The sequence below is a fragment of the Colius striatus genome, chromosome 16 (genome assembly GCF_028858725.1).
Source record: "Colius striatus isolate bColStr4 chromosome 16, bColStr4.1.hap1, whole genome shotgun sequence".
Lineage (NCBI taxonomy): Eukaryota > Metazoa > Chordata > Aves > Coliiformes > Coliidae > Colius > Colius striatus.
The window spans coordinates 11,227,297-11,296,817 of record NC_084774.1 but is presented as its reverse complement, the minus strand read 5'-3'; the positions used below and the strand labels follow the sequence as shown (position 1 = coordinate 11,296,817).

The 69,521-nt window shown below is 42.5% G+C and overlaps 2 protein-coding genes across 9 annotated transcripts in view; one reads left to right on the top strand and one right to left on the bottom strand.

The window, feature by feature from the left end:
- Nucleotides 1–11,510: 11,510 nt before the first annotated feature.
- On the bottom strand, nt 11,511–51,070 carry TAF4 (TATA-box binding protein associated factor 4). The gene is made up of 16 exons (XM_062009254.1): nt 50,751–51,070; nt 47,706–48,791; nt 28,984–29,150; nt 28,344–28,463; nt 26,550–26,669; nt 25,707–25,829; nt 24,623–24,712; nt 23,279–23,530; nt 21,645–21,789; nt 21,192–21,306; nt 20,403–20,572; nt 19,681–19,811; nt 18,916–19,041; nt 17,462–17,518; nt 17,261–17,380; nt 11,511–12,971 (listed from the first exon to the last, which is right to left on the bottom strand). Exons 1-16 carry the CDS (start codon nt 51,064–51,066, stop codon nt 12,804–12,806), a joined length of 3,306 nt encoding a protein of 1,101 aa, XP_061865238.1. The 5' UTR covers nt 51,067–51,070; the 3' UTR covers nt 11,511–12,803.
- A 15,090-nt stretch (nt 51,071–66,160) lies between these two features.
- Nucleotides 66,161–69,521, top strand: part of LSM14B (LSM family member 14B) — a 12,581-nt gene continuing 9,220 nt past the window's right edge. For 3 of the 8 annotated variants that reach the window (XM_062008907.1, XM_062008908.1, XM_062008905.1), the window contains exon 1: nt 66,161–66,459. In XM_062008907.1, the coding sequence (XP_061864891.1) occupies nt 66,339–66,459 (121 nt within the window). In that variant the 5' untranslated portion in view covers nt 66,161–66,338. The remainder of the gene's footprint in view (nt 66,460–69,521) is intronic. The other 5 variants (XM_062008912.1, XM_062008909.1, XM_062008904.1 and 2 more) reach the window with 2 other exon arrangements.

The following is a 69,521-nucleotide window of genomic DNA, read 5'->3' as shown; positions in this document are numbered from 1 at the left end:
GCCGCTGAATTCTGAGATGAACTCACCTCCTTTAGGCTGGTGCCTCTCTTCACATTCACTTCCCATGAATATTCAAGCAGAGCAGAGAAATCGCTGGCAGGAGTATTAGCAAAGGCAGTGCCAATATCAGAGCATACATTAGCCTGTACTGGAACATATTCACAAGAAAGTACATTTCAGAGCTGTAATTGCACTCGGCGGTGCCCCTTCAGTGCCCGGGCTCACAGCCAGGCAGCCCCCGTGGCCAAGTGGCCCTGTGCACACCCAGCACCCCATAAAGATGTTGGCTGCATCACCCACAGGGCTGTTGGTCCCTCTTGGGGGTAGTTAAAGCCACAGGGTGCTAAAACCAAGGAGGGGGAAAGTAGGCTGCAAAACAGAACCAGGGAGAGACTCGTGTCAGGGTGGGGAGGCTGAGAAAAGAGCAGGAGGTGTGGTGGGACAGGGCTCTGGTAGCCTCATTGAGAAAATGATCATGTCCATGAAACCTGGTGGGTCTTTAGCAAACTGATCCCATTGTCCTCAGATGGGAAGGACAATATGTCCCCCCCCATAGCAGCAAAAGCTCATTAATGCCCTCAATGCCTTTTGCCCAGTAGAGTCCAGTTTCTTTATCCAGCTATGTGGTACATGGAAATCCAAACTAAAAGCCATAACAAATACCAAGTAGGACAGCGCTATACCAAGGGCATGGGGGAGCAGCTGGGATGGGCTTAGCAGGACTCAAAAACCCAACAAAGCTGGGGTTACCAGCAAAGGTGGCAGGAGCAGTGGCCTGGGCAGAGGCACCCATTGCTTTGGTGGAGTGACAAAGCTCCAGGTGGCAAGAGATGCAATGCAAAGTCCTCCAGCACTCACAGAACAGGGTCCACAGAGCAAAATGTAAGCACTATGCTCATGTTTGGCACTTAGTGGTTGCCTATGGAGCCCACTCCCACCTCCTCCTCAGCTGAAACTGTATTTGCTGCTGCAGCAGGAGGAGAGTTTGTCCACTGCTCCCTTTCCTGGCAGTGGCCATACATCTCAGGGAGCCTATAGCTGGTGAAATACACGACATGCCGAGGGAAGTGGCACTGAACATATGGCTCTGCAGTGTGATATATTCAGAGAGGTTTGATTTAAACGTAGAGGACAGGTATGTGGAGGTCCTACAATCTGCTTAGGGGAAACTGTACCCTTCAAAGGATTTTTGAGGTTATTTGTGACAAAATCAGATGTGACACCAAGCCAAGCTCCAGGACACCACAGTGCTGAGAGAGTGGGGACAACATCAAACAAAGCTCAAGGAGATGCATCAGTGTTTGGGGGTTTCTGGACCACTGGGCTCACATGAGACTGTCCCCCCCTCTCAGAGGTCACTCCACCCCAACATACCTGCTAGCACTCACGTGAAAAGGCTCTGTCAGTGCTGAGCAGCTCCCAACAGCTTTTTCTGAGCTCCCAAATTTCACACAAAGAAAACCATCACAAGAGCTTATGTACAACATCCCCACGTGTGCTGGCTCCTGCCTTGGAGGAGGAAGGAGACCATGCTGAGCCTCCAGCCTGCAGCAGGGCCATGCTGGTCTTGCACAGGATACTCCATGCAAGGTTTAAAAAGACATAATTAGGTGTAATAGTTTAAAACAAACACAGCAGCATGCTGCTGGTCACTGGCCTTAATTAGGCTGTGAAGTGAGGAAAACATTAACAGGTAACAACGGTGCCTGCCTGGAGGTGATGAATAAAAATGCATTGATCTCTAAGTACCAAGTTGGCAACTCTTTGGAGGAAAGCATAGGATTAAAAGCAGTCTGGCAGTAAATATCACACAGCCCCTCATTCATCTGATGTGGTACAGACTGGTCAAGCACATCTCAGCCTTCAGTGCAGAACCAGCTGCATGCAGCTCTATAGAAGGTTGTGATAGAACTGTCCTTCCACCCTGAGAGCTTCAGTCTGTGCAGCCCTCGGTGTCCCACTGCTGAGGTAGAGCGAGATTTCCTTGGAAAATCCCCTTTGAACTCACAGATGCCCAAACAGGGAGGTCTTAGCTCACCTACTTGTATCACATGTATATTGCATCTAGTGTCAGGAGCAACCTACAACAGCTTCACACATCTCCTCGCTGCTGGAGATGCAGCCACAGCTTCCTCAGTGCTTCTATTCCAGCGGCCTCACAGCCTGCAGGGTCAATGCAGCGAGCCCACACGCTTTGAGGGCAGCCAGGACTAGGTGGAGGCAGGTACTTTGTACTTGCTCAGTGCTAACCTGGCTGTAAACTGATTCTCCCCAGATCCAGGAGTTCATGTCAGAGTCCTTCACTACAATTATGTTTTCTAGGGCACATCTGGGAGAAGGAAGGGGAAGCTGCAAGAGCAGGAGAAAAGAAAGGTTCAGCCACAGACATGGACCATGGCCCAGTGCTCCCACGAGTGTTTACTGTCAATCCCTCACACCCCTCCTTTTCACCTAGAAGGGCTCTCTGTGTCCAAACCATTGTGATGTTTTTCCACAACATCTGCATGTTTTGGGGAAGTCTTTTAAGGAAATTCTGCAGAAGTAGTTACTACATTTCTTCCCAATTCGTGCTCAGTGTTATCATGCACCAGATGGAGCTAAATAAAAATACCACATGAGTGCTGGAGCACACTGATGTGATAGATATGTAATAATTATGATATGCTGTAAAGCTATGAAGGCTTCAAACCTCAAGTATCTATTATATTTCCTCTATTTCTGCAACGTTCCTCAGAGCCTGGTGACAACCAGCAGTGTTACCATCCCAATACAGCTTTCCAAGGCATCCACAGACTGTAATATCTGCAGCATTTATCTCACTGGGACTCAGTCCGACTGATAGTAACAGAATTAAAGCAAAGCCTTCTCCCTGTCCAGGAGACAGATTCCTCCTGGTCAATGGATGTGGGAGCAGCAGAGCATCTAAGCTGGAAGGACAGAGAGAGACAGTGGCTGAGGGGTCTGGGGATAATGTTTTTGGCTGGGGAAGCATCACCACACAGCTGTTTGGAACTTCACAGAGAAAGCAGTGTGGGGACAGTGCTCCCTGCTTGCAGGCAGCAGGAAGACAAGCTCTGTGCTGCTGCCTTGCATGGGATAGCAGAGGCTGCTCACAGCTTTCTCAAGGTTGTAGGTCCTGTGGCACTGACACTGGGAGGCTTGGAGGAGGAGAGAAGGTCAGAGCCAGCAGAGGGGAACGAGCTACCTGTCTCCAACATGCCTCTGGAAACACATCCCTGAAACATCACACCTCTCCTGCATTTTCCCCTTCAGTACCCTTTATATTTAGAGACCAGCACCTCTGAGCTTGCTCCCAGTGGCCAGAGCAGCAACAGGCCAGCGAGGCAGGAACTGTGGCCAGAAGGCTCTCATGATGGTCAGAAGATGAACTGTAACCTCTGAGGCAAGTAGTCAGAGGTGCTGTCCTGTTAAGGCTCCTCTAGGGCAGATGAATGAAAGCCTCTGGGTGGTCAGAAAGTGTAAGAGGAGGAAAAGAAGAGGAAGAGAAGGAAAAAGAAAGGGAAAAGGAGAAAAAGTGTCACCCTGTCCTCCTGACACCCACCCTTTAGGTACTTATGAGAGTTGAGAGACCAACCCTCACTCATCTCACTACAAGCTCCTGTCAAGGAGCTTAAGAGCACAATATCAATGTTACACAGCCCAGTGCTTCCCTTTCCCCCTGCACCAGGCTCCTCCATGGGAGAGAAAACTACAGCATCAAGGTTTCATCATTAGCTTGCAACCGACCCTGGTTCTAACTTAGGTGCTTGACCTCCTCCACTCCTCACACACAACAATCTCCAGCTATTTCATTGTTCCCTGAGCCAGTTTATTTTATCTGCCTCCCCAGCTCAGCCCCACTGTCACCACATTAATGTCAGCGAGACCAGACCTCCCGGTTTCCACTCACCCACTGCTCTCAGCTGCTAATTAACCATTTTTAACAAAGTAAAGCAATAAGATATAATTCCATTAAAATGACAAAAGGAAGGTAGAAATGACACATGTTCTCCTGAGTGATTTTTCCTTTGGTCTAGGCAAGGCATGAGCGTTCTCCTCCGCAGCATCAGCACAAGGGATGCAGGAAAGCCTTCATGTGAGTGGGGCTGGTTGCGACTTTCCCCAGGTAGAAGCTCTTCAAGCTCTCTGCTCTGCACCCCCAAACCCCTCCTGGGTCATAGCAGGGATCCCCCAGCCCTGCTGGAAATCACCTTTTCCCACAGTCTGGGACAGGAGTGCTGATGCTGCTTGTTCTGGAAGTGGTGGATGGAGGGTTTTTTCCTACCTGTTTAATTAAATATGTTAAGAAACTGCAAGGAGGAGTTTATTGGATTCCCCTCCCCCCCCTTCAGTGCACTGCAGCTCATTAAAAAATAAAAGGGGGGGCTGTTTGCTGCAAACACAGCTTTCAAATAAGTCTTAATTTAAATAATTAAACAGGCAGCATTTATTTCTCGTGTCATTTTTATTTTGCTACCAGCTTTCTTGTCAGTTTAGCTCAGATTTAAGATGCTTTGCAGTGGTGGGTGGCTGCATGGCTAGGTGATGTCATGGGCTCTGGACCCTGAAAGATAATCTGGGACTTCAGCACATCTGTCCAAGATCGATCCCATCCCACTTCTCAGATGTTTCTGCCCTAGGAGGACACAATGTGCCCCTCACTGCTGGTCCATGGGGGCTGTGTTGAAATAAGCAACCATCCCCTTCCCCTGCAGCTGCAGCCAAACCTCCAGAGTTTGTACTTTCAGTTTTTGAAGAGCTTTGGGATACATTAGAGAGGATAAAACATTTATAAGAGAAACATTATACACTTTTATAAGTATAACCTTCGTGTTTCAAGACAAAAGGCACCTTTTAACTGCCTGGGGTGAGCAGGCAGCTCCTCCACTGGGTGCATTAGAGCCTAATTGTTTGTTATGAATGTTATGTGTCAGGTTTTTTACTGAAACTTCCAAACTTTCCCAAAACACACAAAAAAGATCTGATTTTCATCCCAGTTGTGGCTCAGCCTCAGTTGGGGCTGCCCAGGGGACACAGCTCTGATAACACACCTTCCAACAGCATCATCTTCGTCCTCATACTCATCTCCACAATGGTGTGGCCCCAAGGCACCAGGGCTGGGTACAGTCCTGGGACTCTGGGAGCATTCCCCCAGCAGGTCATTGAGGGGAGATTTCAGGTCCCACAGAGACCTCCAAGGAGGGACCTGGAGCCAAGAGGTTGCCTCTGGACCCTCACCTGCAGGCACAAGCCCTGCTCTCCTCTGCCTGGCTGAGAGAGCTGACATTGCTCTCTCCACCAACACACTGAGCTAACAGGGTTTTTTCATTGGACTATTTCCACTTCAGAATTATTCCCTCCTCACTGACACACAAACAGCCTCTTCCTTCAAAGAGGCAATTCATTTAAACCTCAACCTCAGCCACAGGTGACCCTGCTGCAGCAGCTGCCCTCAGTGCTGGGGCAGGTCCTGCCCTCCTCCTCTCTTCTGCCCATGCATGTGCCCACGTAGTTTGACCCAGTTTTGCTCAGTGTGGGGTGACTCAGAGAGAGGGGACAGTGCAAGGCTCCCGGTTCACAAGGTTTGGCATTGACCCAAGTCAAGAGGTTCTCCCAGCATCCATGGGAAGCAAAGCAAGTAGCAAAGGCAGATCAGCTGAAGGCAAGACACCAGCATTTGGCTTTCCCTGATGGAAAACACTGGTTGAGGTTTTATAACACACTGAACTCTTATGGAAAAAGAAGCACCTTCAACAACACCTTCATTAAATGAATCTCTCCAACCTCAAAGGGCAGGGGCCATGGTCCTGGCTCAGGGGGAGTGTCAGCCTCAGCAGACTGGAGGTGAGCAGCTGCCTACAGACCCAGGAAAGGGCTAGGAGCTTGCTTGGAGGTGGTGAGATAGGGAGCCAGGGAGAGGCTTGAAGGAGGCAGCCTAGCCCCAGCCTCCCAAGAAGACTGAGGTGCCTCCTGCTCCCCAACCAAACCCCTTTGCCAGCCTCAACAAAACAGTGGGGTTTTTCCTATTACCAAGCACAGTCAACTAAACAGTTTGCATTCGAGTTGCAAACAGTGTCACAGCCCCTAAGTGTCTTAAAGTAATACTTGATGATATTCTCTCCTTCAGTAAACATATTGATTAGATTACAAATAAGATTACCACTAAACGTGGCCCTTTGCTAGCTGAGGCAGCCCCTCTGCTTCCTCCTGTCAAGTGGGTTTGAGTTCATTTGTTACACCAGCTCTTGGTTATTGTGATTTAATGTGACTCTGCTCTTCCTCCCCTCACTAGGGATGCCAAACAATTAGTGGCTGAGTTTCAGGGTGATTATAACCCACCTTGGGGGTATTCAGGAGGCAAAGAATTGAAGAGCAAAGGTGTTGCCTGTGAGGTGGTTTGACCTGGAATCGACAACATGTGGTACTGAAGCCAGGGCCAATCCAGCAGCTGAGCCAAGGGGTGACATTAGTGTGTGGTTTAGGGGCATCTTGGAGGTGTGAGGTGACCTGGGCACCCAGGGAGACAGGAGAAAGGGCAGGTTTGACCCTCTGCCTGTTGCCAGTGGCATAGATGGATGGGATGGAAGTGAGGTCACCCCACAGCCTGTCCCTGCACCCACCTCTCCCCATCATTGCATCCTCTAGTTATGGATGAGGATGAAAAAAAATCTCACCACTGCTCAGCTCAGTGCAGATTAACAGGGATTCAGGACCAAGAGCCACACAGCAGGGAAAACCCTCACCAGGCCACTCTTCCAGAAGTTGTCCTGTGAAGGCCCAAAGCAGCAGTGAATTGCATCAAGAGGACAGACCTTCCTCCAAAGCTACACACACACACACACACACACACTGCCTGCCAGCCCTCCCAAAACACATTCCTGAGATGTTTGGGATTTTCCTGCCTTCAGCAGCCACAGCCCCTGGTCAGTTTACCTGACCTTAACACACATCTGGTACCCAGCCTGGCAAGTTTGCAACCGGTAGGAATCACAGCACTTGAAAGAAGGGGGAAATTAAGAGGCAGTAGTTAAAACATTGATTCTGTATGTACCATGCTTTTTGACACTGATTTTCTTACATCTTGCCATCACCACAAGTTCCCTTTGAACGCTGGTGTCCTGTTCTGTAAACGTTTCTAACCAGCAGCTCCCTTTCTTCTGCACCTCCACTAATTCCCCTGGCTTGTACCTGCCTTTGCACTTGGAAGCTCACAGACATCTGCTGTGCTCAGCAACTGTGCCCTCCAAAAAGACTTAAATACGTACAGAAGTAGTCTGGGGCACCCCTTCTGATCAAAGCCTGCTGCAGTACACAGGGCTGTCCTTGTTTCTTTTATATCAATGGGAGGTTTGGGGTTTTTTTCCCCACCACACCGACTAAGCTCCATCCCCCTCCCTCCTCTCCCCACTTTCTATCATTTAGCACTCAGCAAATGAATAATTGATGCTTTGCATTAAGCAGAAGAGCATTTTCCCCACCACGGTCTGTGACTTGAGCAGGACCGTGTTGCACCGAGGAGGGATGGAAGGAGGGATGGAAGGAGGGATGGAAGGAGGGATGGAAGGAGGGATGGATGGAGGGATGGATGGAGGGATGGACGGGGATGGAGGCTCCGCCGCGCCGTAGCCGGGCTCAGAGCACCATCTGCCGCCCAGCCGTGCGCAGCTCCCGGCCCTTCCCTGCCGTACGGTAATGAAATCACAGCTATTACAGAGAGTTTCCCAGCCGAGGGTTTCCCGGTGCTCCCTCGGCAGGAATTCAGCTGAGGCTGGAAGGGAATACGGTGTTACTCCCCTCTGACAGGCGAGGGCAATGGGACAGCGAGGACCAGCTGCCTCCCTGACCCTCCTTTTGTATTTTATCCTCCCAGAAATCATTATTTCCTCCTCCCTCAACCACAGGGCACTGAAACCTCAGCACTGACCTCCTCACTCCCACCTGCCTCTGCACTGACCCTGCTTTTGTGCCATTAAACTCATGCTGAGCGTTGAAGTACTTCACCAACACTTGGATTCTCCACTATCCTCCCACCAGCTTCTCACACTTCCCCTTCTCCCAAATCCAGACCCAAAATACAACAGAAATGTTCACTGGATCCAGGTGAAAAATAAAAACACCAGTGGCTTTCCTTGCAGTGGGTGTTAGCATCCCTGTGCTCAGAGTGAGCACCCCCTGCACATCCCTCATGCACAGGATGAAACATCCAAGAGGCTCCTTGCTGTACGATTACAAAACAATCCCTTCTTACACCTCTAAGCAGCTTTGGGTGACAACTTACACTCCCTGCCTCTGCCAAAGCAGCTTTAGGCAGGACCAGAGATACAGGAGACCTGCTGGGTCACAGAGCTGGCCCTGCTGCAGGGAGAAGGGAGCTTCCCTGCAGTGGAGGCTACATGGAAAGCAGAATTTACTATATATATACATAAGTGAGTGCATGCAAGTATTTCTATATAGATACATATACACAGACACATATCAGTGCATGTTTAGGTCTGTCAATAGACAAAGCAGGCTGGAGCAGGGGCAGGCACAAGCCTGGCTGCAGGCAGCAGCTCCAGGCAGTCCCTGCCCATAAAGAGCCCAGGCTTAGGCAGCAACTACCTTCCTCCAGCTCAGCAAAGTAACTTCATAAACTGTCAGCAGAGCTCACCCCAGCCTAGAAAATCTCCAAGAGAGCAGTTCCCTGTGATGCAGGCACTAGGGACATGAGCCCCCTCCTTGCTGCCCATCCAGCCAGCTCTGCTCACCCATCTCACTCCCCCTTACTGCTTCTGTTGCCAAGGAGATGGGAGATGCTCACACAGACCTGCTTTATGTCATGCAGCTGCCTGGTGTATCTATTGTTTTTCCAATGCATTTCTTTTTTCAACCTACAGGCAGCCTCAGGGACACTTCTGTGGGGTGAAGCTGCTCTGAGGTTCCAGCTCACCCATCCCCACACACTGTCTGATCTGCTGAGGGGGTACACAGCTGGGGACAGGAGAAGGGCTCTCCTTCCCTCCTCCCCAGTCTCTAAGGATTGGGGTTGACCCTCAGTACCTAGACCTTTCCTTCTCTGCACTTGTCACCCTGTTTTAATACATCAAGCTGACCTGCACTTCCCTAAAGCCCTGATGTGCAAACACTAGAAGCCTTTAAAGGGATTCCTTCCAACCTGAACTCACAAGCACCAGGGTTTGCACACTTACCTGGACACACAGGCCCACATGAACGCTCCTGCTGAAACCATCACTACAGTTGTGTGCCAGACCAAGCTGCCACGTGCCTGACTCACTCCCAAAAGCTGTAATAACTGTAAATGCAAGAAAATGGTTAAAATTATCATTGCATTAGACTTCTCACCCCATTACTTGTAATTTGGGCAGGTCTCAGAAACATGGGGAAGCTCCAGTAAAATACTAATTGCAGTGAATTTGATGGCATTTATCAGAGTGTGCACCTCTGGCTATGTATTTCAATAGGTTCCCTGAAAACACACCTGTTTATATACCTGTGACATCTGAAAAACAGATTTAATTCAGAATGCCTTGTTATATCCTATTTGTTTTGCTCAAGTTTTGTGCTAGAAAAAAGAGTGATATCAACAGCTCAGGAACATTACAGCTATGCACCATCTAATGAAAGGTGTTAAATATACAGGCATCAAGACTTTTGTAGCACAGGGTAGAGAGCCCACCTCAGGTCACACAAATGCTGGTAAAATTACAGGCAAGAGAAAAGCAACCTGGCCCTGATATGGAGCTGAAAGTGAGATTAAAAAGGTGAAAGACATCATCAGAAGGTCACACATGGAGACAGCCTCCAGTTGTGGCAACTTCCAATGCAAGCACATCCAGTTTTGAGGGTGCTACAAAGAAGCTGCATCAAAGGAGGACAAAGGATGGCAAATTCCTCTCAATATTAACCCTTGCTCTTTGGTGGAGCTGTGTAAGCTCAGGGGCTAGAGAAGAACCTCAGTTTCTCTCTTTAAAGGTCACTGTAGTAGAAGTGCTGTGGTACATCTGCAGTGCCCTGTAAATGCCACCCATCCTCAGCTGTGGCTTTGCAGCTTCAAATATAGTTACCATTATCTTCATTTCAATCATTAAAAAACCCCAAGGAGCCATAAAGTCCACAACTGATCTGCCATGAGGAGTATGTCAACTGGGCAGTGTTCACTCCAGTACTAAAGTGCCATCATCCCAGTCAATAATTACAAGAATTTGAACTACTGGAGACAGGTTGACCCTACCAACTACTCAGACTAAAAGGACACAAACTTTTAAAAGCTGAGAAAAGTGAAAGTCTGACTGTGCCCTTAAAAGAAGTGTTATTTAAAACAAAGCCAAGAGCTATGGTCTTACAGACTTCTACCTCTTCGCTTGACCAGTGTATTTCTAAGCTACTACCTCTACTGAAGAGGGAGTGCCAAGTACAGCACACCATGTAATAGATCTATTTTTTCCAACACATCTTACCCCCAACCTACCATTGGAAGCAACACCTGAAGGTCAGTTCCTTCCCCACTTACCTGCCCCAGCCCCGCAGGCACCACTCGGACGCTGCCTGGCCAAGGGCGACGGAACACACAATGAAACGAAGGCTATGACAGGATTTGGGCCAAAAGTCACTCATTTCTTTCCACTTCATAACATTACACAATTTGAAAGACAGTTTGGAGTTTACAAACAATTCAGATCTTCACACACGCTGTCAGGTGAGTACATCCCTTCAGGAGCTAATGCTTTTCTTCAGAGACAGTGCTGCCATGGAGCACAGGCTGAGCGGCCCCTGAATGGCAGAGTGCTCAGAGCAGCAGCCTGCAGATAGATCTGTCTGTATGCAAGAAACCACAACCAAATTACTGGGCTTTTCCATCTGTACTGTGAACTATTTTTTAAGTGCCTCATGAGAGGAGGGATTGAAACAAAGCAATAAAATCAAGGCTAAACATTCAGTGCAGAGCATGAGAAGCACCTTCTCAGATTCCCCCATTCATAATGCAAAGTGTGTCCCTGATACTGTTTTATAGTTGCGCTCCAAGACCTGTGTTTTACATCACACTTTCCTCTGAAAACTACTGCAGTGTTTGAGGGAGCAGGTTGACCTCAAGGAGAGGGTGTTTTATTAAACCTTCACTAGATAAAACCAAAATACTCCTACAGTCTCTTCAGAAACTTTCTCTGCTTAAAAACCAAACTGAGCAAACTCCACTGACCTCAGTCCCAGAGCTGAGACAACAATGACATTCAAGGTTTATAGCTTCATACCTCTGAAACACTGACAAAACAAAACCCCCCAAAGTGCATCTTTAGGAAACAGCCTCCCCTTCAAGTAGACTAACCTTTAACCATACCAAGAAAAATAAATCCAAGAGGAGAAAGAGGTTTAGAGAGAAAAATACATTAGCAAATACAGATAAATTTGTTTTTAATAAAGGAGTTAATTTTCTTTCAATCCTATATAAAACAATAGCAATTAAAAACTTCATTTTTGAAAGTAAAATATTTACATATGAACAAGTAACTGTGCAAAATTTACATGAAAAAAAATGGAAAGACAGGATTTCCTAAAAGACAAAATAAAAGGGGTGTAACAGTTGTCAGGTGTTGATAAAAATACTGATCAGCATTCAGTTTACACGCAAGAGAGTTAAATTCTACCATGAGAGTTCACACAAAGAAAGCCAAAGTATTTACAGTCATAAAAGTACTATCAATAGACAATTTAATACAATAACCTCTGAAAATATAAAGAACCAATTAGTATATTTGTAATAAAAAAATAGGTACAAAGAAGGGACTTTGCTCTGGACATCTTTAAAGTAGGCCCACAGCTTGCATACAGTCTTTTAGCAAAATAATTATAGTTTACATAGCCATTTTTATGTTATGTGCCAAAAATTATGTACAATTACTGACAAAATACACCAACCATTTTTCAACACTTGATTCACACTGAGAAACAGTCTTTTGATGATTCCTCTCAACTCTGATTTTATTTAATCTAAGCTTTCACTTTAGCTAAAAAACACAGTGCAAGTAAAATATATTTATGCTGAAAAGGTTTCTCTTTTTTTCCTGTTTTTTTTTCCTTTTTTAACTTTACAGCTTTACAAACTAGAGCAAATAAAATGCATTTTTACAGATGCTGCTAAAACATTCAGAAGTAACCCTCCTTTATGGGATTTCAGGGCCTCTAATAAGCGATAATGTGATTAAAATTGAGGTTATGTTTAAAATTAACTGTATATCCCTCTAGATTTGGAACATTTTGGGGAAAGATAAATAGTCTTTAAAAAACAAAACACAAAAGAAAATCAGTTTGCTTTGCTAACTGACTGTTTTAAACAAAAGAAGCTCAATGAAATGAGGTCATCTGCTGTAGACATATGCCTAGAGAATTGATTTAGTGGAAGAAAAGTGAACTAAAATGCACAATTAATGTCGAAACTGCTACAGGGCTGACAAAGGGTAGCTAGTTATTTGCTAAACGATTCCATCAGTCTTTATATATGGCTTGTTTGGCAAGAAGGCCACTCAATCAAGAGATGAGTTAAACTTTAATTGTCCTTTATAGTATCCACAGGCCTTGTAAGTATCCTCACTGTTACAGAAACAGGTTTCTCTTATACTGAAGAGTTTATTTATAAACAGGAATACAAAACTGTTCCATGGAAAGAGGTGGTTGGGGTTTTTGTTGTCGTCCTTGCGGTTGTTTTTAAACAATCTCCCATTCGCTTGTTACAAAAAGGCGTCGTCTGCAAAGGTATAAAAAATGTCCTCAGGCGTCTCTCCGTCAAAAATACCGGGATCTTCTCCTCTTTACTTAAGGAATGCTTTGTATAGCAATAGTGAATGGCTTGTCTCTCGCTCATTTTCTAAACAAAATATGAGGTCCCTGAGGTTCACCCGCGTTATCCTTTGTCGCGTAAACTGTCTGGTCGTTCCAACTCCAGAGCTGCCCGGGACTGCTGCAGTTGAACCAGATCCCTGCAAAAGAGGAGAAAAGGAGAAGTCAGACCGTGGCAGTGGTCCCAGGGGCTCGCAGAGAAAACATGCAAGGTAAGAAGTGACTCTGTACGTGAATTTCTCAAACATTATGCTGCATGTTGCCAGATCACAGGTTTCCTCTTCAATTACACAGAATCCCTGAATCTCAAGGGCTGGAGGGGACTTTGAAAGCTCATCCAGTCCAACCCCCCCTTGCCAGAGCAGGGCCACCTAGAGTAGGTCACACAGGAACTCATCCAAGTGGGTTTGGAATGTCCCCAGAGAAGGAGACTCCACAACTCACCTGGGCAGCCTGTTCCAGTGCTCCATCACCTGAACAGGGAAGAAGTTTGGAACCTCTTCTGTTCCAGCTTGTACCCATTGTCCCTTCTCCTGTCATTGGCCCTCACAGAGAACAACCTGGCTCCAGCCTCCTGATACCTATCCTTTACGTATTTGTAAACATTGATAAGATAACTCCTCAGTTTCCTCTTCTCAAGCTGAAGAGCCCCAGCTCCCTCAGCCTTTCATCAGAAGGGAGATGCTCCACTCCATCATCTTTATGGCCCTGCACTGAACTCTCTTCAGCAGCTCCCTGACCTTCTTGAACTGAGGGGCCCAGAACTGGACACAATGAGGTCTCACAAGAGCAGAGTAGAGGTTGAAGAGAACAATAGTTGAACAATCAGAAGCTTTCAGTGACATTTAATATAGACAAAAAAACCCACCCCAAAGCTCTGTCTCTTTAGGAAGGCACTGATCATAGGCAATCCTAATAAGCAAAACAAAAGGAGAAACACTGCTCTTCACAACATGGGCACACAAATCTCAAGGGTAGCCCTGGAAGTCTTGACAAACTGGCGAGCAGTCCCATCTCCCCTAACCATGAGGTCTTGAATGATGTCCTAGATCCCCCCCTGACCTTCACAGCAGGGTGCCATGAACTCTCCCTTTTAGGAGACAACAGTGGTAATCAAGCTCAGGAATATATTAATAAGCAGCTGTCCTAGAGACTGACAATCTCTAATGATTTCTGGACTCTCCATCATTCAGCAACACTTATCCCTCTGGTAAACACTGGTAGTTTTCCACCAAAGTGGCAAGATAAACAAGCAGCATATTATTGTATTTATCCCTTCAACACCAACAGATTTGATATCTTTAGAGATATCCACATCCTTCATCTGTTTAGACATATATGGCCTGGGAAGTGATAAAGCAAGTCTGCTGGGGCTAAATCCACTTGGAGAAAGCACAGTTCTGTTCAGATACACACGACTAACACAACTTTTATGACTGTTTTGCTTTCCTTTCTACAAGCAAGGAAATTCTGGAGTGCTTTCAAGTCATCAGCCACCTGAATCCACAGGAATACCACCTGTAGCCTCTCCTAGTGAGGGCTGGAACTGGGTCACAACCTGTGCACACGCACCAGAAGCAGTTTTTGGGTAGTAAGAGGGGTGCAGCCCGGGTTGGGGCCGGCAGAAGGGCAGGGTGCAGCGAGGACAGCGGCCAGAAGCCCCGGAGGCAGGCGGCAGGACGGCGCAGTCGCCAGTAGATGGCAGGCGGAGCCCAGAAAAGCCGGAGCTCGCAGCAACCTGAACCTCGGGAACGTCTCTGGCAGCTCCCCATGCCCTTACCGCTCTTTCGTGTATTTATGTAAACAATGAAGGTGCTCCGAGTGATTGCTCTGGCGGGGGGAGTTGGACTACATGATCTTTCGAGGTCCCTTCCAGCTCTTGAGATTCTGTGGTTCGGAGCAGGTTTTATTTCTGCAGCTTATCTGAAGATCCTTTTTTTCCCCCATCCCATCTCATTTACAGAACAGTTTTCTTTCCTTTTTAAACAGAACTTCACTACTTTGTGACAGCAGAAGCTCCAAACACACTCCACTGGAGAATAAAGATTTATCTACCTGAGAGTCTGGAGAGTTTTAAATGACTGTTCTAAGTAATACCCCAGACTTGAGAAAAGCCCAAACTTAAAGTGCAAAAGCCGTGTGAATAAGCTTCTGATGCTCACACTAATACAGTCCTCCACCTGTCAAAGTAGTAGACTTAGGATCTTCTGTCAAGCTTCTGTTTCCCAATCAAATTACCTGCTGAACCAGGAAGCACCAAATCACTGAAATCCCCTAGTCACTATGGTTTAAAGGCTGGATTTTCAAAGGGATATTTTGAGGCACTTGCACAATTTAGGTGGCTATTTTCCAACAACTTCAATGCAAATTAGAAGATGCAGAAGAACACTGGATGCTAACTGAATTTTCTCCAATACTTACATATATACATATGACTACTAACAAGACAACAGAAAGAACAGTTGGAAAAGGGGGGTTACTTTGTGGTTTTTTCCATATGTTCTTTAGAAGAAGCTCAAGGCCAGTTTTATTATGTAGACTCTATTACTTCCAAAGCAAAACTGCAATTTCAGGAGTCTTTAGAGATACAGAGCTATGCTACTCCTGTAGGCATGGAATGAGTTAAGAAGCTTTTTGGTAACTTCCCATAGAATCACGTGGACATAAAACTTTAAAACTGGCAGCAACCCGTTTTGTTGAATTTTGAAACAAAACAGTACAATTACTACTTAGAAGTGATTCTACATGTAATTAAGAGTCAGTATTCCTAGACATCAAAAGCTTACATTTACTAATCTGTGCCTAAGTAATGACAAACCCTATTTTCCACACTTCTTCTAATATGCCTTAACTACAAACTGCATACAAATGGTGACAAGTGCAGCTCATTTTAAACATGTCAAGTGACACAGCAGCAAAAGCACAGCTGTGAGTCTACCAGATCAAAAGCAGCTGGTTCTTAATTAAACAGACAAAAAGATTAGATTTCCAGGGAACCTGTAGTTAATTGGTTAACCAGTAAGTGATTAATCTAGGATAACTAAATTAGTCAGATTTAGATGAAATACAAACAAGTGTTCACACTAGATGTAAAATACATTCCACAACTTAAGTGACATGAGCAGACTATTAATGTTACACAGTTGAGCGTGCAGAAGCAAGCAATGCCAACATCAACCCTGCATGAGATACTTCAGCCTGCTCCTCAGAGATGATTCATTTAGACACACATCTATCTTTGTACAAGTGCCACATTCTGCAATTTTTACAATTTTAAACCACACTTTAAAACCTTTAATACAGTAATTTGTTAATTTATATAAGTCTTATTATCAGTCACAGGCATTTTAGTAAAATTTCACAACTCAAAACTGCTTTAAAAGATGCTCAAGAGGCTTGATTTTCTTAAGTAACATTTACCAGTATTCAGACTATTCTCTAGTATTTTTTATTAAGCACATATAAATTATTGCCTCTAGCAATTCACTATGAAACAAGGTGAATTATTTTGGAACAAGAGACTTTTCTACAATACAAATGCTTGAACACTAAAACTTTGGAACAGGCAGGGGGTAATAAGCAGAATTATTCCACTATAACTTTTCTGTCACTTGCTATGAGACACATAACTCTGCAGGGAAAAATCCTCATATTATGAAGAGAGCTTTTGGCCCTGTAAATGACAAGTTTCAAGATTTGTTCTTTTTAAGTGCTAGAAATCCCACATTGAACGTCCTCCTTGCAGAAAGCAATTTTATTCCATTTCATGTTTACTGACTTGTTTAGAAATACAGCAGGTAGCCCACCAATCTACTGGAATTTAAATTAACATTCAACTAATCAGATCCTGAGCATACTGATAACTTAGTCTGCAGAGAAATTTGGAGAAGGCCAGACCCAACAGGAGAATATACAAAGGATATGAAGAACATCCTAAGCAGATCGAATTGGTCAAACATTTTCTGCAGAGATACTGAGACTAAGACAAATTAACGGCTGAAGCAAGAAGTTAGGCAAGTTCCTATAACCTGAACCTCTTGCTGTCAAATTTAGCAGTGACTCAATTCTGCTATTGCACCCACCTCAGCAGCAGTACTCTGCACTCCTAATTTAGATTGGCTACAACCACAACAATCTCCTCTCAAAACCATGCAGGTCCAAAAAAGCAGAAAGCTGAGGATACAGTGATCACTTTTCTAATGTTCCTCCAGCTGCATGAATCAGGGAATGACAACTCAAATGTTATTCCCTATGCCACTACACAGATGCTGAACACTGACCCTGGCCTTGCAGCAAGCAAACCTGAACACAAAACACCATCCTCCTGCTCAGAAAGCTTCTATGAACTAAGAAAAAAGTTCTGAGGAGAAAGGTTTTTACAGAGGCTGATGCAGCAAAGCCACAGTTTACAAGTACATCATAACCATACCTCTGTCCCTGATCCAGATCCCGGCGAATCTACTTTCCTTTTCTTCCTGGGACCGATTGCAGCTAATGCAGTCAAGTTCGCATCCCTCTGTCTCATCTGTGCTAGCTCTTGTTGTTGCATCTGTATTTGCCAGAACAAGTTTGATTAATTATTTTTCTTTCCATTTCTGAGATAAAAGCTCATGTTAAAGTGAACACTTACCTCCTTGGCCTTCTGTTTCAACCTAAGCTGTTCTGGATCTTCTTGTCGAGATCGAGACTATGTTGATAGAAGGATACACATGGAAGGGTTGGAGAAGGAGAAGGAACAAAACAGAAGTCAGTTACAAAAGTAGTTAACGATTAGAATTGTTACGCAGCATATCAAAGCTTTTCTGAGACTTTGTCACGAAGTGGAGAATACCTGCCACTCCCAGAGATGGCAACAGGGGAAAATCATTTTCCATGTCTCAGTTTCAGGTATCTATATTTGAAACAGCATCCCCTTTTTCAGCTTTGTTAAAAATAGGAAAGGAATAGCTAAGCATTCGTGCCTTAAACAAAACCATCACAAGACAAATCACACAGATCTGTGAACTGAAATACACCCACTTTGCATATGAGAAAAGGAATCAGGTCTGTAGCTTTTGGAAAAATCTCTCCCCTTGCTGTGTAACTATGCACTTACTAAGAACATCTCTTTCTGCTACATCTCCAAATACAAGTCAGACTCCTGTTTGAATAAACTGCAGCTGACCAACAGACCATCTACACTAGCAATTGCCCATTGCACTTGGGTTCCTACAATTACTTATGTGTCATACTTTTAGAAGTAACAGAAAGTATAATCTCAGCAAATTTTAATGTTTAATAATATTAACACATTTGCCCATTATTTTTTGACACATGTATCAATTCCCTTAGTTTCTTGTTTTTTCCAAGAAGTCAAACAGAAAATAGGAAGAACTTGGAGACAGGCTTCCATCCGTACTCTCACATAAGGCAAGACTAATTATATTCAAACATATCCTCACTGTTGTTAATGACACACATTTGTTAGACAAATAATACATTATTTTAAATCAGCATTCACACACCCTTAAAACATTAATCTTTCCCAATGATTAACCTATTGTCTTCCCCACTGCACTTCACGTGGAGCAAACATGGGGAATTAAAAGAATATGCAAAACACAAGCATCAAGACTTAAGTCTCATCCCAGTCTTTTCTGAAGTAAATGGATTTACTCTCTAATCTCACTTCATAGGTCTCATTTACTAGAACTTGTATGTTTGTGCTTACATGAACTGCTTTCTACTTATTGTATTTCTCCAACTTGTAAAAATCTGAGTTCTATTTCTAGTCTCCAAAATATCTGTAACCCTTCTGTTCCTTTTCAGAGCACCTCCAAGCTATGAAATTCACCTTTTCCACAATGATGAACGCAAAATCTAAGTTTTAAGCCCTACTTTAATTTGAGAACATACAACAAGACTGGGAAAGAAGCTGAACCATGAAAAGCAGAACAGAACTCTAGCTAAGGAACATATTCATCAAGCTCTGTCTTTGAAGACTAGTCTTCCCCTTCATTCCCAGTGCTTTAGAATGAAAAGAAACTCTGGAGTTTGACGTCAAAAGCAACACTTCGCAAACATGTGTGAAATCCAAGCACTTGCCTTTGCCGCACGCATTAAGATTTCCCTTTCTTGTTCGTCTTTACGTTGCTTTTCTATTTGATCAAGTTGTTCAAAGAACTTGAGCTGTGCCCGAACGTCACTTGCTTGTTCATATCTTTCATCATCCTGAAAACACAGCAAATATGTTTCTCATTACACTTCTTAAAAACAAAGCTGTTAGCTTGTAGTGTAAAAGAACAGATGCATCTAAAGCTCAAATGTTCACTTTGTCCTTTCCAAACAAATAGCAAGTGTATATTTACACCAGTCAAACCAGCTGGAATTCTTAACAGCGTTTTGTTCTACTCCATGAATCATCAGATTTTGACTTCTAAACTAATATCATCACAGCTTTAACCTCACAAACATTTCACAGAGCTGTGTGGGGTTTTTTTTTAAACGCTGTTTAGGCATTTGCATCCATTAAGAATACACATCTGCCACACAGTCTCTTGGGAATTCAAAGCAGTGCTTTTACCTGCCTATCTGATGGTACAATCCCTCAAGACTCTAAACATTTGACATAAATAAAGGGGAGGACACAGTTGCTTTGCATTTGTTTTAAAACCAGTTTGTATATGCAAGCTGAGGAGTTCCAGTCACCCACGTGTATTAATATCTCAGTGTAAGATGAATCAGCCAAGGAGAATAAACAACCTGAGTTCACAGAATAAAGAACACCTGAACTCAAGCATTCCAGCCAACACAAGGCCAGGGGAATTTGTGAACCTTTGCCACTTCATGGGTGCAATTAAATACAGTTACCTTGTAAGAAATATTCTTTTGTTGAGCAGTCTCTGATAATTTTTCCACGAGGTTTTGTAGTCTTTGTTGTGTGGCATGTGATACATAGCTAACTACATCAGGATGGATTTCTGTTATTCCATGTTTTTTACCTATGACCAGGAGAGAGGTCAGTTATAAAAGATGACTTTACAATACAGATCCATGTGTGGCTGATTTCAATGATGGACATTTAAATGCTGTATGCAAAATGAAGCCTTTCAGGTATTTCTCAAACAAGCATTAAACAGGAAATAGCAAACAAAAACTTACATTAGCTTAACAAAATTAACAGTCTATTAATAAATACTGTACTGTAGGGCAGACTATAAAAAATAACTGATGCTTTTTGCTCTACCAGAAACTCTAAACAAGTAAATATGATAAAAGTGCTTCTGGAATGTTTTTTTTAAAAACAAATGTTGTTATTTATGTTACACTTTATCAATTCAAGAATTTTAACCAGGTCCAGTAATTTTGATGTTAAAATGCCATCAGTTTAGAAGGCAACTCTATAGGTTTGGTATCCCTTAACACTACCCTACTTTCATAAGCTGAATGATTGCCCACAAGCATTAGAATATATAAAAGGTAATGACTCCAGGAACTTTAAACTATTCAGCTCAATTTCTATGGAACGTGCCTTCAACTAAACCTAAGACTAGTGAAATCTGTTTGCTGAAGTTCAAGAAGAATCAACATACCTATTTCTAATATCCTTCTTTGTAAAGGTGCTGGGAAAAGGAAGGTTTCATCTTTACAGGACCTTGTTAATGTGCCCACTAGCTCAGAGTTTGTTGCCAATATCCGAGCACTTTCTTCTGACAGGTTGACTCCAGCCATTGATGCAACATCATTAATATCATCATCATCCCTTACAGAAGAAAAATTCATTATAAAGCATAACATTTAGTGCTTATCTGGACACACTGCTACAATACCACAGCTACATATACTGAATTCCACAGGAAGCCTGAATACTTTATCTCATTTTGTCATTATATTTGCTTTTATTATATGATAAATGAAAAACAACATAATTGGATACCAAAGAGCACTAAAAGTATTTTTGCAGCTTTGTACTTCCTATTTTCTCAAGGGCCTTTCTTATAAAATGTTTCAACACCTTGAGAGACACATCACTACCACAAAACAATAATAAACTCCACTCATCACTGTACATCCAAATAACCTAAGCAGAGCTGGGAGGAGTGAAAGAATGAATTCTATTTGCTTGCCCAGGCAGGAATTGTTTGTGAGGTTTGATATTTATCCTTAGTGCCAGCTAAATGCTAAAACCAGTCTAGCACAAGTATGTCCACAGCTGTTAAAGTCTTCTTTAAAGTAGCAAACCCGCCCACAGAAAATCCACCTCTAGTTCTTGTGAGTTTACCCAGCCTGATTCGGCACCACTTGAGGTAACACAGAAAGGTTCCCATTCAGTTCAGCAGGCTGCAGGCAGCACACCCAGAAATAAACATACAGTTCCTCACCTGAAAGAGCCTCCCCCAGGTTCTTTCAGTTTATTCTTCTGAGCAGCAGCTACTTGTGTCGAAACAGTGGCAATAGCTTTGTTTCCAGGTAATACTGCTGGTTTTACCACAGGTACTGCAAGAAGACAAGATTCATATTCCATCAAACTTGTGTCAAGAGTTGAGAGCTACAAGCCAGTCATGAACAGTAATGGCAATAGATCTGTTGCAAAGACTTTACCTCAACAATTTCTGTCAGAATTTCACCCATTTAAACACAGTACACAAAATTACTCTGTGACTGCTGCCCTGGCATATGTGTATCCCCAGCCACTACAGCACTACAGTGAAGATTTCAGCAATAGTACAACAGCCATTAGACAGTTACAAAGGCACTTAAGAATTGACATTCATAAACCAGACTTCAGTTAATGCTGTCAAATGTAGCATAAGCCAAGTACCGTGACCTCTTACCTGTCTGAAGTTGGTTCAGTTGAATTTGAGGAGTAGTGAGCATAATACGATTATGTGGTTGCCGCAATGCTACCATCGGTGTCTGTGTCAACGTTACCTGTGGAGGCCTTATCAATGCCCCTGCTTTTTGAGACTGTTGGATAACCTGCAAATAAGAAAAAAAGGAACTGTAAGCAATCTGAGAAAAAAAAAAGGTAAAAAGATCAAGCGGGAAGAACAAACCCTAATAACCAACTTGTGAGTTGTTGGCACCTTAACCCATCTGTTCACTGATCTAGAATCAGAACAATTGAAGATATTCAGAAGCTTCTTTAGATAAATTATACCTTACAGGAAAGCTAACATTCTCTGTGATACAAAAAAAAAAAGAAACGTGTAATCTATTCTTCTTTATAAAAACCTTTCTACATGTGGTTTCTACACTAGTGACACAGAGGCAAACTGGATCTGTCTGAACAAATGCTACAAGTACAAACAGAGACATGATAAAAATAATCCAGCTGGTTCTATATATGCTGTTTTCATCTAGAATCAGCATAACCTACAGCACATAGTTTTGTGATCTTAGATTGTTAGGCTAGACTGAGTCTCAGGCAGCTGTAGCAACACCATTCCTGAAGATGAACTCATGAAGGTAGGGTTGCACGGCAATGCCACAATCAGGGCCATTCATGTAAAATTGTCTTGTGGCCCCAACTAGTTCTCAGAGAATAACTTTCAAACTACTGTAAAGAAGTCTACCAACTCCCCCTATTTCTCAAGTTCCATTTCTATAACTCTGCAAATCTTACTTTTGCTACTGTTTTGTATTCAGTTGAAGGCCAAACTGTTTTCTTGTAAACCCAGCACTAATTAGTCAATATTCAGTTTTTACCCTTCCTGGGTTCCTAATCTCTTTCCACAATACCTAGGTTATAAAGGCACAAAGACCAATATAATCACTAGCTTTTCTCCAGTGATATTTATTTGATATGAAAATTTCTGGACAGAGAGCTTAGATGAATGCCAAGTGTTCTATAGGGCACATTGGAAGCATTAACTAGCAAAAAAACCCACTAATAATATATACTAATTAATACCCTAGAAAAAGCTTACACTCAGACATTGGTTTGCTATGCTGAGAGAAAAAGGTGCTGCACGTTATACTGCTCTTACTTGGTTTATGTTCAGGCCTGAGAAAGTTACTCTTTCTCCTCTTTTGGGGTATTCTGTTGCTAAACTAATTAAATGGGAAATGAAAAGATCCTCCAGAATACTGCTTTGTCATGGATACACAGTGATTGAAACAATCTGCCAACATTTCATGCTAAAAGAGGAAATAATCATAGAATCATAGAATGGTAGGGGTTGAAAGGGACCTTTAGAGATCATCCAGTCCAATCCCCCTGCAGAAGCAGGTTCACCTAGATCAGGTCGCATGGGAACATGTCCAGGTGGGTCTTGAAGACCTCCAAGGATATAATACTTTAATCAAGAATGGATTTTAAATGACACTTTTTCCCTTAGCAGTTAATTTCTCTAAAGAGGTCAAAGATCTCCAATTGAGCCAAACCATCAATTTAAGAAGAAAAGTCACTGTACTATCAAAAAAAAACCCCTGTGCGATAACAGATGATGCACTTGAGCTTACATACCAGTGGTGTAGACTGCCCTTGTTTACTGACACCAACTTGTGTGGGCTGAGTTAGGCTGATGACAGGTTGTTGGAGAGTACTCGTTACAGTTGCAGTTGCCTTCCCCGCCGTGCGCTGGACTGAGGAGCTCAGAAGCACCGCTGCAGATGGAATCGTTGCTATCGTCGCTTGCGTCGTCGGCTGCTGCTGTTGACTTTGTTGAATGAAAGCTGCAGAGTCTGGTGTTAGCTGTCTCAAGGCAGGTAAACTCCTCTGAAAGAGCAAAGGAAATAATTACCTTGAGTGTTTTAATCCTAGATAGCACAAGGAAACATTAATTGTAAAAAGCAATGCGTTTCGTTTCAGTCCACTGCATCGGTCTGTGTGCACCTGAGGGAACACGAGAGGGGCTCACACAGAATACCATGCTGCCTCCCATGTGAACTTAGAGAGTGACAGTATCTTTGGTTGTGGTAGCTTGGATATCATGGGCATCTAGGTTATGGAAGCCTATCTGTAAACCCTGGTATGTATTTAACAATTCCAACCCGTGCTGCTTTCCTCAAACCTGTTTCTACATATATACCAAGCTGTAACATGTGATGGCTTAAAAGACATACTGGGACACTAGTGAAGATTTCAGAATAGCTCAGAGACCAGTGTTCTACTGGATTCCTACATTAGTAGTTTTCTTATGATAACAACTTTTGTCCTCTTGAAAACTTCAAGACAGAAGAAGCATTTAAGAACCCAGAAATGCCAACACAAACCTACAACTATATCCCTTAATCACACATTAGTCAAGCAGAGTCATACTCTTACTATACAGTGATGTACTAATGTTTCAGAATACACACTGAGATGTGTCCAATGACTATAAAATTGATGGCAAATGGGATTTATTATTAGGAGGTGACAAATTTCCAGTTTATCCATACAAACAGGTACACACCACAGGCAAAAGAGTATGAGTTTGCCCAGAAGGTACAGTCCTTTGTACCATTCAATCCCTCTTTCCAAGACTAAAAAGAAGATAATGAATCAATGTCTAAGTTTAGAGCTATGGAAAGAAACTGCTTATAGGCCAAAGAAAGAAAACTTTTCAGATGTCTCACAAGAGTAATGATGTAACACTAAGGTACAAATTACATTACTGACTGTGCCAATGAATCACATTACTCTTGGAACTAAGAGGCACAAACATTTTTTCTAAGGGAGCAGAAGTCTAACCAGGTACCACTTAAAACTTGCATTTACACATTTATGTTTCTGGAATTCCATCTACACTGGTAAAAGATGTGCTTGTGTTCATTGCTGCTGATACCTAAGCACAGAAACATATAGTGACTAGTGAACACAAGTTACCTTCAGGAAAGGCACAAGGTAAGGTTGAGGTGAAGAATTAAGTTCTCTGTACAGCCTGCTAGTGAAGTCTTCTGCTTCAATTTTTCCATCCTTCAAAACAGAAAATTCAAATAAGAAAAACTTGGAGAAATTAACTTTTACAGATATTCAGAACAAAAAAAGAGACTTAATTTATTGCAAATAAATGGTTTTATCATCCCTCACTAATTTTAGTTGCCAACAGCTTTATGGCAGCAACTAATTTTACTACAAATTTCACCTAGTAAGACCTACAGTCCCATCTCTCCTTTTCTTCTTCCTGTCTTTCAGTCAATTTTAAGAAACATCTTCAGTTGTTCTCACCATTACAGGAATGTCCTATCTGTAGGTCAAAGAGTCAGGTGAAACCTACAGGAATACTTCATGTAACCAGCCACCTACCAATTGCTCAGAACAGCCAGGCAGCCCCATCTGTGGTGTTCTCTTTTCCAAAGCTGCTACAGTTGCGCCCATGGTATGCTCAGAAGGAAAGTGTCTCTCACAAAACTAAGTGCATATCCCTTATGGGAAGATAAACTTCAAACGATCATCTTGAGACAACTTTTGGTTGTCTTGTGATAACATCTGGAATACACAGCTCTGCCTTAACTGAAAGGTTGCTAACAGCCAGGATAAGCAATACTAGTACTCTATAAATATTAAGTATGTCGAGTTTTTACATTAGTCTCAGATAATACTAGTTGGTTTTGGTAAAAATCTTGTGATTTCTTACACTCAGATCCTGTACTAGCTCTAGTGTCTTCCCTCAAGTACAGCATTCATTTTTTAGTCACTGTTTTAAATTCTACATCTCTAAATTGATAGAGTCACTGTTTACATTACTCACACTTCAATTTAAGTCATGTTCTCATGCATGAATATGAGCAGTAATATCTCATTACAAGCTTAACAGAAAATTCATGTGTATCTTTTCATTCAAAAGCAGCAAAGTTTCTGTGTAATTTATCTCAAATTTTATAATCTCCCTCCTCTCAAAAAACCCTTACTTTTAAGTCTCAATTTGCTCAGATATCATTTCTGACAATTTTTCATGAGCTTTCCTTACCAGTAGGTTCTGTACCAATTCTTTCACGTTAGCTGCAGTCTCTGAAGACTGTTTTCCAGATGATGCCAGTTTTATTAATGTAGACAGAAAGTTTTTGCATTTCTTCACATTTTCCATAGTTTCCTGTTCCAAGAGGAAGATAGGTACAAGGGAAACAGTCAGAGAAAGAAAGATAAAACTCTTTTTAAAACATGATCTGACCTTGCTCTGAGATAGCAAGGCCTTCTCTAGTCCACCAGTGCAGAATATCATTTATAGACTTATGTTGCTCATCACTTCAGACATAATCAGACTGAAATTACTTTGCTTCACATATACATATGTACTATACAATTTTGTTACAATGATATAATAAATTACAATTCCTAATGAAGTTAAGAAACACCAAGTATTTTAAGAATGGCACATTGTGTGTGGGAAAGTAGACTTTTTAGCAGGATAATGAAGAGCAAAGCTTCTCCTTCCCAGTGCACAATCGAGTGCACCGATTCTCCTTGTTGTGCAGTTCTTGAGTAAGTCTTCTTATCCCTTCTCATACTGACTCTGCTCTGTGGTGCTGTACATTCCACTTTTCTACGAGGTACAGATAATATGTGAGGGGTTTTTTTTAAAGAGTGCTTTGAAAACTGGTAAAGAAATCAAAATCAATACATTGACAGTCGTCAAAGTTTAAGTGCCCTGTCTTCAGACTTAGTAAAATTATACAGTTCCACTAAAAGTTTACCTTGTCAAGACCAGTAGCACACAGAATTCCTGCACCTTTGCTACTCTCCACTCTGATCTGTGTTTATGTATATATATATAAATAAAAAGAAGAGTTTCTAAATGCACTCAGTATCTTACTGTGGCAGCAGTGGAGGTTGCTGTTGTTCCTTGCACTGTTCTCTGAGGAGTTCCAGTTTGTACAGCTGTTGCTGTCCCCAGAGTAGTTGTTTGTGCAGTACCACCCAGAACAATTTGAGGCTGCAGAGAACACAAACATGACATTATTTTACTTGGAACATACCAAAACCTGTCTTCCTGAACCATCAAACTGAAACAAAGCCCCAGGACAGTAGAACGTCTTCCACAGCTACTACAGAGAGAAGCTATTCCTCTGCCATCTGCTGCAGTGGAAAGGAAGAGCCACCAGGTGGCACGAAACACTGCACATTCCCAACTAAAATCCCCAAAGTTGATAAGAACCACACGGGTTTCGGTCACTGCACAGAACGCCAAAATAATACCACACACATATCCTCATACACCGTGGTTTGAAAACACGGTTCAAACGAGTGCTAAATTTCAGTGAATGCAACAGCTTGTTTTGTCTCTTCCCTTAAATGCCACTTGCAACTGGAGGAATTTCTAAGGAGGTACAAGGGGTACAAATCTCACTGGGACAAACACTTTCCTAGTTTTGTAGACAAGTTGGTAATTCCAAGTAAGAATACCACCTTTACAGAATCAACATCGTATACATGAAAAGTTTTTGTTTGCAGTTCATTCATGGACTTCCAACATAGTCTGATTGCTAACAACAACCCCATCACAGACAGTAACCTTTACCAAGCTAAAGCTGGGTCTCAGAATTTTAACAAAACATTTATAAACTTGCTCTTTACAGAAAGATGCACAAGTGGCTTCAGTATTGCCAAAGCTAACTTTCGTTCTTATTTTGGAAGATAGAAAAGGAGAAAAGGATTGAACTTGTCTCTTTTGGAATCAGGATAAATGAAGTGCATGGTATGCTCATTATAGCAACAAAATATGCAGATGGAATGATATTTTTGACCAGTATAATAGCAGCGCAAATTAAGAAGACTCAGTTAGGTAAATTAACTCATAGATCTGGAAAGATCATTGGCATAGGCAAAGGCTCTCTGAGGGGAAAAAGGTTAACTGGATGCACAGCAAAACCTGCATGTTTTAAATTAAAACTCTCTAATCCTGTCTACTCAAAGGATGAAGAAAGCACAATGAAACAGATTAGGCGACAGCAATTATATTGTATCACTGTTGCCTGGAAGCCATGTGGGGAATTTCACACTTTCACCCTGTGTTTTAAACTCACACCACCCCCCCAAAAAATGTACAAGAAAATCTATCATTAATACAGTCCAGGCTATTAGCAGAGCCCACATATCAGACACCACTATTTATCCTTGAGTTAGCAGAATCTCCCCAAGTACATAGACCAAAGCAGAGACTCGTGTGAGAGGGAGAAGGCTTGTGGAAGAGAAGGCAACCAGTGCAGCCCTTTTCATAACTGTAGATTCTGCCACAGAATTCAGAGGACTATAAATCCATCACAGGAAAAACACCACAGCTCCAAATCCAAAAGGAACTGGTGTCACATTCTTGAGGTAGAAAGCATAAAGGTATTTTAGTTTAGTCATTATTATACTGTGATTATACAATGTACAACCAGGATGCCTTTAAATATACATGCACATAGGTGTAATATGAGTTAATAATAATATACATATAAAAATATGCATTCAGAATTCACAGTAAACTGAGATCTGCTAATGTATTCAGAAGATATTTCTCCCATGCACTCAGCAATGATATTTCCTGTATTTCTAGCAGTCTGAAGCAGGTTTTCAGCTAATCTTAACAACTGCTGCATCTCATGTACACGTTCTACAAACTCACTTGCACAACGGGAGGACGCTGTAGCGTTGTTGTGGGTTGCACTGTTGTTTGAGCCTGAGACACTTGTTTAATAATCGTAGTTGGTGTCACCTGTCGTGCAATTATAGGTGTTCCTGGAGCCTGAGGAAGAGAAAAAACCACATTAGTTCCTATATTTAAATACAATCTACCTTATCTGGTATTTGTTTTTCTCTGGATAGTTGCCATTATTACAGGTATAAAAGAATGCATATGGACCACTACTAAATTGTGAGAAGGAATTTGGTCTTCATGCAGCTGCAGTGACCTCAGTATGCTTAGACTCATATCTACTTTTTTATTTTAGTTTTATGAGGAATAGTGATTCTTTGGGGAAAAACAGTTCTACATATTAGCCATATATGGTTTTGAATGGTTTTCATATCAAACAGTTTTAAACTCAACACTATCCCATTAGGTAAAAATATTTTTGTAAGTTACAGCCAAACTGTAACATAATTGAGAACAAAACACAATGTCTATGCCATGTGGATAAATCTGTATAGAACCAATTTGATCAATGGTTCCCTCAAATCACTAACAACATGCCTCACTTTCTGGTCTTTTCCTCACAGCAAAAACAAATCTTACAGTTTTTACCACTTCTCATTACTGAACTAACCTGCACTGTTGATATCTGCACTGGAGGAGCACTGGTAGGTGTAGCAGGACGAGGAGTCATAGTATTTTGGGGCTGAGACTGGGCATGTGCCTGTGCTTGCATCTGCGCCAAGGCCTGTTGAGGGATCATCAGCAACTGCCCATTCTCACTACGCACAAGGACCATGCCTGTTAAGAAAGAAATTGGTTAAGAAACATACAACCTTTTCTAACACAAAAGAATGTTTTTTTCCAACTTTTTTATCCAATTTGGACACACAGGGAATTGATGTACTGTTGAAAGGCTGCACAGCTAGCAAAAGTGGTTTAAAATAAAAGCAAAACACTCAGTTGCATTATCACATTTTGTATAGAATAGCTTAATTACAGAAATACTTCAGCAAAGTGTCTGGTGTTGTGTGCATCAGAACACAATGAGTTGTATTCACCCCAAACAAAAAATTCCATGGGACTGAAGGTTAAAATTAGCAATTGTGTAAAAATCCTACCTGCTCTCTACCAAGAAATTTGGTTTATGCAATACTACAGATAGAAGAAAATCCTGCCATAAGGCAAGAGTCCTCTTAGGTTTTTCTTTAAGAGAGAAAAAAATAATCAAACATAGGCTTCAGCATCAACAGAATTGTCTAAGTTCTAAATTAATTTCCTGTAACAAATTTAGTAATGAATGTGCCTATAAAATCCTAATTTTTCTCATGTGCATCTGCAACAGACTGAATTGTTCATGTTACACCCCAAAAGAAAAATAAGATGGAGAGGGAAATGAGGCAGTCATTCCCTCCCCAGTCACTCAGATCAATAGACTTAACCCCACTGGGTAACTGTAGGGAACCAAATTTTAAAGAGACAGATTCTCAGATGATAGTCACTTTTTCTTGAAGGCACAAACAGGATCTGGACAACATGAACTATTTTCCAAGAGATCATTTATTCAGCACACCTCAGTCAGTCCATGAAAGCCTCAGGAACTCATCATCTCTGAAACAGTCACCTAAGGAAACAAACTGGGCACTCTAAATTAGTTCACCTTTCTGAGCAACAAACTAAAGGAGGAAACTTCACCATGAAAACCAAGAGGCACTACTGAAATCAGACCATTTTTCCTAAGTGTTGTTCGGTGAATAAACAGCCTATACACATTCCCCAGCAATACCTGGAGATCTGGTCTATGCCATTCCAGAGCATGATTACTTCAAAAGAATCAAGTTCTTATTTGCTTTTAATTCAGTTGAAGTGCCAAAATGTTTACAGACAATGCCTTAACCACGTCTCTTGGACTCCTTGAAAATCAGCATTACACTGCAAAAATTCATTGACTGATTTCTACAAAAGTGAATTGAAAGGAAAAATAGATTATGTTAGTTGATTTGCCCCTAATTGTTTTCATTATGTTCTCTACATTAACTTGCTTTTAATGAAGCAGAGTCACACAGAGATGTTAAACTAGTTTACATCAAAAAGGATACTTTCTATTGTGACTTATTTAGAAATGTTAAGGTGTGACTGCAACGTGCTATGGCCAAGAGTTATACCTAGAAACAAGTATTCCCAATCCGCTTTTATGTAGGAAAAGAGGAGGGGGTTTGCAGACTGTAGAAATAAATACTCTTAGCTTGGCTGTCCAGTCTAAAAAATTATTTCCCAAGCCATCCCAAACAGTTAAGTCTTTTCTCCTGTAACTCACACAGAGAGATGCATCTTCATTAAAACAGCAGTGACATCCACCAGTACCACCACAGCTTACAAGAAATGTAAAAATAGCCATAGTGAATACAGAGTCTGTATAGAGTACATCCTGTCAGAACCATTGCTACTTTCTCACCATCAGCCTCATGCTACAGAGAGGGAGCTACTGACAAAATCTGGAGAAATTCACTATTTTAAAGACTAGAGAGTGGCCTGCTACTACACATCAAGCTAATTCCTGGACAAACCTGGTACCCTCTTCCAACCTACAAACATAAAATCTTAGGAAATGAACTCACATTGCCCATTTTTGCCATCCTTCCCAATAATCAGCTGAAGAAGTTAAACACTGAATCAGTGGAAATCTTCAATACTATTCTAACTGAAAACATCAGTACAGTGGAAGTCAGATTAGAGGAGCTTATAGCAATTCAAAAAGGTCCAGTGTAACTAAATATATCTCTGCTTTCAGGAGCCCTTAAATGTGACAGAATTACATTCAGATCTCAAACTTTTTTCTTAAAAGTCAGCATTCTGAGGGTTCCCCAGGCTATCCTAGGGCTAACCATATCACCCCAATTCTTTAGATTTCTGTATTTTTCCCTTTCAGAAGCAACATAGGGGATATTAACTCCAGCCTGGGGTTTGGAGGATGGTTTGTTTTTAAGCTTCTCTCTAAGTGCAGAAGTGACTAAAGCTATTTGAAAGTGCCAACCCAAAGCAGTTCATCTGCAGGTGAGAACCTTTATAGCATCAAGCACTGGCACACAGCTCCATACTACCTGTTCCAGTCTCCAGGAACATACACATCAAGCTCAAGAATGCCCCTGCACCACACATTAGTGTCCTGTCACAGCACAGCCAACCCTTGGGACACCAGTACTGCCAACTCCTTGTTGTTCTCCCCAAAACACACAGGAGAAAAGAGAGAAAAGAAGGGTGGTAACCACAAAATGAAGGTTGACTACCCCTGAAGAGCAGGCACAATGTCTGAACAATGAAATATTCCCCGAGCTACATGCAAAATTAGAACATGCCTACACATTAACATAGCACAACTGCTGAAACAGACAGTTGAAAAGCATATTAATGTGAGCTTTAGAAAACATATCAAGAAAGTTCCATTTTTGGCAGCAGACAGACAAAACAATAATTTGTAATTCAAACTCTGACTCTAAGCACTATCCTGCTAGATTTCTAACTATGAGAAGCCTGAACCTTCCCTCAAGTATTAAAGTCACAATAAAAAAGTCATTCATACAATATCTGTTCCCATTTAAATAGTTCTTTAATACTGCACTCACATTTGATATGCAGTTATTTTCAACTTATACAGTTTCTAACATATCTTTAAGTTAGGGTCTACCACTGATAGCTAAATTGCTGTGCAGAGTTAATGGGCTATACACAAACATTAAGTCAATTACAAACATCAGACTGGTCTTGTATAAGCTTTGATCATGGTATGATGACAGAAGATATTTTACCTGCTTGAAATTACATCTTGTTACTATATGGGTGATTTCAGAAAAGGTGTAAAATTCAGGTCATGATGAACTTTGTTACTGAAATTTCTGTCCATAAATTCACCAGTGTGCAGGCAAGTCATTTTTGACAGAACACTTAACACCTCTCCTGCCTTGCTGAGAATTCTTTTAAAAGGGAAAAGAAACTGCTCTGAATTTCTCTCCCCTCAGCCCAACTACAGACTCCTTTCCAACCTAATTAGCTAAATAAGAAACTCACTAACCCAAAACTATACCCAAGTTGGCATTAAGTGGATTTTCAGCAAAGTTCAGAAAGCTCACTGGAACTAGCTTGATTAAGAATTAAAAAGAAAGTCCTGTTTATTTCCTGCTTCCAAACCAAGTCAGTGTAGGGCAGCAACAGCTCCCTCTCTCCATTCAAAAATTAACCAACGCTCAGCTGATTCATTTGTTGCAACAGAAAAAAAGAGAAGCTGACAGCCACATACGTAGAAAAAAACCAAAGCATTTCTTTCTCTTATGTTTCAAAACTTGTATTTTAAATATTTAAACAGAGATGAGTATCACAATCTCAAACTCCAGTGCATAAGGGTGCAAATGCTGTGTGAATCAGATCAGAAATGACTACCAGGTGCTAGAAGACAGCTAGAATTGTACCAAGGTATCTCACTTCTCTTACTAAATCCAGGAACATATTTCATGTAAGGATGGAAAAATGTATTTGTTTTAAGTTTACAATACATGTTTTTGTTTTACAAATGGATGAATTGTTCTTTGAGACCAAACAGCTACTAAAGATCATTGGAAACGTTCGATTACAAAAAGGTGACAATAAAACTTGGCCAATTTGAGTCTCCTTCTCTGGAGCCATTCAAAACTCAACTGGATGAGTTCTTGTGTGACCTATTCTAGCTGGTCCTGCTCTGGCAGAGGGATTGGACTGCATGAGCTTTCGAGGTCCCTTCCAACCCTTTAAATTATGTGATTTTAAATATCTCTGTCTTCTTTTTCCTAGAAAGTCTGATCACATGTACTCTAAAATCATATTCACTATTAAAAATGCAAACATTCAAGCATTCTTTCCAAGCCTCTCATCAAAAATCTAATTAAAATTAAAATTAATTACCATTTTTTTGTTAGAAGTCAGAAGCTTAAGAGAATCCTGCAAGAGGCTCATATTTTAGTTTGAATTAAACAATTCATCATGGCTCCAAATGAAGGATTACCAAAATCAGGTTGGATTGTTCCTTATGCCAAAAAGTCTTGGTGTCCTGACTAGCACAACGGTCATCTTGTGTATTTGTTATGGAGACCTTCCCGGGACTCTCCTGTTTTCAAGAGACTTTGGATGGAAAAGTTCATTATTATGATGTAGTTGCATAATTCTACACTGTGTCATCTTTGCCTCTTGTTATTTGTATTTCCATTTGCTAACAGCATTTCCATTTACAAAGTGTTGTGTTTTGGAGGTTTTTTGTTTGTTTGTTTGTGTTGAGGCTTTTTAAAAATTAATAAAACTTGTAAAATCCCACACTGGAATGAAAAGTGAAGAGCTCAGCTCTCCCCACGTGACCTGTCAGAAAAACATAAACCAGGCTTTTTTCTAATGACTCCTTCCTTCTTTGAAACACAGCTTGGCTTAACAATGACCAAAAAGAAAGGTTATCAGAACAGTAAAAGAAGAATAGAAAAATATTTTGTAGCCTTTACAGACCACTGATTATCTGTGTATACACAGATGACCTGAGATATACATCTTTCTTCCTAGAGTACCTCTACATTCAAAAAACCCTAAGCAAAATTATGTCCTGTTTTGTTACCAGTTTTCAGCAATAAGTCTAGATTAAAAGCATTTATAGGAGCTGGTTTTCTCAACCATAGAGTTAAAGGGACCTTTAGAGATCATCCAGTCCAAATACCCTGCCAAAGCAGGTCCCACCTAGATCAGGTCACACAGGAACACATCCAAGTGGGTTTTGAAGACCTCCTGAGCTGAGCCTCCACTCTCCCTGGGCAGCCTGGGCCAGGGCTCCCACACCTCAGCACTGAAACAGTTTTTCCTTATGTTTAAATGGAACTTTTTGTGTTTCAGCTTCTTCCTGTCACCCCTTGTCCTGTCACTGGATACAACAGGAAAAAAATGATGTCCCAACCTCCTGACATCCACCATTTAGATCTCTGTAAATATTAATGAGACTCCTCCAGACTAAACAGTCCCAGGTCCCACAGTCTTTCCTCAGAAGGAAGATGTTCCAGTCCCCTGATCATTTTGGTGGCCCTGCACTGGACTCTCCAGCAGTTCCCTGTCCCTTTTGAGCTGGAGAGCCCAAATTGGACACGGGACTCCAGATGAGGCCTCACCAGGGCAGAGCAGAGGGGGAGAAGAATCTCCCTTGACCTGCTGGACACACTCTTCTTGATGCATCCCAGGATGCCACAAGGGCACATTGCTGGCTCATGTTTACTTTATTATCAACCAGGATTCCCAGGTGTCCCTCTGCAGAGCTGCTCTCCAGCAGGTCAATCCCCAGTCTGTGCTACTCTTTCTGCAAACAGAGCAAGCATCTTCAGATCACCATTCTTAGGAAACATCATTCAGCAGATTGTCACCTCTGATGAGCATATCTAGCAGATAGTCATGCTAACAACAACGTAGCTAGGTGTTACCCCCTCAGAATATGCACTCCCTTACTCAGGGACTCAATTCATCCAGTCAGTGACACATTAAAAGACTTCATTTACAGATAGCAAGTAAATGAGGACCACCAAAAGATATTCTGTGCTTGTCATTGGGTATACCAGCGTGCAAGAATAGAACCCTTGCATATCTGCAAAATGTAAAACCTAGAAAGTATCCTATCAGATCACAACTGACAACATCTCTCATTCTGATGCAGATACTGAACAGAAGAACAGAAGGTTCAAGCTTACAGATTTCGTTCACTACCCACAATACAGCTCATAGTCTAATACAGATCAATTCAGAATCATTACTAAGGAACCTACTTTTTAAAAGTTGAGGGTTTTTTCAGTAGCTGAGACATGACAGAAGAATTAATGGATGTATGATCTTGAAACTGCCCAAGAATATCCTTTTCTAGTCTCCTGAGGAAATGCTCTTCTTAAAGTAAAAAAGTAACTAAATTTTATTTCCAAAGGAAAAACAGTTCAGGTCAAGGAGAACTGTTAGGCAGCAAGGAATCACCTTCAATACACACACACTGACGTTCAGAAAGAACGTCCAAGCGTGAAATAATAACTAGAAGATTGATTTCTTACACCAGAAGCATCAAAGTCCTTACAAACACCTTTAGAAAAGAGGGTTATTGATCATAAAGTCCACCAACATCTGACAAATCTTCAAATCCTAACAAGATTTGCCAGGAAAGTTCACGAAGAGGTTATCTTAACGTCAAAGCAGTTTGTATCTTAAGCTCTCAAGCACATACTCATTTGTGGCAAGATATTGCAAACATTTGACATGGTAAAAAATTTGACAGTAATAACAAGCGAGCTGTGCCACATTAGCAAAAGAAAGCTTTATAATAGCATCCCTTCTGTATTGTCAGAAAAGTTCTGTTGCAACAAAAAGGAAAGCAAGTGTGTGTAAGTAAGGTTATGCAAGTTGATATCACACACACCACAAAAGCCATATAAAGCAAAAGGGATGAGTCAATGCTCTGTAGGTTATTTGAATCAGGCTATACATGGACCCTGAAAGGACAAAACCTTTGTAAAAGGACAAAGTTTCTAAGACTTTCCCAACACAAAAAAGCTGGAAGAATACTGAAGAGACAGTGAGAGAAGGATAGATGTCTATCAAACTACAGGAAGAACTTTCAGCAGAAATTATATATATATATGATAGGGTCTCCTACTGCAGAGAAGGAAACAATAGCCTCGTACCAACCTGAACGCTGTCCAACAACCCACCATTCCTTCCCTTACAATAACTGACCCACCTAGAAAAGGAATCAAAGGGTAAGAAGAGGGAAGAACCTAACAAAGCCTACCAGTATATCTACTATTTTCACTCCAGAACTATGACATTAAGGAAATCTTCCCTAACACAAGACAATTGTTAGCATATTTATAATTATTTTCATATGTCTAATAAACCAGCAGACGTGTAGCAGCTCACACAGGACAATCCATACACCAGCTCACAAGAAACAGTGATTACAAATCAAGATGAATAGCACAGAACTTTAAATGGCAAGACAGTTGTGGATTAGATGTTATTGAAGACACTTTATTTTGTACCCAATGACATGTGCACCACCATATTAGATGCACTAAATTTAGGTGCTTCGAACCTCAGGTGATCTGTGCTGCACAATAAATCCAGAAAGAACTTTTACTTGAACTTGCTTGCCAATGTCTTTGAAACCATCAGCAATCCAGGCTCCTGAGTTTCATGAACAAATGTGGTTGGTTTGTGACTTCTGTAAATGTGTTTTAGCTCCACAAGAGCTTACAAAGATGTCTACACAGTGCAGGGATCAGCTCCAGCAAACTGGTAATGAACCCACCACTACCTGTGACTTCACTTGCTCCAGCAGTGCTTGCACTGCACTGGCACAGACAAGGTCAGCCTCTACAAACATGAGTGAGTAGTGGATACATTCTGTGCCAAGTTGCAGGTCTGCACACTATAAAACTGGCAGGCAGTGACAGAGCTGCCTAGCACACTGGCCACCCTGAGAGATCAGATTCCTTCACCTCTTGTTTCAGAGCAACAGGCACTCTAAAGCAGTGAATGTTGAGGTTTTGTACACAACTGTACTGAGAGCACTCAGTGCCCACTAAGTCCAACACATCCTAAAGGTGTCTGTTAAAGGTTCAGCATCTGCTGTGCTTAAGGTGGGCTACAACTTGGCACAAAAACCCATGACTGTCAGGTGTTGCTTCAGAGCACCTTTACTAAAAAACACTTGGGAGTCTCCCCTGACAGGCACTAAACACTACATCACAGTGAAGACTGGCATGGCACTGAATTTTAGACAAGAACTTACCACAGAGCTACAAAAACACATTACTCCTTTCACTTTTCCACTCACATCACTCTGGAATAAAGTCAAAATTTACACAGATACAGTGACTGAAAATTTTGATACAGCAGCAGTTTACTACAGCACTGCATTTGCCTGTCATCACCCCCACCACATGCCTAATCTGCACACACAGATCACAGATCGTAACTAACAGTTACGGTCTGTGAAATACTAATTCTCAAACAGCTGATTTATGATTACTGCAAACATAGAAGAAAGCTACATGCTCAAAAAATCATCAAGAGTCCTGACTGAAGTGCACAGAAAATGTTATTTTGCATAGACCAAGTGTGCAAGTTCATATTACAAAAAAATTACTTTTGTTTTTCTTACTAAGGAGTCAAAAGAGACTCAGCTTCACATTAAAGCTTTTTGCTTACTCTTACTATGCAAGAATTCAAACTACAGAACTCAACTGTACTGTCTAAAGAGCAAAGAAGTGAATCATTTGTAAAGTACTAACTCCCAACTCCTCTAAGAACATAGCTAAAGGAATAAGGTCACAATGGAGTGCCAAAAAGCCACTGTATTTATCAGTGATCCCATGTGGAAAAAGTCTTACCTGGCTCAGCTGAAAAGGTGCAAGAAGCATTCTGGGAAATATGTCACTTTATATAGCAGCAATTGACAAATACTTCAACAACAGTGTGTTTTGAAACTATTCTGACTTTTCTGGAAAGCTATATTCCTTGAAAGTGTGTTAACATTCCTTTCTAGTCAAGCATACAAAGCCAAAACACCAGAGTGCTCTGTCAAACTGCAACGCAATCATCACACAAATCTGTCTTTTAGTCTGACAAAGACAGAATTAAGAAAAACACTATCAAGAGCTAAACCAATTACTTTAATTATTGATCTCAAAGTGATTGAGATTTCGCTGTGCCATTAATTTCAATATACTTAGTTATACCAAAATCGGATTTGTTTGAGAAAGAAAGACATAAAACATCATTAATTCTTCTGATCTGTTACTCTAAATAAGAGATTTAAAACTCAACTAGCCTTCATTTCTGGCAACAGTTTTTCTGTCCCAAGGCATATCAATATTAGTGCTGTTCAAGCACCCAATGAAATGGGAATGGGCAAGCTATGTTGCATTTACCACAATCTGCACACAAATACTTCATGAGGGGTAATGCATTAAATTCACATTACCTTCCTTCCAAAAGGAACACCCTAAACCAACTAAATACATGAAAACCCATAGACAGACATTTCTCTAATCTCATATCTCTTTTGTCTTCACTGTGAACGCCCTACTCTAGGTATATACTCTTTATAACTTTAACAGTGACAAAGCCCTTTGTTGATGCCACCTTTTCACCCAGAACTGTGGAGATCTTATGTCAGACATATCCACTGACAGCAAACCAGTGCAACCTCAGTGGAAACATTCCCTTCAAATCTTCCTCTGCAGAAACCCTGTGATTTCATGGCTCTCTCACTGTCAATACACAAGTTATTCTGCTTTGAGAATATGCCAAACATTATGCCTGTGAGTTCAAATACAAACTATCAACGTGGACATGATATTACATGTCACTTGGCTGATAGCATCATTTACTAAATAGCACTACTTTTTCAGTTAGTCTGAAAAAAAAGTACTTTCACACCTGTAAGCTTGAATTCAGAAAGCTTTTCGACAAAACTCAAGTCTTTAAGGAGTTTTACTAACCATCAAATGCACAGTCCTGAGTAATGACTAAGCTTAATGACTGGGTATGACTAACACTTATAAATAATTAGTGCCTTCTCTCCCCCTCCCCCATTGAGGGGAGGGAAGGAAAGAAAAGCAAATGTTAACAGTGGAAAAAGGAAGAATGAAAGGAAGTAGGAGGTTGAAGTTCACGGCATGAACACTTGTCTCTTCTTCCAATCCACCCGTAATACTACGGCCAATGTGACTGCACGTGTTCGTTAAAAGCTCCTCATTCTTTTCTATAAACTGCTGCACAGTTCAGCCACTCTCAGCCTTCCTACTCCAGATCTCTTCTTCTGACCTCCTCCACTAATTCCTCAGCAAATACTCTTCCGGTCACCTCTGCTGAGTCTTTTGCCACTGATGCTGCAATTCCTCAGTGTTACTCCTTGGAGTTGGTACTGACTCATGTGAGAACAACTGGTCCCACTTGCCAGGCCACCGTTTATGCTGAATGCACCTGATGTTACTACATTCTGAGACAGGCACTAAATCTAACCCTCCCTTACAGAAATACTGGATTATTAAACCAAAGAAAGGTGTGAAGAGAGCTTACTACAGCCTTGCTGCACCCTCAAACCATTTAAGGAAGGCTAGAGCACAGTACTACACCTCAGTGTTTAGTTTTGCTTATATTCTCCTATTTACAGCACACATATTTCAACTGAAACTATCCTGGTTGTCTGTACAGAATCTATCCAGCATGTGTTTTATTCTGTACTGAAGTAGCACGATGGCTTTTAACAGTTCAACTACTCTCAGAAGCATCTATTAATCAAGTTATAATGATAAGTTAGATCATTTTTACCAGAGACACTTACTTGATTCAGTACAAATCTTAGATCAATCATGCTATCTATGTAAAATAATACTACATACTGATGCCAGTTTTATGTTACTGGTTGTCTAGGTATTAGTTACAACATGTTATTGAAAAAATAATTTAGTAATGTATTTTAAGGAAAAAAAAAGCATCACAATTAAGGATACATGGTGTTCCTAATTTACAGTTCAAATTCAGAAACAGAGTTCTACACCAACAAGAAGATAACCAATTTTTATCAATATACTTTTCCAGATCCCACAAAAAGAGCTTGGCATCACAGCCAAACCTTGCACTAAATCCTGTACAAATCCACAGCAAAAGGACTGTCCCCAACTAAAAGGATTTATTATCTGTTTATATCCTTTGCTGAGAATCAGCCTTTTATGTCCAAAGTGTAACTTTCTGATCACTGGTAACACAAGCACAGAAACTCACCTCTATAAAATGTTATTTCTAGCCAGACAACAGTTCCAGAGCTAAAGATTATCTACATTTGTACAATGGCTTAAGATAGCTTCACTGAGGCAATGAACTCTGCCTCTACAGATCTCACTGCAGAAACAGAACACGGTTGTATCAATTCCTTATGATCATCACCTCTTTCTCAGTTATTGACAGCCTATACCATTATATAGTGATGAGAGTCAAGGGTTTCTTCTCACCAAAAAAAGCGTTATTAAGAAAACTCTAAAGGCATAAATAAAGCTTCAAGGATGATTATTTCAGTTTACATTTAGCATTATGCTAAAGGCACTTGCAGTAAATTACTCCAAAACAAGAGGCTTTGTGGTAAAAACTTGGCTCTCAGTTCCTTGAAGCACCAGTGCCTCCAGAAGACAACCAGCATTTCTGGAAGGAAATTACCACAGAACAGAATCAGGGTAAAAAATTCTAGAATAAGCTGAGGTAAAATTGTTCTAAAAGGTTAAAAATAAAAAAGATTTGCTCTATTCATGTGTCCATGGTCTTCATGAAAAAAAAGCCTCATCTAATTTGAAATATAAGTGATTTCACAGTCTTTACAGCTGATTAATTACAGTCTGGTCTGTGTATAGTAATTATGATTCACTCAGTATTTGAGCTGGAAATAGGGCCATTTTGCCACAATAATTTAGTGGTACTATCTCCAGTGTGGACGCAACCATATCACTGTTAAGGATGCTTATTGTATAAGTTATTTTCCTTCTCTTATAAGGAAGCAGAATTCAAGAGGGCTGAAAAAGCAAAAACTGTATGCAGACAATAAAGAAACTTGTATTAGTATAAATGCAACTTCTTGCATTTAGGCAAGACTTCAACTAGCTTAAAACTAAATTCAAATTAATGCATTACCAACTGAAAACACCACAAACCCAAAGCCTGATATCCCCACAGCCACTGTCTCTAAAACAACTGTGTACAAACTGTCAAAGGGATACAGATGCACCAAAACTTCAGTCCCAGAAGGACATCAGGGAAACTTCAGCAACTCTCACAGATCATACAACTATTTGTAGGCAAAGAACATCCCTGTGGCCATGCACAGAAAAAGCCCTTTGTGCCACATTCTCTAGAGTTTGCCCTTCCTTCACATAGAGCTTTACAGTTCATAATACAACTGAAACAACTGGCTAAGTACAACTAAAAATTCCTCTCCATCATTTTCTTCAGTTGTGAGAAACACAATTTAAAAGATTTTTTTCATGCTACTACCTCTTCAAAACTTCTTTCACAAGAGGTAATACGTCTAACAAACTTAAACTTGCCAACACTTACTGGCAAAAGCCTTCTTTTGCACATCAAGCAATGGCATCATATTCAAGGAGCAGATTCACACAGATAAATGGATTTACAAACATTTGATAAAGTTTCGGCACAGAGAACAATCCTGACAAGAGTAGTTATTTTCAGGTTAAAATGCTGAATTTAAGCACTTTTGGAAAACTCTATATAGTAACAGAAAAAATGCTGAACATGTGTTCTGATCACACAGTTCTTATGAGAGCAGAAAGCTAGAAAGCAAGCTTTCCACATGCCAGTATCTCCTCTGCTAAAACCCTATTAGGCTAATGTCAGTATTTTCAACTGCATTCCTGAACTACTTCATACTTTTTTAAGAATTCTATGTACAAATCATTTCCCAAACCAGAGAAGAAAAACAATAGTTAAGAGTTTTCATACTCCAAAACATTTGACTTGAAAAGAGTTTGTAATGCCTACTGATTTCTGTTTTGTCAGTGCCCAAGAGCATTGCCTTTTCACCTCTGACCGCTAACTTCCCACGTTAGTGATTCAAGACCCATGCAGCATCCAAATTTATGGTCCTCAAACCAATATGCTGCATTTTAAAAGTAATCAGCATAGATTTCCAGAGGTGGAATATTCATTTGGCTCCCTGAACATAGAAACACCACGTAACTTCTAAAGTAGCAGAGTGTAAAATGGCTCAAAAGAAGTAAATCACTCGCGCTCATTGATCAACAACCTTGATCATCAGCCTAGTGATACACAAAAACCCCAGAAAAACCACAACGTGATGTGCAGCTAGACATATGAAACAAATTCATATATGTACTTCCAAAGTTGGGAACAACAGTGTTTTCCAGAATAGAACTAGAAAAAAGGTAGTAAAAGGTAATAGCTTTCGTAGCCTAAAAGAATCACAGTTCTATGCCCACCAGATCCCATCACTTAAAGAGGTATTTTCATCAGATGTGCAGAACATCTCATGACACTCATTTTAACAAAAAAAAATCCTATTGCACGGCTCTCTGAGTCCTTAGTTCTGTGGGGTACAAAGCTAAGCATACAGGATTCCTCAGTAAAGAAAGTTGCAATAAGAACACACATAACTTTCAGTCTTGTGACATATGGCAGATTTCAAATAAAGCAAAATGTTCCTTTTGCTGATGCATGGTTTGAACATAAAATCCACCCCTCACCCAGAAGACTTCTGCAGAAGACATCCACAGAGATAACACTTTATGTGCCAAGTAAAGGGCTCCCAAACTCTAATCTTGGCAAAAATATCGATTCCCTCATGGCCTTGGGCAAGTCAGAACTTTTCTAACTTGCTCTTTCCCCCAGCTCTAAAGCAGTACTCATACTACTTTATTTACCAACCACACGGGCATGTTGCTGAGACTAAGTTTTGTAAAATGCTTTGAAAAAACCCATACTATCAGTACTATAAGAAGCTACTATTATCATTGTGCATTACAGACATTATTTTTAACAAAATAGAGCCATGCCAACACATTTAACAGGCATAACATTGGCAGTACATGCAACATACAGGGAAACTATAATCAGGATATGTTTGAACTTGCTTACTATTCAGCGGGAAATAGAAATAACTACATTCCACTACTTCATAGTATTTCTTCTGCACCTTTCTATATTTCTTATATTATGGGTATCTGCAGATTCCCTCCTCTATTTATAGACCTAGTTACTTTAGGCACTTCTAGGGTATACCTTTCAAGTACAAAGTAACCCAAAGAATGACACAAAGTAACACAAGTTGTTTCACAAAAGAGTTTCTGATTCTTCTCAGCCTGTCACCTTTCTCCTTTTTCTCTTGGCTCTCTTTTGCCTCACTGCCTAGCACCCCAACTCCTAACTGAAGGAAACAGAACTACTCCTGCAGAGTTATTTCTCAGTAACTCCAGCTGCAAAAAGTATGACTGCCTAAGTGAAAAGGACCTGAACTCTTTTTAAGTATGTGTTCAGGCACTTTTCCCATCCTAACGCCACTATAATGAAGGGCTAAGTTAGAATTCTTTTTGCATAGCTAACACAAGGTAAAAAGCATCACTTTCTACAAAAGTTCAGCTTCCTTTTAATGCCCAGTTGCCAGCCTCTAAGACCATGGAGAAAACTTTGAACATGCTGCAGATGTATAGCATCAATCTTCTTTCAGGTACCCTTTGCTTCCAGAAAGCACTAACAATTTAGAACAATTGTAGAGGTGATTTTCATTAGTACTGTTCAGAACTCTGGAATATGCCATTATTAAGGGAGCCTCTTCAGTTCCACAGTCAGGAAAAGGCCCACATCTGCAGCTGCCACAGAAATGGAACATGAGACAGTCCCCAGAATGAAAGCAATGAAGAAGTCTGTCTCCTTATCATCAGCTAGTAGAAGATCCAACTGATTTTGTGCAAGTAATAAGTTTTATTATAAAATATGAAGCCAAATAAATCTTTGATAGCAGTTCTACTACAGCTGTACAACTGCATTATTGATAATGAGAATACTGATCATGATCACAGAAGTAAAAAAAATACATAAACTATAAATGCTACCTGTTCTATCTACTATCACCAAATACAACTGAGAGTCACAGAACCTTGTTTATTCATGGCAAAAAAAGTTTGCCTTCAGGATCAATGTACCAAACTTTCCTAAGTACTAACATTCACTCCAAAGGCAAGAGAGAAAAGTGGATGGGGGAAGTAGAGGCTTCTGGATTACGGTTTTACCTAAGCTAGTAGAGAAGGCTGTCCAGATGTACCTGTTCTATATTGTTCCCACTCTATACCTACAGCACTCTCCAATCTGCTCCTTTTTTTAAGCAGGCACCTTAAAAGCTTATTCTGATACACTTGTATATAAAGATAAAGCAGAAAAGAGTAACAACATAAAGCACTTGCAAGAACAGAAATCAAATCTTTGAACCCTCCAGCTGATGATAAAGTAAGCATAAGCAAGCATAAGCTCACAGAGATTGGTTTTGAAACTGTATCAAAGCATTGCTGGAGAAGACAATATTTTGAAAAGTGATTTTGAAGTACACGCATTTTGTCACTTTACAAGATGATTCTATCACATGTCAGTGATGACCCCTGAGCACTTTTACAAACTCTTATACTGCAAAAGATTAATCTTAGAGCATAAACTTCGTTATACCTTTCTGCAGACTTTTCTGAGCAACTCTAACAGCAGAACATAAACTCACCAATTTTCCTACCTGTTAACACATCATTGGATACAACACATTTCACATTACTGCTTGAAGTATTCAGAAATAAACTACATTCGGTCACAATTTCGAAAGATGTTGCATCTTTAAAGCAGCATTATATAGAGAAAATTGTGTTCTCTCCCCCTGGAAAGCCATCAGACAATATTTTCACATCTCTGCTAAGAAGCTATAAATAAGGTTTTATTTTTGAACCTTCATTAACCGGATCTGTCCAATTAGACCACAAAGTCCCAAACACAGGCTCCTGAAGAAAAGTCTAAGTGCAATACTTCCTCACGGATGTCAGTAATGGAAAGCCACTATTAATGCACAGATACTTTGAATAGTCCAGTTTGTTTGAGAAACAATATACCAGAATCCAGTAATGTCACAACAACTACAGCCCATTTCACACATTTCTAATTTGGTCAAAGTTTGCTGCACGATTGTCTTGATGCAATACAAAGCATTATTCTAAAAGTCACACATATTAAAGAGCATTGATCAAACTTATTCTCCACATGCTCTTTTTAAGACAACATTTGAAACCTTCCAAGGTTTCTAATTTTCAAGTCCCAGGTTAATAACACTTACTGACATTTTATATTCAGCTTTCCACACACATGAAACTCTAACTATGTATTGGAGAGCTAGTAATTCAAGGTAAGAAAATAACAACAAAACACATTTACTTATTGGTCAAACCTTCCATATGAATTTTCTAAGTGTTTGTAAATCTTGGTGTAAAAACCAAAATGTGCAGTACATGATCTCAAGCTCTGTTGTGCGCTAAGTCTTACAAACTCTTATTAGCACATAGTACTAACTTTTAAAAACAAACTTGTGAATGCAAATTTGATGCATGCAGTAGATACACAGCATACAAGCGCTGCAGTTTCAGCTTCAAACTACCCATCTGCCTTTAAAAATCTGGCCTATGATGCTGTATTTCAAAATACAATTTCAAAAGCACAGTCTTCTACTCTCCTTTCACTATGAATGTACAGGCACTCTACTAAACACTGAAGCAGTTGCGTGTGGCTGGACTTTCAGGGTGCTTAGCCCTTGCACCTGTGAGATGTTTGCAAGAGCTCAACATCCATCAGTTCTTAAGTGTTCTGTAAGAAATGTTCTATGCAAAACATTTTCAAAGTTGGCTGCTTTCACAAAGTATATAGATGTAAACCAAAGCAATTTATAAAAAAGTCTGTTCCACAAAAATAAACCCTTTCCAATATTAAGTCTGTCATCAAGCAAGAACCCAATTTCCAATTTCCATGTATTCAGTCATGTATACTTGCTTATTTTAAGAGTCATGCCATTCTTTTGAAGTTATAAATATTTTTAAAGTGTAGGACAGACAAGAAAAATAAAATGCTTAATAAAAAACTTCAAGTGTTTAGGACCTATGCTGTTTTACTTTGATCTATCGAGACCTCCAAAGGAGTAATTTATGGTCCAATTATGCTTAAGGACTGGCAATGTTGCTTCCAGGAGTAGCACATTTCAGTATGCTATGGCAGTTTGAAAATATCAGCTACCTGGAAAAAAGGTCCCACTGGGCTCAACAGTGGTATTTTTCCCATAATCAGTTTTATAATGCAGTATTAATGAAAATGTAGGTATACACGGCAATAGACTGTAAAGCTGAAAAATCCTTTGATACACTGTAGCAATATATAAATAAATAAGGCTTTTCCAGCCTATCAATTTCCAGGCTTCAAATCAAGCACTGGGATTTCAAGGTTTGAGTTTTTCCTGCCATTTTTTAAAATAAGTAACATGGGTTAATCAAATTACTCATATAGGGAATAATCTAGACCAAAGAAGAGGGAACAGTCATGCCTGTTAACTTTGATACACAGAATGTTTGACAGACTACATCAAACTACAATCCCATAGACAGTGTCTCACGCAAAAAAGGCAGTGTGTAGCAAGAGAGTATTGTTTCTGATCTACCTTACAAAACAGGTACATTGCTTTAAGATTGGTTAGGAGCTTCAACAGATATATTTATACTATGACCAACTGAAATAGATGACATACAACCTCCACTGATTTCATTTGTCACTAGCAGAAAAACTTAACTAGTTTCTTTTTGTATACAGCCCTGAAAATAATGACCAGGAAGAATATAGCTATTACTATACATCATTAAAAAGACGGAAACTTGTATGTTCCAACAACTATTATCAGTTTAAAATGAAACTGGATACAAGTACAGGCTTGATTCAAAATAACAACAAACATATAACCTTGAACTGCAAAATTTAGGAGGAACAGAACACTTCTCAGAAATGAAATGCTCCTCATCCTGCTTTTTACTCACCCACTGAGCTCAGGACTAGATTCCTTGTCCAGAGATGCTCAGCACTAAGCACGAGACTAGCTACTACAAAAGCTGCAACCCTAGACACAACAGGGTGAGGTAAGGACATAAGAAGACTGCCTTTTGTATCAGAACTCCAGTGACTAAAAAGACAATCATAAGCTTCAAATCTGTGAGTTCTAAAGTCACACTTTGAAGACATTTAAAGCAAAAGAAGGTAGTTTTCTTGTGTTGTATCTGCTGCTTCTCTATTCCCGAGCGCTCTGTGGTACTGGGGGCATGCAGGGACAGAGAGGGAACCGAACAGCACACGATGGTTAGACGAACTACTGACAAAACCACCTTAAGAGTCAACATGCCTTACATGAAAATAAAACAGTAACACTTCATTTGATAATATTCCATTGTCATGCTTTGGTAGTTTGAAGCTTCATTTACATTCACATTGTAACAAAAATACCAGGCAAAATTATCTTCTAATTATTACTGCTGAAAAGACTTTTTGGTCACCCGAAGTAGTACACTAAGCATGCTAAGAATGCTACTATGTTACTACTGAAAACCAGATGATTCTCATTGTTAAGTGTAATGCTTTTTCCACAATTCGCAACTAAACAGAAAGAAACCTTACTTGGATCCCTTCCTCTCTGCAAGAAATGTACTTAAGGAAACAAAACCCTTCAATCCTCTTACTTACCTGGTGGTAACTGAAAATTCTGAATGTTAGTTGGATTCTGAGGTGGTTGAGGCAAACGAGGTGCTAAAACTGTAGGAGTCAAAGTTGCTCTGATTCCACTTGTCGTTGCTGTTGGAGTCCTTGGCAGACTTTGTGCCACTGTATTGGCAGTGCCTTTAGCCATTCCTGTGGGGGTGCCCGGAGCCGCAGGAGGTATCCCACCAGGATTGGGAGCAACATTGGAGAGCCCAGCTTGCATAGTTTGCCCAATAATCATGTTACCCCCTGTAGTACTGGGCTGGCCACCAGTAGCCATTGTCTGCTGTTGGGATACTGCCTGGACTATAGTTTTAGGAGACTCAGATTTGATCACCTGTGTGGCAGGAGCTGCTGGCACAGTAGAACCAGACTGGCTGTTCACAAGCGATGTCTGGAGGGAAACTCCAGATCCCACAGTGGCTGTAGCAACAGCAGAAAAACTCCCCACACTGATGGTTGAATTGATCACAGTATTGCTCCCGTTTTGCGTGGCTGCACCAGCTGCAGCTACTGTGGGTCCTGCTGTGTGAATCGGTGGCCTTACAAGCGTTACTGTGGATGCGCCAGTTCCAATGCTTGGTGGTGGCTGTGAAGAGATAACTGTGGGCGAGGAGGAAGATGCAGAAGACACAGCAGTATTAAGGAAAGAAGTCTGGATGACAGTGTTGGAAGCTGATGGCAAAACAGCATTAACAGTATTTCCTTTCCCCACAGATCCAGGTCCATTGTTAACGAGAGGGGCCACAGCAGGTGCAGAAGCAGGGTTAGCTGTCACAGGAGTCCCAGAGAAAGCAGCACTTCCTGTATGGTGAGAGTTCATCACCACATTACTCCCATTCAAAGTTTGCACTGTTGTGGTCCCAATCTTGCCATTCCTGGTGGACAAGGCAGTTGCCATGGTGCTGATAACCACCGATTTGCCCTGATTGAGGGTCCCTGGAGCAGCAGTGACTTCAGATCCTCCTGCTGCTGCAGTGGTGGTGCTGGTGCTCGTTGTAGTGGCTCCATCCAGAGCTGAAGTCTGGGACCTGGTGTTATGATTAATAACACCCCCTTGCACTCCTGCTCCTGCAAAACAACAACAAGGTTAAACAGAGAGAAGTAGTAAGGAGAGAAGTCCAGCGAAGACACAACGTTCTCCCTCATCACCAAGTCTTCTCCATCTCCCAGGCTGCCTGCCCAGAGTCAGGGAAACAAGACAGAGCACAAACTGAAGATGGCTTTGAAAACATTACCTTGAGGCCTCTGATTTCCCACCAAAGACTGGCAGATTTAATATCAATTGTAACACCCCTGCTTTCACCACTACAGTAAGACAAAATAGGGAAAACAGATTTGATATGAACCAAGGGAAGGGAGGAGGGAAAGTCACCTTAGACCTCTTCCCCACTCTAGAGCCCGATAACACATGTAGCAACAAGGCTGCAACTGCATGGAGGGAAAAATGGCAATGGAAGACATGTTAATAAGACATATTCCCTATGCCCAGCACACGTTACCCTCTAATCCTTTCATCTCCTACAGAGTAAGTCAGTTAGATCAGGAGGCTCAACAACAGCAAAATGTGAAAAAGCAAAAGGAAAGAAGAACATTGGCCTGGCAAGATAAGAAGCACTGTAAGGCCTGGAGCAGGTTACCAGAAGACCCCCTCCGCTTTATCACAGAATTTGTTCTTCTGGATCTGAAGTTCCCACAGTCAGAGACAGTTACAAAATAAATAAATAAAAGGCAAAGCTGGTTTTGAGAAGGGACAAGACGATGTAGCTTCTTGTCCTGAATAATCCTCATGCCCCTTGTTGAGGCCTGGTGTTATCACAAGTACAATCACACACAGTCCAGGTCCTGGCCCTAAGGAGACAGAAATGGGAAAAAGAATAGTGACAGACAGATACTGAAATGCATGTTATAAGGGTTAAGGAGATCCTCCTAGAAGGGCTTCATTAATCATAACAGAAGGTCTGTAATATCTTCTTACCCTTCAGCAACAAGAATGAAAGGAAAAAAAGGAGGGGGAGGGGAGGAATTGCAGACAGATTCTGGGGAGACATTTTTTTTTAATTTCCCTGAAAAACAGCTTCCCTCCATTCCCATGCAGTGAGTCCTTAGCCCCAGCCTTCTCTCTGCTCCCCTACAATCTTCACAAGACGAAGAAGGGGAATATTCCCAGGTAGCTACTGGGGGGGTGGGTGGGAGAAGACATTGTACAAGGTGGGGTGTTGTGGCCTGAATTCCCCCCCTTCCCGGGACCTGGTGTTGTGACAACCCCCCCTTGAGGGCAGCGGAGGAATGAGAGGTGTTGGATGCCCCCTCCAAGCCCCAGGAACAAGGGAGGAAGGAGGGGAGAGAATATCCAGGCAGGCAGATATGGGGGAGAAGCATTTTGAGGGACTTCCTCCCCTTGAAATCCCCCCTCGCTTCCTCCTCTACAGGAAATAGGTGTCATGATTAATAACACCCCCTTGCACTTCAGCAACAGAGAAGGGGGAGGGGAAGGAGCATTTACACAGACAGCTAAGACGGCATTATCAAGAGGGAATCCCCCCCATAACCTCCACCCCTGGAAAGGGAAGGGGAGCAGTCACAGACGGCACAGGAGGCACAGCCATTACCAAGGGGGGTGGGCTCTGCCTCCCTCAGCCCCCGAGATTAAGAGAGCCCTTTTTACACTCCAGCAACAAGGGCAGGAAAAGAAGAGGGGACCGGCAGAGTCACGGAGGGACACTGCCGGCTTATTCTGCGAGAAAGCTGCCCCCACACATGCTAAAACACCCTCTCGTAAGCAGAAGCGAGGAGGGAAAATAAAGGGGAGGGAGCAGAGGCGCGGATACACACCGAGGGGGCATGATGAGGGGAGGCTCTCCCCCATATGATCGATACCACCCTTTGCACTCCCGCTCCTGCCACAACGAGAAGGAGGAGAGAGGGAAAAGGGGGGAAAGCAGTGAGGGAAGGAGGCAGCCGGAGCTGGGGAGTGGGGGGAGGGGAGGGCCCCTCTCCCTCAGAGCCCCCCACCCCTGCCCATGTTACCTGCTTTTGTGATCTCTGGGGCACTCAGTCCCATCTTGCTGCTGCTGCTGCTCTCTGTTTGGGCATTAGCATTGCCTCCTACTACTACTCCTCCAGGGCTAGGGCTAGGGCTGCTGCTGCTACTGCTGCTGCTCACAACATGGTTCCCCAGCAGCCCCCCAGCGGCCCTCAGGGGCTCCTGCGCCTTGTGGTGCTGGTGGTGGTGGCCGGAGGCCGCCAGCTGGGACTCCAGGGAGCCCACCAGGTCGCTCACCACCTTCTCATCCACCTCCGTGTTCAGGAAAACCTCATCCAGCAGATCCGAGCCCGCCGCCATCTTTTTTTTGGAGGGTTCCTGTGAGCTGCTCCCTCCTCCCCCCCCTCCCCTTTCACTCCTCCCTCCCTCCCCCCACCCCACACACACTCTCGGCCGCCGCCATGGCGCAGGCGCGCGCGCCCAGCCTCACATCACCGGCCGGAGAGGGATTCCGCCCGCCGCTGATTGGCCGGCGGCCGCCTATAAAAGGCAGGGCAAATGGCTGCGAGCGCTTAGTTGGGAGTCGGGCGGCAGCGGCTCGGCGGTGCCGCGGCGGCCGGGGGTGGGACGGGGGCAAACGGGCGGCGCGGGGCGCAGGGTCACGGCTGTGGGCGCCCGCGAGGCCGCGGCCGTGCGGGCGGGCGGCGGAACGGCCTTGGCGGCCGCGGCCCTTTGTCTGCCTCGGCCCAAAATGGCTGCACGTTTCCCTGCTGCTCCCTGCGTCCGGGTCTTCCCCGGCCGGCGCGAGTCTGAAGGGCGCCCCACACCTGTGCCAGCTGCGTGTAACTGATCCACCGGCAGCGGCGGGGCGGGGGGGCCGGGCCCCACGCCCAGCCCCGGGCGGGGGCAGCGGGTGAGGAGGAGCGCGCCGGCCCCCGTGCCTCCCTCTGCCGTTGCCAGAGGCGGGCTTGCCCCGGCGCGCTGCCCGCCCGAGCGGCCGGGGGCCGCAGCCCCTCAGTGCGGCCGGGGCGGGGAACGGTCCCGCCAGCCGGGCCGCGGGGGCGGGTGCCGCCGCCGTTGTGTGCCAGGCGCAGTCTCCGCAGCCTTGTCTCCGCGGCCTGAGCAGCCTGACTCAGCATTCCGGGCTCGCGGTGGAGGGGTTGAGGCGAGCCCCTGGAAAGCGCGGCCGAGCGGGGAGGGCGGCTGCGATTTCCGCGCTGGGAAGGGAAAAGGGGAAAGACTAGAGGGGAGGGGGGAAAGAAAAGAGAGGGAGATCACGGTTTTAAACGGTCCAGTCGCAGCTCCGAGCCCGGCGCTGCGAGGCGGGGGCCTCGCCGCGCTGGGGACGATCCCCGCGCGTGTGTCAGCGTGCGTTACACCCCCGCTGCCGCTTAACCCTTGGGGGGGAGAGCTGTGCGTCTGCCAAACGGTGCTCGGCAGGGAGCTGCTGCAGCCACGGCCCCATCGCGCCGGGTTTCGGCTCGGAGCCCCAGAGGTGCCTGGAGGGCCGCGACGGGGCTCAGGCAGGCGCTGGCCGCAGGTGGCTGTGTCTGTTGGGCGCCGGCCTTACAGTAGGGAGCTGCACTTTGACCTTATTGAGCAACCGTCATAAAGGAAGTAAATATAGTTAAAGTAAAAATACAACCTGCCTTTTAGTAAAGGTTGTCTTTTGCTGGGCACTGTTTCCCCAGACAACTATTGGAACAATATTAACCGAAAGACAAATCGTAGCATGTAGTAAGTTTTAAGGGGTATCAAGCTTAAGAAACAGCACCTCTTATTTCAGTATTAGAAAATAAGCTTTGCTCCTACATACTGGGAATGGGTGGAATTAAGGGCTGGAATTGGGTGGCAGTGGGATTGAGGCAGTTCCAGCCATGGTCAGGGCTGCTGGGCTTGATGGCTGAGCGAGGACTGTGAAGGTGGAGGCTTAGGAGAACAAGAGTTAGGAGTTACCTATGAGAAGGGATTGCTTTAAATAGGTCAGAGACATGGTTGCCCAAACATGGGTGTCAGCGCTTCCTGCATTACATATTTGTGGTGATCCCTTCACTTGTAGTACTGTGATCTGAAGGAAACTGCTCAGCTGGCTAGTTGGCCCCACGGGCTATGGGAGCAGGGCTTAAGGTACCGTCTGGTGCCTTACCCTGCTCCCAAATACACAAATGTGCCTTCAAGGGAGAAGCTGTTTGTGAAAGCTCAAAGGGGAAACATCAAAACTGGTGGGTATTTTGTTATAAATGTATAGGCCTCAAATAATAGGGTGAGTAAATGTCCTTAAATGAAAAGTCTTTGCCATTCACAGTCTGGTGAGGGATATGGCTGTCCTGGTTTCTTGCACCTGCAGTAGAATTCAGCTGCTGAGTAAAAATGGCACCACCAAGCCTTTCCTAAAGCTCCGAGCACTTCACCCCATGGCATGCCTCGAAGGGCCTGCCTAGCTCCTCAGAGAAATTTTGTGTATATCTTTTATTCTTGTCTTAGATGTTTTGTACTGTGCAGCTTTTCTCAATCATCATTCAAAACTCAAGGGAGAGGATGCAAATGCTTTTTCCTCCTCTAGGATTTAGGACTAAAAACTTCCATTTGTATCGATTTTTTGCCAAATTACAATGCTGTGAAGTAGCTGCTTTTTTACAGACATTGTTGTAGGTCATATTGCCCATTTCTCACACGGTGGGAATGCCCCTTCAAGCAGGGGAGCCCCAAGCAGCCGGCTGCTGCTACAGTTGAGCACGTTGCTAGTTTTAGCTGTAGTGAAATTCTATAAGCAACATACCAAAGAACCATCTAGACTGTGTCTGGTCACATTCCCAAACCAGTGGAACAGTTCATCTACATCAGCTGCTCAAATGATTTATTAAGGGTAAAAAAACTAGACAAGCTAAACCAGCCCAAAGATGCAGCATGGCTGCGAGTGTTTTTCTCGTGGCACGTAAGCAGGAGTGCGGCCCCGAGCAGCGACAGAGGGACAGAGCGTGACAGGGACGTGAACGGATCAAGGGGCAGAGCAGCCTGTGTTCTTCCACTGCTTGCATTCTAGGGCAGCTTGAATGCAGTTTACAGTTGCATACAAAACTAGAAATAAAACCCTGGAAATCTTCATAGCCTTGTTCTAACACTCTCTTCAGTGTACCATATGGCTTATCTACCATATTAGGTAAACAACTTTACAAAATTACAGGAGCAATGGAGATTCTTTACAACTTGTGCATTGTAAGTGTGTAGGATTCATTACTGAATAATTTATCTTTTCATACACTCTGCCTCTGGTTTGACATTGGAAGTAACTTTCTAGACTGGATTCTTCAGGACAGAGATTCCAGCTCCTCTGGGCTGTACTGCTCACTTTGTTTAATATGGTATTAATGGCTCATGAAACGCCCTTTGCAGCACTGTACTCGACTCTGGGGCCCCACTCTAAGAAGGGCATGGAGCTGTTGGAGCGAGTTCAGAGAATGGATTCAAAGATAAAAGGGCTGGAGCACCTCTCCTATGCAGACAGATAGAGAGATGGGCTTGTTCAGCCTGGAGAAGAGAAGGCTCTGGAGACACCTTATAGCAGCCTTCAGTCCCTAAAGCGGCTGACAAGGAAGCTGGAGAAGGACGTTTGGAGGGGCCTGAAGTGATAGGACAAGTGATGAAAATCTTCAAACTGAAAGAGGAGAGATTTAAATGAGATGTAAGGAAGAAGTTCTTCCCTGTGAGGGTGGTGAAGCCCTGGCACCCATTGCCCAGAGAGGTTGTGGCTGCCCCATCCGTGGAAGTGTTCAGGGGCAGGTTGGATGGGGCTGTGAGCAACCTGGGCTAGTGGAAGGTGTCCCTGGGGGCTTAGAATGAGGAGATCTTTAAAGTCCCTTCCAACACAAAGCATTCAATGAAAAAAAGAACTTGCAGAAGGATTCTGGTAATGGATTACTGGTAATTATCAGTGTTTGTGTAGAAATAGTCAGGTTCAATGTACAGTGAATGCTATGTATTGCACCCATCAGCAAGTACATCTAAAGATCTTGAACATTACAGGCATGTATGGATTGCCTCTAGTGTCAAAGAGTAGAGGCTAGCAGGAGCTATACAGGACAAATGGAGGACTGCCAGTTCTTTTAACTTGCTCCTTTTAGTATATCATTATTTTCAATCCTTATATTTTCCCGTGGTACTAACCCACATAGATGATGGCGCAGAGACTGTGTCTCGGGATACAAGTAATGCAATTCTCTCTGTGTGTGTTTTCTAAAAATGTAGTTAGCCTAGAATTCATGAATTCATGTCACCTGACAGGTGACAGCAGTATGGATTATGGTGACAAGGGACACATCAGAGAAGCCTACAGATGGCGTAGGAACGAGAGTTGCTTTTGGTTGTCTGTATGGCTGTACCAAGGCATACCAAAGTCTGTGCAACTCAACATCCTGGGTCCAATAGAAGACACACAGAGAATACACTTTGGGATAAAGGATTATTGTCCAAAAGCTTTCAAGGCTTTGCAGTATAAAAGAGTTGTGGAATACTGTTTTTCCTTCCCAACTGCTCTTAATCTAACTCATCATCCGTGTTACTGCCTGCCAAGATAGGACGTATCAATATCCAGACTCATCTTTAAGGGAAGAGCTTGGGAACTTTACTAAGAAAAAGGAGCTCTTGTATGAGAAGATGGAAGTTTCCAACTGCACACCCCAGTACCTAGAAGGTATCTTTTAAAGCAAATCTTCTGAATGGAGATTACAAGCAAATGTCCAGAATTGTGTCTGTGGAAGAAACAAGAAGCAGGCATGTCAATAAAGATTGGTGTTTTATCTGTTCTGAAAAGTTCCTTGTGAATGTCTACATGAGTCATGGGGGAAAAAAAAAAAGTATCATTAAAAGATGAGTGGTCCTTCTGGTCACTACAGCGAGCTTCAATAATGTCACATATTTTGAATGTAGCAAATTATTAGAACTGACTGGGCAAAATGACAAAGCTTTCCTCTCTCAGCAAATTGAAGTAACTTTTGGAAAATTGAATCACTATTTACAAGTGATCCTCTGACAGAATATGTTAAGAAAATGTGCCTACTGATGGGTCTCATTACTGGAAATCCAATTTGCACATTTTACAGTCAAGATCTGTTAGAATATGTTTGAAATATTTCTTTTTAGTAAGAGGTGACCTCGGCAGTTTCTGCTTCAATTGTGATCTTTTGTGAGCAAAATATTACCCTGCCAGGGATGATGTCAACAATATACCCTTAGACAAGCTAAAGGGTATACTTATACAACAGATATTCCAGTTCTGGAGTCTTTTGTGCCCTCTTGACTCAGAGTTGTTCTAGTTCTTCCTTGAGCTTTGCAGCATCATTCAATATCTAACATTCTCTCCACTAGTCCTCACTGTTTTACTTTTCTGAGCAGTGCAGATCACTTTTTCCTCCTCTACTCTTCTAGATTCCATTCCTCTACCTCCCAGCAATTTAAAAAACAACAGACAAATTGGTCTGTGCCTTCAGACAAAGCTTGGTGGTCTGCTATAGTCAGAAGGCAGCTTCTGTTCCACTTACAGCTCTGTCCAGCTTTGTACATGACATACAGTAATGGCCACTCTGGTCACTCTTGAGAGTGAGGATCATTTCACTGGAGATGTAAAGGACACAGAAAATTTCCTTGTCTATGTCAATATACTAACTGTTGTCTTGTCACTGATAATGCTGTATGTGCTGCTGTGCACTGCTTCCTCATATCTCTAATACTGTTTTGTATGTTGGGTGCAGGCAAGAGCCAGAGGAGCTGGGAACCTTTTTGCCCCATCACAAAGAGTTTTTACTGGATGCTTATTTAAAATTGACCAGTTATGGCAATCGATGTTATCCTCTTTCTTTATATGCTTCCCTCTGCTCACCCCCAAAACTGCATAAAAATAAATGAAAGAACTGAAAATAAATCTTCATTGTGTTCATACTTGGTCAATACCAAGACCAGATACAGTTAATGCCACATAAGTCATGAAACAGCAGTTGCTGCAAATGAAATATTTGTCCTATGGAATTTGACAGGCATCTGTTTTATCACAATACCTAGAGACCATAAGTTATAGGAACACAGCCAGACCCGTTCTATGTCCCTTGTGTCTCTACCTAAATCATTCAATAGCCCCAAGGCACCCCTCTTTTAAAAAAGAGGACTTATTTAAAAAGAGGATTGTGTGTGTGCGCCTGAATATATGCATTTTATCTCAATGGTAAGAGATGTCAAATGAACCTAATGGAATGAAAAGTTGGTAAAACTTTAAGCATGTCTTCAACTCATAGGTCAAAATCCAGATTCTTGTAGATTCGAACAGGAAGAATAATCACAGGCACAAGCTTTTCTGAAAGTTGTCTTCAGAAGACAAAAATGGCTAAATCATTTTCCCTACTCCATCTCTAGTTCATAGTCTGCCAAATGCTTTTACCAAGCCTTATGGGACGATAGGATTCCTCAGAGCAGCCTGACGCATCTTAGTGACAGTGTAAGGAAAAAAGACATAGAGGACACTGAACTGGAAAGCCAGTGTAGACAGAAGAGGTATGGAAACATCATCACTGAAAGAAAAAAAGGAAAGGAAGTCTAGTATAGGAGATTTGTTTTGGTTGTAAAGAAAGGAGATTGTATCTAAATGTTTTGTGGAATGCAAAAAGTATGTAAGCATGATTTTGTCAAGTTTGGGGGTTTTCTGACTTCTCTGTAATAACTGATTAAAATAAATCATGCTGTAGCTTCTTTATTGAGCTGCCTCAGACTTAATGAAAACACAGCACAAAAGGCTATTACACAAGGGAGTTTTTCTCTGAATTCTCCAGCAGTCTAAAATAGTTAGGGAATGATTCAAGACTACAGGTTATTTTCTTACACTACCTAAAATAATAGTCTCACTATCAGAGACAGAGTTGAAGGACTTGTCCCTATTACTCTAAAGAGCTTTTGCTCATTTTTGAAACTCCAAACAAATCCAACAACTCAATTAAACATGGGATGTGTTCCCACAGTTGACAGAGGAGACTAGTATATGTTTTGAAGCAAATCAGACAAATATTTTCTCTCTCAAAATACAAGATCGGGAAAACTTCCAACACCAAGGAAATGACACACCCAGATGGAGGGTCAGTTTTTTATGTTATTCCTTATGCCAGTTTTGTCTGTATGGGATCACTTCCATTGTCACAGAAGTACAATATTGCCATTGCTATTACTGAATTTTCTAGCCAGGACAGTAAAGCCATCCATTTGTGTAAACTAACCATTTATTAACGATCAGACTAACTGGCAGGCAACAAATATAACATCTTGTTTAGGAAAGATGATTAGTTGGGGAAGCATTAGACAATTTGTATGTTCTTGTGTAAGAATGTCAGATTGTTTTTATGAAACTGAAAAGCTTGTTTCTCTTTATTGATTTCAGCAGAGCAAAAGAGAGAGCAAGTTTCACTGCTCTGTACAGTTTAGTGAGGCTGTAATTTTACTCATTCATTGCTATTCTTTGACATGAAGTAAGTAGAATTATGTACAACTTGGCAGCCTGAAGCCATCCCTTCTACATCTCATCCCCAGCAAGAAGCCATCAAATGTAACATCCTTGTGACTTCAGAAGCTATATGAAGTTGCACAATGGTACATGCATTGCTATGATCATGCTGGCTCTTACCTCTGTACCATTAGCAGCATTTCCACTGACTCAAAGAGAAAAAATAAGTCTGTGCAGAGCCAAGCTGCCCCCTTCCTAAGGCATTCCTGTCATTAAGAGATTCACAGAGAACAGATCTCTTAAACCTCCTGCAGTCTGGCTGCTTTTAGGTACTCCAAACTTTTTTGATTGGGAAGGATCATCTCTTCTACAGGAGCCACACCATCCTCTTTGGTATCTGGGTGGAGTAGTGAACCACCTGCATCACACAGCTACTGAATCACTAACTCTTCCTTGTAAAGACCAGAGTGCATTATTAACCTATTACAGCTCTGATAGTTGTTTGAAAACTCATTCACTGCTGTGTCACTTTGGGCTTCTAGTTCATTCTCTTGCAAATGAAAATGCCAGATTTCTTTCAGTTTAGAAGAAAATAAGATTTTTTTTTTTTAACTCACAACCTTGACTCTACTTGGGGTTCTTTCTGCTTCACCAACATTTAAGATTCTTCTGGCCAGTTTATGCTCTGAGTTACACTTGCATAAAATGTTTTGTTTTCAAAATGTTTTACTAACAACTGTATGTCACAGATGCCTTTAGAAGTTTGTCACACGTGATGTCATGGACAGAGTAAATGCTGAGGATGCTGTTGAGTAAAATGCAGAGCTAAAGATGAAGCTGTGAGGCTCTCTGGAAAAAGTAAACACATTAATATGAATTAAGTGAGAAAATTGAAGTGCCAAATCTCAAACATTATTATTAGGGTTACTTTACAGAACAGAAATGTGGATTAGAAGTGTACTGACTAATAAAGCTGTTGTCATACATCAAGTAATAGAGAAATGAGACATGAAGTACAAATAATGGAAAGGCTTTGGAACAGTACATGTCAGAATTTTCAGATGTGTGTGGAAAGTGTGTACACAAATACTGCCACAGTAAGGAGAAGCATGAGTTAGAACTGACTGGCCACTGAGACAGTGCTCTCTCACCTGAAGATTGATTTACAGTTTGGATTCTAAAATGTGAAGGAGATTAAATGACAGTTTATTGTCATGCAACATAAACCATGTTCTGAAACTGCATTAAAATCCTATTGCTATGAATTACCCTACCATCCTTGGTATCTTTAACCTAAACCTAAATTAAAACCTATCAACTTTAAACTCCAAAGCCTGTTTAGTCTTATTTTAAAAAGTCAAATAACAAACATAAATGAAGAAAACCCCAGCAGATAAAACAATTACTAAGAATTCACATCCTCAAAGACATTTCTGAGAGTTGCCTTTTAAAACAAGGCCAAGAACAATTCAAGCTATGAAAACTGCAGCAGATGTTATGCAGGGAAAGCACAGCGTACTGCCGAGTCCAGGTAAAACGATCTGTTACCTAGCTGGACAGACAGAAGCAGAATCTACCAGTCATTTGTAAAACAGGTGAGTAAAGGGAGATTCATTTCTTTGGCTCAAGAACAGAGTCCACTAGAGAGAATTAATGCAAATGAGGTCTCTGAGTTAAACCACCTAATAAAGGAGCTCTTTGCTCTGTATTCTCAGCCCAGTGATGTGTGTTGTGCTATGATTTGATTTGCACTAACAAGAACCAGGCAGCAGGGTCTTGGTTCAACCCCATTCAAGCCTCAATACCAATGAAATAGTGCTCAATACTGATAGCCTGAATGTGTTCAATAATTTGTAGAGAGAGAAAGAAATACAGAGAGACAAGGAGGAGCTCTTAGAGAAACCCTGCTATCCAGCCTTCTGGAATTTTTGCCAAGCCCAGTTAGTAAAGACAGATTTCTGTACAGCAAAGGGTGGAATGTGCTAGGCTGCAGCATCCAGGGGTCTGCAGTATACAGTGAATACAACTTGTCCTCTCCAAAACATGATATTTTTCTGAAAAGACTGTCCAAAAAGTAATGTAATCAGGCTGTACTCCCATCTGCTCCTCAGTCTCTCCATGGAGAGTACCATCAAGTGTACCAAGTAGGTCAGTTGTGATAGTCTAGTTGTAACTCAGACTCTTCAGTTTAGAAGTGGTTTTAGATCATTGGTTATCACTGCAGCTCTTCAGCCTCTTGGAAAGTTGGACATGAAGCTAAATACACAGCTTTTTATTACCCCAGTTAATGCATTAACCTAAAACCCTTCAGAATCTTTATTTGCAGACTAATTCTCTGCAGCATTTAATCCCTCAAAGACAATTTTTTGCCTCCATTCTCATTTATTATTTTCTATTTACCTTTCAGCATGCTCTTCACCTTTTGCTCACTTCATGCCTGAAAAAACTTTATGAAATCCTGCTTTCCTCCCATCCCCTCCCATCAGTGCATCTGTGAAAAGGATACACAAAGGCTTGCAGCTCACTTCAGCACAACGCTAGTGAAGAAAAAGCAGCCTATGCAGCAAAAAAAAAACCCACCCCAAAACATTCAGAGATTCCTAATAGAAGTTTGTATTTTAGGCTGTGTTTAGTGCTCCCCACTGTCCTAGATAGACAACTATCTCTCTTTATGCCCTAATTATTTCTAAACTTAGGTCTGAATCTTACTCATTTGAATGGGAAATGCCTAAACACCTTTTTTAGAATCTAGGTCTGGCTTGTAAGACTTCATCCTTTGATTTTTGTGACCAAACTGCAAACTTCAGCTCTGTCAACGTTTTTTAAGTTGTATCACATACATTATCCGTTTGCTACCCTTCATGAAAGGATCTCTTAAATTATATGCAGCTTCCACATCCATGAGTAAATCACCACCTAGTTAGTCAGGATAACTTCATGTTGCCATTTGTGACTCAGAATACCCTCAGTATAAAAGGTATTCTCACTTCTCTAACTGCTCCATTCCCCCCTGCTTCAACGATGAAATGAACTGCAGCAGCAGGGAGGATTTTGGGGTGTGTTCTTGGTCTCAGTTCTAGTACTGAGTGTGTTTTCTGCATCTCATTTTCACAGCTCATGGAATAGACACTGGAGTGAACTGATGTGAGTGTGAAAAAGTCTGGAATAGCAATCTGAGCTCACTCGAATGAGATGTTATGCATGTCCAAGATCCTTCAGTTTATAAAAGTAAGTAAATATATGTTCCCTTCTTATTCTGTTGCATTAAAAGTGGCCCAATGACTTCTAACCTCTATAGGTTCAGGTAGTCAAACACAACTTTCATAAGTAGGCCCTGCAGATTCATGAGGTACAAACGGCAAAAACTAGGCAGGTCAGACCAGCACTGTTGGCTTATCCCATAAATTGAAATAGATATATTGAACCTATCAGAAAAAAAAATGAAGAATTCAGAAGTCTGACTGGTATTTTGAATCCCCACATGGTAATTTGAACCTTCCACATGGAAATGCTACAGAAACAGAAAAAAAATCTCCAGCATTTTTTGGTAATTTTGCCATTGGATTTTCACAAATACAAACAGAAATTCTCGTTTTATATTAGAGCAAAGAACTGTCTTGCCATGTAGACAATGACTGATTTAGCAGGGAAAAGAGTAAACCAACTACAGTATGAAAAGTGGTATGCACTGCATGCATGGAGAAAGAAAATGAAGATGCACTATTTTAATGTGACTATTTATAACAAAGCTGGTTAAAAAGTATAGATTAAGAGCCTGTTAAATCTAGTAGGTAATTCAAAATGCTTCTTTTAAAATCTCTATAGCTAAAGCTTAGTCTCAGATACTGACACTATACCTTACAAATACTGCACATCTGTACAAAATATGTTTTCAGCCACATTCATGCAAACATCCTCTCCTTTTATATCAGTATTTGACACAGTTAGAGCACTGAAATAGACAGCAATGCCCAAATGGTGATCTTGCTTTGACACTCACAAACTTTGTGGGTCTGGATAAGAAATTCAAGGTGCCTGTCATTGCATCCTTGTTGGTAAAATGTATCTGGTCTTGCCTTTGTAACGCACTTCGACTGCTGAGAAATGCAGCCGAATAATGCAGATTTATGCAAGTTCCACTAAATTACACAGTCGAGGTACTAATTAAGAGAGCCAATCCCACACAAGCCTAAAACTATGGCATTTTATAAAATATTTCATTTAAATCCAGGAGTTAAATTGACTTTAAGTTTGATATATGGGGGTGGAATGAAAGATGTCAAAATGGAAATGTCTGAGGCGTAGACTCAAAACTGAGAAAAAAAAGAAAGAGGGGAAGGAGAGAGAAGGCAGAACAGTATTACATGTATATGATCTCTGTATTTATTTCTGGAATAAGAAGGAAAACAACACATCTTGTTTTGATGGATTTTGGCTTTTTTTCAGAAGAAATACCTCTTTTCCTGAGATGCAAGACAAACTGATGCATTGAAGTACCATTCCCTATATGCATCATTGTATCTCATCTTCTTAGACTGTGGGAAATGGAGAAATTAATTGTATGAAACTCATTATCTAAATAAAAATTACTAAGTTTTCAATTTTTTCTTCTTGCTCATGTGACTATTTTTTTCTTTCCATTTCCTTATTCCATTCTCCTTCCCTCTCTTCCTTTTACTGTAGTTTCCTTCAGTTGATTTTACAGGAGTTTTTTACTTTATTCTAGTCCCTCTGCTTTTCTTTATTTAGAATAAAACCACTTAGATAGATGGATCCGTTTTTTTCCTTCTCATCTTTCCTACATCTTTTTAATTTCTCCATCTTTTTCTAGTCCCTCCTTCATTCCTGAGCTCTTTTCTCCTACCCATTCCCCACACGAGTACAGAATCAAGTTCCTTACTTGGTGACCCTACCCTCCTTTCCTACAGCTATCCTTTTTTTCTTTAAAATGACTGTTATGTTTCTTCCTCTAAGGCTCACATGATTCTCCTTTCCTTTTTATCATTTGTTTTGTTTGCCACACTCAAATTCAAATCACTGTTCCTCCATTTTCCATTATAGTCTCTCTTTGCCAGCAACTGCAAACACGTCTCACTGTCCCCAACTGCAAGAGGCAATGCCTCAGCAGCCAGTGCCTGGCTCAGTTCTGGAAACTGGAGCTTTACAGATGTCTTTCCAACAGCTGCCTTCTGTCATTAACATTGCCAGATGTCAGTCCAGCTCATATAGACATGGCCATCAGTTGCCACAGAAGTGCTCTGTCACCATCATACATCTCAGAAATTTCCATTGTTGCTCTAAGTCACAGCCTTGTCTTTTAACTGCTATGAAATGTCATTAGATATATTGGTGGTGACCACCCTTAATGCCACTAGTTGCATTCCAACTGCCATGGGAACCTCCTTAGATCTACTAACATAGGTTTTCGTGTAAATGACCTAGCTATGTGGTTATATACTCTGACTGTACCCTTCCTCATCTCCAAAGACCAGTGCTCCAAAATGCTGTTCTGTGAAAGCTGTGTCTGCTGCTGTCATGAGGTGCCACTCTGCTAGGTTTCTTCCTAGCACTATGATGAACTGTAATCGGCTTCTTCACACAAAGCCAAATATTCCCTCTTCATCTGAGGGATGCCCAGGATTGCACACTTGTCATGAATTTACATAGTGAAAGATGCTGCTTCCTTCCCCCTTTCAACACTTAATGGATGAAGAACTGTATTTTTTAGCAGAATAAATAACACTAACAGGGAATTTAAAATGTCAGGTGTCATATTTCTTCTTGCTGATCACTTGTTATCTCTGACTGTTGTCAAACAAGATACTGAGGAAATTCATTACAAGAAGAGTACCTTCCAGAGGCAGGTTGATTTATGGCCATGATGACTATAACTAAAATTCTATATGTTTTCATATCCTTACCAGTGTATAGCTCATGTCACTCTGATGTATTCTTCTTTTTGAACAATCCTTTAATTAGTCTTCTTGTGCGATCCCCATCACTGTATTAATACATGTGATTGTCCTTTTCTCTTTCCTGGTATTTAAAAAGAAATGAAAGGATAAATCAATCATAATACCTTTTGCTGAATATAGAACAGGATACTGGAACTAGAGGTGCTTATGACATTTTGCTGTTCATAAAGAAAGAAACTAGTTGAACTGAAAAACATGGAGGCCCATGTCTAAAAAATTACTGGAAATAAAGAACATCAAGTTAAATACACTGTGGAGTTGGGGAATATAAACCAAAAGGGGGAATGCTGCTTCTCTAGGTTGCCCTGCCTTTACTGACATAATTTTTCCCATTCAAAATAATTATTTGTGACTGCCCTGAACTAAGCATTTTATTATTTCTCATACTATTTTTTCTCCATTTGAACTTTTCACATAGACACTCCTCATACAGGAAAACTAGATGAGTGTTTTCATCAGGTAAGTTTCTAACCAGTAATTTGCCCACTAAAGGGCACTGTTTACTGCAGAAAAAAAAAGGATCTTTTGTTGCTCTGTATAGGTTATACTTAAGGCTGAACTGAGACTCTAAAAAGACTGACTTTAAGAACTTTTTTATTAAAACGTACTGTTTGCCTAATTAATTTATATACAATAATTTATTTTTAGCAACTCTCTCTCTGGTAGAAGCATGAAAAGAGAAAGACTGCCCATGTATGTCCATAAGAGAATGGCAAAGAAGGCCTCTTCTCTGTTCAAATGGAGTGATCAGTTCTCTGGGCTGTACAAGCAGCATGAAGAGTAGCGCTATAAAATACGTAAGGTCACAGGGCAGACAGCTCGGGACATTTGGAGAACTGCTCTCTGAGGCACAGTGCACAAGGAAGCAGGTCATCCTGACATGAGGATAAACCAGTGGGCTGCATACTAGTGTGTCGCTGTTGTATCACTGATGGGAGACATGTAACCAAGGCATGGGCACACGCAGCTCCTGCAAACCTCTTTGCACTTAGACAATGGCTCCCACTGTATTGTCTCCAGCTGCTATTTTGAATCTTATTAATTTGTGTCATACAAATTAGTGAGATTTGTGCACTCTGACCTGCTGCCCCAAATGTAACTGCCCTGCCTGATCCCCATCCACCCTCACATTGGTTAGTGACTTCACCTCCTGCAACTATGTCTGCCAGATGCTACCGGTTGTCTCTCATTGACCCGCAGATGGCTGAGGAGCCCGAGGAATCCCAGGAGACGCTGCACTGAAAGATTCATTCCCCAGCTGCGGCCTAGCATTGTGGTCCCTCTGTCACGACGTGACTTGCTGCCATCAGAGCGGGGAGTCCATCCCGCCTGGCCTGCAGAACAAAGGCGCGGTGTGCGCCTCACGGCCTCGGCACGCACCGAGGGCTCTTCCAGCACCAAACCAGGCTCCTCAGCTGCACGGCACCGGCGGGAGCAAGACGGGCTGGGGCACGAGGCGGCCATTCCTGCTCTTGTCAGAGCAGCATCCGCGGGAAGCCTCGGAGCAGCCTCTCCGCTGAGGAACCCCCGGGGTGCCTGCCAGGGAGCCGCGTGAGCTGAGGCGGCGGGCGGCCCTGAGGGCGGGAAAAGCTTCCCTCACAGCCCAGCTCGGCGGGGGGCGTACACGGGGCGAGAGTGATCCTTCCCCCTGCCACGCATTACGTGACACAACCCCCGCCACACGGTGAGCGGCGGGTGCCACCCGGCTGGCCGCTGTCAGTACCGCGGCGCGGCGAGTGCGGGCGGCGGAGCCCGGCTCTGCCCTCAGCGGTGGCGCCGCGCGGGAAGGGCGCTCGCGCTCGCCCCGCCCCACCCGGCTCCGCCCCGCCCGCCGCGCACGTGGCAACCTCGCCTGGCGCGGTCACGTGACACGAGCCGTGCGCTTCACTCCCCCCCCCCCGTCCCTCCGCGCCTGACCCTGTCTCCCGTCTGGTCAATAGCGGGCGGCTGCGGCGCATGCGCGCACGAGCCGCAGCACGCCTCCGTCCTGCCCCCTCCCAGCCCGTCTCCCTCCGCCCTATATAAGGCGGGCGCGGCGGGGCTCCCGGCTCCGCAGTGTGCGTGGGCGGGCGCGGCGGCTCCGCGCTGTGGTGCGGCGACCCGCGCGGCCTCCTCCTTCTCCCCTCTCTGCAGCCCGGCCCGGCGGCGGCCCTGCCGCCGCTGCCGCCGCCGCCGCCGCCATGAGTTCGGGGACCCCTTACATCGGCAGCAAGATCAGCCTGATCTCCAAGGCGCAGATCCGCTATGAGGGCATCCTCTACACCATCGACACCGAGAACTCTACCGTGGCGCTGGCCAAGGGTGAGGCGGCGCGGCGGGGCCCTCCCGGGGGGGTGGAGGGGCTGCTGCGGGCGGCCCTGTCGCCGCTGCCGCGGCCCGGCGCTCGCGGAAGGGACGCGGGGGGCCCTCCCGCCTCGCCCACTGTCTCCGTTCCCTGAACAATGAGCCCGGCCTGGGTGAGCAGCGGGCAGAGCCCGCCCGCCCTGAGGGGCTGCGGTGGGGCCGCCTGCGGCCCGGACGGGGTGCGGGGAGCTGCAGGGCGGCGGGGTTGGAGCCCTGTGGCTTCGGCGCTGCTGGCTTTCCGTGAGTCAGCATTTGGGAGGCCGCTCCGCGGAGCGGGGACAGGCGCGGGCCACGGCGGGGGTGCGGTGCCCCCGCGGAGCGACGCTTCGCTCCGGCGGGGCGGGCAGGGCCCGGGATGCTGAGGAGCCCGTGGCTTTCACGGGAAGTTACCAGTCCCCTGAAGAGGAGGAATTGCTGCCAGCAATGCTGGCTCCTCATACTATTGTCGGAGCCAAAAAGGGTGATGGTCTGTATCGCTGTTCATGGGTTGATTCCCCGGCAGTATCTCGGTGCTTGGCCTGAGCAGGGCCCAAGGACTGTGCTGGGGAAAAGAGACTTGCCGTTGATGTGCCTTTGTTCCTTTGCCGATCAATAACTGGGCTCACCTCAGGTGAAGAGGGTGAGAACTGGTGTACAAAGCGCCGTGGGCTATCTGCACGTGGGTCTGTCTCTTCCTACCGTACAGGCTGCTCATCAAGGCCTTGCATCTTGTTTCCCTGTAGAAAGTGTGATCTTTATCTTAAACGGTGTCATTTGGATTGAGTTGTCACCTATGCTGGGCACTCCCGTGTTTACTCTCCGAAAAAACTCTTGTTTAGTCTCTCAAGATACTATTTCTGTACCACTTGTAACGTTCAACTCATATACATCAGTATTACCTTTGCCTCAGTTTTGTTCCTTCCCTGTTCTGGGAAGTTCAAACTTTCTTTGTTGCCTTTAGCAATCCATAAAGACTGTCTACAAACCAAACATCTTTTGTTTCAAAAGACTATCTGCTGGCATGAGATGCTGTCTTGCCTGATTCTCAACTATCCTCAAGGCAGCCTATGCTACAGTGTTTCCTCAGTGTAATGATGTTTATGTGCTGCTGGACATGAGTCTCTGACAGCTATTCATGTATATTCTGAGGTTAAATGCAAGTTTGCACAAATTCTATTTTATTCTAGACGAAGAGCTGTATGTTTAAGTGTAGAAATGGATCTGTCAGTGTTGGTGTTTCACTCAAAGTAATGGAGAGGCTGCAGGAACAGCAATTTCTGCTGTATGTGCAGAAGGATCTTCACTTTTACCCAGCGGCAAGTAGAGATGGTTTCTCATGTAGTTCTGGCTTCCACATAGCACTTGCTACTTTGGGGCTGAAGTGATACCTTTCAAGGGCATGTGTGATTGAAGTGCTTTATGGTGTGAGAAAGAACTGCCAGAAATCTTATACATAGAATGTTCTTGTATTTATTGATCTCTTAGTGTTCAGTTTGGATGAACTGGAATGCCTAAGAAGCGGTTGTTAAAATAGACAGACAATACGGTTTTCCCCACTTAAAGTGCTACTCTATCAACTTCTTGGTACAAAGCTCTGCTTTTCACTTTAGCTCAGGGCTAAAAGTTAGATAATTGATATCAAAATTAGTGTCAGATTTATGAACATAGCAATAACATTGTTGTCAGTGACAGCAGTGTCAACCCTGTGCTTTGTGGGGGACAGTGGTTTAAAACACTTGATCTCTGAAGGATTAGAAGAACCATGTATTCCTGATGTACAGCTGAAGTTGTCAGGAGAGCAAATAAGTTGTTACTAAGGCCTAGATCGTACTGTTCATGGCTCAGAACTTCAGTATGTAATGTAAGTTCTGTTCTCTTGGCTTATATTATCCAAGTGATAGAAAAAAGAGTTCAAAGAGACCTCAGGAATGAATCCAGTTCAGCCTCTTACTTGAAACAGGGCTGACTTGAATTGATTTCTATTTGATTCCTGTTATATTTTGATACATGCACAATGTCTTAAACACTGGATAAGGAGTTTCTATGTCCTTAATTATGCACTGCAAGAAAGTTGCCTGTCTTGTTAGATGCTGAACTTAAATGGCAAACAAAGGAAGCTTAAGCCTGTTGCTGTTCTGTTGGCAGTGAACACAAGAAACTTAGTCCCCCTTCTGTAGGAGTCTGAAGAAACTAAAGCTTTTGAACAAGAAATATCCATGTAAGCTCTGCTTTCCAGACATCCAGTCACCCTTGTTATGTTTCCCGACTGTTCAAAGGTCTAACCCAATAGAGCCCTGCACATGTGTACCAACTGTGTTGTAGAACACTAGCTGCAGCACGGAGTGGGATTGATTTCCTTTTCATCTGTGAGCAATGGTCACTGTAACTCTTCATGGGAGACAGCCCTTCAAGACCTCTGCAGAAGCTTAGCTGTACTTTGTGATGTGACAGAAACTGTAACACCCTTAAAATACAGGGACAGGTGTGCTCAAACCCTAGAGCCCTCTCAGATACCCTCACTGCAACAAAGACATACATTTCCATCTTTTTGGTTGGAAATCTTGGGACCAGCCAACTAAGAGGCTGCCTGGCCATTTGTGGGCTTTGTGGCCATGTGGTTCTCCATGTGGAAGCTGACAGGCTGATCCTGGTTCTCAGAGAAGTTCTCCAAGCTAGCCATGGGATTCATCAGTAGTCCTGGATAGCTTTAGTGTGTCTTGCCATGAGCTGTGTGCTGTAACAATCTAATCTCGAGCAGCAAAATCAGTGATATGGTTCTGGTGTAAAAGGCCATAAGCCTTGCCTTTAGTTTATCATCTGTTTCTAGGTGACTAGGTTACAACTGTAATGTGACTCAACAGCAGCTGGAGATCTAAAATAACTTGGAGAGGTGCTTACACCCCAGGAACTAATGGAAGACAGTCATTCAGAGGAAGTGGGAGCTTGTCCTTGCACCTGTTAAGATTCGCTTCCAGTTAGGTGTAAGCAGAGGTGCTAACCACCATCCATGTGATAGGGATGAAGTTTGTCATTGACCTGGA

Excerpts from the sequence above, each read along its gene's own strand:
- TAF4 (XM_062009254.1), bottom strand. The coding sequence starts at position 51,066 with ATGGCGGCGGGCTCGGATCTGCTGGATGAGGTTTTCCTGAACACGGAG. Across the intron at positions 24,713-25,706 it reads AATTGGTACAGAACCTACTG|GATGGAAAAATTGAAGCAGA; the intron begins GTAAGGAAAGCT and ends TCTGTTTTGAAG. Across the intron at positions 12,972-17,260 it reads GATCTGGATCAGGGACAGAG|GGATCTGGTTCAACTGCAGC; the intron begins GTATGGTTATGA and ends CCTCTTTTGCAG.